Genomic DNA, 72089 nt, shown 5'->3' with positions numbered 1-72089 from the left:
TTAATATATACTTATTGCGATATTGATTTATACATGGTGTATGTTCATTTTTGTATTAATAAATGTTCATTTTTGTATTGATAAATGTTCATTTTTATTTTGATAAGTTTGTTATTTCAACTTTGATAGACATTCATTCACGTTTTGTAAATAATGTGTATTGATTGTTACAATTTTTTTTTAATTTTTTTTCTTTTTTTTTTTGTGTGTATTATATGGAGTAGTAAGTAATTAAAAGTATATGTAGTACTTACTACTTAACTTGCTTGTATGTCACACCTGGCCTAACACAAAAGTACATATTATGCAAGCAATAAAATACTAAACATGTTGAGTAGAGTTTTAAATGTTTAACCACGTATATTTTTTGATGCTCATTATTTTTTATGTCATGTTCATTATCATTCCAATACATGCTCATTTATATATGAGTAGATGTTTATTTACATATTATGTTGATCATGCCAGTTTCTATACTTTTCAAGTTCATTTTTATGTTTATTTTGTTTATTTTTTTGTTTTTGTTTTTTTAATACTTTTTCATGTGTTATTTTTCATATCATATCATATATATAGAGCGTCAAATGTCATATTTACTATATTTAAACTACTTATAAATAAATTTGATGGTCTTATCAAAGTCTTGTGTTTATTCTCATGTAGATACATAGCGAGGATATTAATAGATGTATATTTTGAATTTTTAGTAGATGTTTATACAAATATTATTGCAATTGTTCAATTCAATAAACACTATCACAAAAAGAAGAAAAAATAACGCACAATACACAACTGTCAAGTTAGACAGACGTTCTCTAGAAATAAATAGAACGTCTTTAGTAGAAGAACGTTATATATATTGAATCATATAAAACGCCTTTCTTAGTAAACAGTTAAGTTTGATTTTTTAATTTTTTTATTAAATTGTAGATTTACAATATAGAACGCCCTTAATAGTTAAACGTTCTGTTTTATTATAACATATTTTAAAATTAAAAAAAAAAAAAACTGTCAAAACCCTATTTACTCCACGACCTTCCTCATTCCTTGTTCTTTTCTCCAACTCCTCAACCAGCCGTTCATGGCTTCTCTCTTCCCTCTCCTCAACTATTTCCTCTTTCTCTCTCCTCAGATTCGGCTTAGAGCTCCTCCATGAGTCTAATCCTAACTCCAATTAACACTATTCCTCTCAACCACCTTCTCCAATGGCAGAAAACCCCACATATCCCCCTCAACCCAAAAGCTTTAATTTGGAGCTTTAACAATGGCGAGACAACAAGGTAAAATTAAAGCCCAAATTATGCATCGGGCTCTCCGAAGCCACACTGTCTCCTCCGCTCTCCACCGTCTTTCTGATCATCAACATTCCTATCATCGTCACACTCTTGCCCGCGCGATAGTATTGGCCCTTAAATCACCGAATCCATCAAACAGGTTCATTTCTCTCTCCTCTGTTTGATTTCATGTGAACAACGATTTTGATTGTAGAATTTGGATTTTGATTGTTATAGTTGAATTGCCTTTTATGGTTTGTATATCTATGTTTAGTAGATTACTTTTATTTTAATTTGTGGTTTTGGGACGGATTTTTATCAATTCGTGGTTAATTATCTCATTTTAATCATATTTGATGATCTTTGTAAGTGGACATTTATGTTTTCGTAATCAATGTCATTGGGTTACTTTCTCGGATGCTATTATTTGTTAGAATTTTTGTGTTTATGTGCTTTTATAATTTAATTTCATAAATTATTGGGTTGAATTTTTTTATTGGCGTGCTGGCTCTTTAACTGGAGAACTTAATTGTGGTTGACAGTATCCATTGTCATGGTTTATAAGATAGATAATGTTGTTGGATTAAGGTATTACTTGTATAATCAAAGGAACAATGTAATTTTCTATCCTTTTATGCTCCATTGATTTTTATGTCGTAGTTATTCAAGATTGATTATTATTAATTGGTTAGCTTTAGGGATGGCAATATTAAGTGGATATCCGCTAACCCGCTCCACCCGCATAAAATAAATGGATGAAAACCCGAATTAAATGGATGAGAAGCGGATGACGGATGAAGCGGATGATGGATCGGATCGGATGTGGATGATATTTTTTTCACCCGCTAACCATCCACCCACCCGTTTAACATATATTAAATTATTAATCAAAGAATTTTACTAATAAAATATAGAATGTGCAAGAAAATTACTTGTCTTTTTTTGTTGCAAATTAATTTTTCAAACAATATGTTGTTATTGTTTCTTTTTTATTAATAAAATAAAAAAGTTGTTATATAAATATCCAAAAATTAAAGTTTATGTGAGTTTTTTTTCATTTTAGTACTCATCCATTTGTCATCCGCTCCACCCGTTTCATCCACGGATGATGGACGGACGGATATGGATGATGGGTGAAGCGGATGACGGATGGATGTGGATGGAGCAATTAGGATAATGGATGGATGCGGGTGAAGCTTCACCCGATCCAAATCCGATCCATTGCCATCTATAGTTAGCTTGTTGGTTTTAATTCTCCTTTTTTTTTTCTTCAGGATCATACTCGAAAAAGGAGATTGAAGTTCACAAGGTGTAGTGAAGCTCCAAGCTCGTGGAGTATCTGATTAAATGATGTTGATAATTTTCCATGTGTACTCTAGCTTCTTTTAATGTAATCAAATATATTTCGTATGATTTTTTTAAACGATGTAATCAAATGCGATTTGAGTATCATGCTTCTATATACGAACTTGTCGAAGTGCTAGTCTTTTATTTATCACGGAATGCAGTTATTATTATTATTATTATTATTATTATTATTATTATTTGTAATTAATAATAATTATAGTAATTTTTTTATTAAAAAAATAAGAAAAATAAAACTGTCATCTAAGATATGCGTTCTCAAACTACACAAATAGAGAACGCCTTTCCTAAGATGACAGTTGCTCTTTTTCTTGTTTTTTTATATATTTTGTAAATAGAATATGAATCGCCTATTCAAGATTAGAGGTGTCAATTCGGATAACCGGATGGAATTTGGGTCGGGTCTATTCGGATCGGGTCTGTTCGGATCGGATATATTCGGGTCAAAGTTATTCTTTTAACTCGGATCGGGTCGGGTTGGGTCAAATTCGGGTCGGATCAAATTCGGGTCATGGTCAATCGATTTTGGGTCGGATATGTGTCGGGTCAACTCCAGATCGGTTCACTTTCGGTTCGGATAAATTCGGATCGGGTTCAAAACGGGTTTAATCGGGTTAATTTCGGGTCGGATGAATTTGGGTCGGGTTGATTTCGGTTCGGATGATTTCGATTCGGTCAAGTTCGGTTTGATTAAGATAAGGTTGATCCCTTGATTCATTAATTGGTCAATTTCGATTCAATTCATTTCTGTGTTTGGCTGGATTTTGGTCGAGTTGACCAAATTCGTATCTAAATAAGGTTATTTTAAAAGTAGAGTTATTATTGAGTTTTTACCTTATTATTGGGTTAATATCAAATCGTATCATATATTTTTATCGTTTGATTATTAATTACGAAGTACGAAGTTTTAGTTTTCTCATTTGATCAAGTGATGTGTAATTTTTATCTTTGAGGCAAATTGAAATTGAATAATTATCTATGACTTATCATAATATATAAGTGAAACGATAAATAATGAGCTATGAGCCTATGATGTATTGACAAATGATAGTTAAATCTTGTGATATATACAAATAAGAATGTCATCTTTTTAAGGTTATTATAAATCTCCAATTGTACAATCTTCAATGTCATCTTTTAGATGAGAAGAATATAAAGCTTAGAAAGTAATTTTATATTTTTTTGAACGGTAGAAAGTAATTATATATAATTGGTATGTAAATGAAGTAAACTTGTTACTCCGGATTATTTCTATGGAGTAAAATAAGTTAATTTATTTATAATTAGTATTGTAAAAAAAAGTAAATATAATAGTATAAGAACTGGAATAAAAAGGTCGATAATTAATTATGGTCGGGTTAAATTTGGATCGGGTAAAAATCAAATCGAGTTAAATCGGGTCGGGTTGATTACTGATTGGGTCAAAACAGATCGGATTAGATCGGTTATTTTTCGGGTCAATTTCGGATCGGGTAGAGCTCGGGTTGGGTCAAATCGGTTAGATTTGAGTTCAGGTCTGGTCAAATCGGATTCGGGTTATGTTTAGTTCGGATCAAATCGGTGCCGGGTTAAGTTCAGATCGGGTCAAGTTCGGATTCGGGTAGAGTTCAGTTCGGTTACAGATCGGGTTTGGGTCTTGATTTTCTCGGATCAAATCGGATCGGTTACAGTTCGAAACGGATAATTTTTTTCGGGTCGGTTCGGTTTTGACACCTTTATTCAAGATAGGCGTTTTGTATTGTAATGTATACAGAACGCCTCAAATGGGCATCTTGTATACTTTATAAGGCATCCTACTTGAAGAACGCTTCTAAAGTGTTCTATATTGCCTATTTCAGGCGTTCTCTTTTGCCTATTTTGGGGTAGTGAAAAGGCCATAATTTAAATGCACGATCAAGATATTTGTTAAATTTTTGTTTGAATTTCATACTGATATTTTAATAAATGTTCATTCTTGTATTGAAATATATATGTTCATCTAGAAATTGTCACAATTATACATGTACACCAAGTTATTGAGTTATTAGATATATTGATAATACAATTAAAGCCATAGATATAGGAGAACAAACTCATATTGCACAACCTATAGTGTTTACTTGACGAACTACGAAAAATTCTTTTTGTTGAACGTTCATTTTCATTTTGATAAATGTTCATTTATATATTAGTATATGATCATTATTCGCATATTAATATACGATCATTCGATTTCTGATAAATGTCCATACTTTTGCCATCTTCGATCTTTATATATTTTCTACATATTTAATTTCCTTCAAAAAAAAATTCTACATATTTAATAAGGAATTTCAATAACAATTTGTAATTTTCTATAGTTTTACAAGAAAATGAAAAAAAACAATGTTCATTTATTTATTATTTGATGTTCATTTTCATATTTATAAATATTCATATAACTCCACTAATTTTTAATATGTTTATTTTTCACATGAGCCTTCATCATTATCCTCAAATTCCTTTAATAATACAAAAAATATAACTTTTTATCATCTATGAAAATAAGTAAATGTTCTATCAAATCATAATAAAATGTTCAATTACAATATATTATATGTTCATTTATATGTTTGTCTTTCATTCATGAACAAATTCATTATATAGTACGGTGTTTCTGCTATCTTTTCTTGAGCTTCAGTCTTCATAATTTTCTCTCTCCTACTTAATACTCTGCAATCCTCTAAGCTTCATTCTTCGTCTTTTTCTCTCTCCTTCTCTATTACTTTCATATTTGGCATAAACCACAAAGTAAATTCAAAATTGGAACAACAAGTAATCGACAACTTTAGTTGCCTCTTCGCCACCACCACAACAGTGAATCAGCATAATTCCCAATCTTCATCCCACAGAAAAATTAGGAAATTTTGGATCAAATTATTTTTATAATTCCTGTGTTAGTTTCTTGATATGGCTTGGCTATTTGATTAAGTTCGTTATTTGCTTGTTGAACTAACCGATAGTAAGTTACGACAATCAATTTTTGATCAAATCGATACACAAAAATCTCTGCAATTCATAAATATATTTAAAGCCTGCAAATGCAGTGATTCTGACGAAATTATTTTGTGATCTACGAAGAAGTAGAAAATGGCAGTGAGATCAACAGAGATGTAAGATGGAGATCAAGTTAGGTTGTCTTGTAGTTTGGAGGTGAAAGAAATTAAAAACAATAGAGATGCAACGTCATTTGCAAGGGGGTGCAGAGATTTCATCCTAGACTAGAGTCTAGATAAAAATTTGTACTCTAAAGGAGCTTTCCAACTATATATTATAATCCCAAATCCGAGTTATAACGAAAACGTTATGACCAAAATACAGTGGATCGGATCCCTTTCTTCAAGAAGAGGCTTTGGCCTTAACTACTTCTCTTTACGACGTAAAGGCTAAAACTGGGTCCAAACCGAGCTTTTTATGCGCATCCAATAATCATGTGGAGGGTCCATTAATATTAATTATAGTTCTTAAACCATTAGGATTTGTCTTAATTTTTTAGAATTATCTAAAAGGTTGTTTTGAGTTCTAAAGGCGATATGATCGATTATTATCTTCTAGAAGGCTCTAATTTATCCTATTTTTGAAAAGATAATGAGTAAAAATTTTATGTCAGATAAAACAAGTGTTTTTAATGACCAACTTTCATATATGGTTGGCCACACCGTGCGGCCATCCACATTTTTTTTTAAAAAAATTTTCTCTCTCTCTCCTCTCATTTTCTCTTTCTAACTTTCTCTTTTTAATCATCAATGGCCGGAGCACCGACTTCCATTGTCATCTTCATCTGGCCGTCGTCGTCTTCATCTCGCTGTCGTCGTTGTCGAAGCTACAAACCAACCCAAATGTCCTCAAAGCTCCAAACCCTAACATTTCCCTCAAATTTCAATAGATCATGTACAAATTCGTTTTTCTGGGTTTTGAAATGGTGACGTGATGCTTGTGGAAATGATGTGGTGATGTATGTGGGAGTCTGGGAGATGATGCGGTGGTTCAAGATTTTTTAATATTTTTGAAAATTGGGTGGAATCTAAAGGGGTGAGCTGAAGACGAAAATTCAGAAATATGTGAAGCGTTTGGTTTTTAAATTTAAACAAAAATTGGATTAAAAGTTAACAATTGTTTAAATGTGGAACAACAAGTTTAAGGGTGAGTGGTGTGGTGGAGTGCTGGAGTCTAAGGGCGGTGCAGGGGTTACTTACTTGGTAAGGGGTTACTAGGTTGGAGGGATTATTTGGCCAGGGGTTACTAAATCGGTCAGGGGTTACTAGGTCGGTCAAAGGTTACTAGGTGAGGGGTTACTTGGTCAAGGGTTACTCGGTCAGAGGATACTAGGTTGGTCAGGAATTACTTGGTTAGAGGTTACTAGGTCCGGTTGGGGGTTACTAAGTCGGAAGGGTTACTTGATCGATGGGGTTACTAGGTCAGAGGGGTTACTTTTGTCATGTGTTAGCTGGCTACACCGTGTGGCCAGCCACACACAAAACCTCTTGGTTTTTAATAGATTTAATTTTGATTTAATAAGGATAAGTACGGATATTCTACTAACCCAATTTGAATGGAATTCGGATTCCGTACAAATCCTATCTTCTGGAAATCATCGCACAACGATGGAAATATCGCAACGCAATAAATCTATTACCCCCGCGATGAAAAGGTGTTTTACTCCAGATATGATTCGGATCGTTTTCTGATCGTTTTCGGACATTTTCCTATAAATAGGGTATTTTTTCTCTGTTTTCATTCAACAACAAAAGCCAATAATCATCTATTTCTCTCTCTAAACTAAAGCTTATTCTTTCTCTTTCTCTCTTGATTTTCTGAAACTTTTCTTAAACACACACCATACGTCCTTTGCGAGACTCGAATACACCTAGCCAAACTCGAAGTTGTCTTAGACCTCGACGTGAAAGGTTGATAGTTCTGAGGGTTTGGTCCCAAGTCTATATTTAAATTATTGTTTGATTTAATATTTTTATTGAAGTTTCTAACGTGTATATTCTTTTAATAGAAAGAGGTACGATGTTTCAAAGTGAGTAAATCTACTGTCTTTTGATATAGAAATCATGCTTAGATTATTTTAATTCCTAGTATCATGTTAGGATGTCTTAATGATTTCTAGTATCATGTTAGGGATAAATCTTTGATTTTTATTGTTTAGTGACATGCTAGGATTTGTTATTAATCATTTTAGTATCATGCCTAGGATCTTGCTAATATTATGCTTTGAGAATATTATTATGATGATGGTGATTGTTGTGTCAATATTATATTGCTTAATTATTCATGATATTATTGTTATTCTTTGATCACGTCCTTTTCTGCAGGTTTGAAGAGAATTTATACTTGAAATCACGACTAATAAGATTATTGATAATTTTATTTTAGGCTAATATGATTTTAATTCAAGTGATCGCCAATAATAGATTTATTTGTGCATTAATAATCAACCAACATAGATTAAATATGCTTAGGAATAATTTATCAATTGTATGTTGATCGGAAATCGCACATGAATAAAGTAGAGGTCTATTTAGGGTGGGTTCCATCTCTTTTTGGTTGGATTCTTACTATCATCCCCAAATATCTAGTCATGATTCAGGATCACTATAGAGTTAGCGATCTCTGTGATCGTCAATGAGGTGTAACCTTCACACCTATGGACGGTTTACAAGTTCCTAAAACTTGTTGGCGACTCTTTTGTTCTAGCTTCCTTTCCTTTGGACGCTACCATGCTTAAATGCATGACCACATTGGGGCTCAAAGTTGAGTGTTGAAATATTCCCTACAAACCCCCAATTACATAGTAAACTCCGCAAAAGAAAAATCGTAGAAGCTATCGGGAGCGGCCACACTAACATCAATAATATCTTATCATCAATAAAATAATTAAAACATGCTCTCCATACAATCACAAGTCAACTTACATTTGACTCATAAAGCAATATTAATGATTAAATAATAGCTTTGGATTACGCATTGAACGGGTTTCCTTCCTTAAAATAGCCCATTAAGAATGGAGCTTCCAATCAGGGAACAACCCCAATTGGCACCTACTATGTCACACTTGGTGATGGAATTCCAACGCATTAATAATAAAGGAAAGTACAACGTCATGTACCCCTGTAGAAGCTATGCTCAAATATATATGCTCAAATATAAAGTTACATGACTCCCCCATGTGTTCATACTCAAAGTGTATACGTTCCAAAAGTTTTAGTGCGTATCCTTTCACATTTTACGTGATTTACCAATTTAACTTGTGATGACTCCAACCAATCAATCAAGAACAAACACAACAACATTCAATACACACTTTCATTTCATTCTTGAATTAATTAGTGAGCACATACTATTTATTTTAATTAAGGTTCCTTGCCTACTCTTGTGCACAACATTGCACAATTACTACCTTGGTGCATAGAATGCACTAATAAACTCTCTTGACTCAATCTCAACTTACTTGAGCGAGTAATTAAATAAACTAACTTCTTGATTCAACACCAATAATAAATGGGTGAGAGTTAAATTCACGAATCATGCTCAATAATTCTAATTATAGCTCTTTCAAACATGCATAAGCCTTGCTTATTAATTTCATGCTTTCTTGATACTTGAAAATAAAACATACTTCCATGATTCACACATATTCAACTTGTATCATGCTTCAAATAACTTATTCACATGCTTGCATAATTATTCATGCTCAACCAACACCAATTCCAAACATATAATCAACCAAACATGCTACAAATTCATCACTTTAATTATAATTCACAACCCTAACATGATACTATGAACGCATACACAAATATTCTTGTGCACATATGTACCTTAAATATTGCCTAAACTCGACCACACTCACTAAAATCACCTAGCTCTAAACTTTTTACAAATAAAAATACATAACTATAATTCATCCATTATTCTCACAAATTTTCAGCAACTATAATACTATTTAAACTTTACTAATCAACCCAATTTAATGACATAAAAGCCATGAAACCTTTTCTGTAAGTGGGTACTGGGTACTTTAAATTCTTTCAAAAAGACTTAGTTTTCATGACTTAAATAAAATTCCACTATGCTTATTTAATATAAAATATCACTTTTAGACTACAAAAATCATATTTAAATCATTAAACCTTTTTTCTTTTTATGGGTAATCAAACCCTAACTCAATAATTAAAAAGTAGGTGTATAATTAAATTACAACATTAAATTGAGGGCTTTAAACTCATTAAAAACATGTTTAAACCATGAATTAATCAATAACAACAACCTAGCATCAAACTCTAACCAATTACATAAAATCCCCAAATTCTAGGGTTCATAGTTTAGGGTTCTTGATTAAATAAAAATCTGAAATTTATATGATAATTTAACATACAACATCATATATCCAAAATCAATACCAAAACATAATTAAAAGCATGCTTTAAAAACAATAAAACACTAGAATTAAATTAGGAAGAGAAAGAGAGTTTTTTTTATAATAATACCGAATCAAACTGGTGGTGGCGCCAGTGGCTACCGGCGTGCGTGAGGGGGAAGAAGAAAGAGAGGCGTGAGAGAAGAAAGAAAAAGAAGAGAGGAAATAGAGGAAAAATAAGGAGAGAGAAAGTAATGAGAAATCTTTTGGAATTTTTGTAAAATCTGACAATAATGAATTTTGGGTGGAAATTTCTTGGGGTTATAAAGTATTTATACTCTCCTTTTAAAATAAAAATTTCATGATTACAAAAACCGTCAATACTAAATCCTACTCCCCCTTAACTTTTCATTTGGGGCCAACTTATTGGGCTTTTAAGTGTCCCTAACTCCCCCATAAGTTGGTCCAATCATTTAAATAAAGTTGACTCAATTCAAAATATTTTTATTGCCACAATTAATAACTCATTTAATTTTACACACACTTACATAATATTTAACTAATTAATTTCTTTTAAAATGAAATGAATCATTTTAATTTCTTTTATAATTTGAAATAATTTATATATATACATATACATATATATATGTATATATACATACATATATATATATGTATATATACATACATATATATATGTATATATATACATATATATATATATATATATATATATATATATATATATATATACATACATATATATATATATACATACATATATATATATATGTATATATATATATATATTTGTATATATACATACATACATACATACATACATATATATATATATATATATATATATATATATATATATATATATATATATTATAAAAAAAATACGGAGTATTATATTGGAGAGAACGCTCCCCAGGTGGAGAGGCCGCTCCCCTATGTTGGAGAGGCATTTCCTCACAAAATTCCTTGAGTCTACAAAGAGAGGCAGTAGCTACAGTAGCGAGGCTGGAGAGGCCGGACACCTATCAGGAGAGGCCGCTCCTCCTGATGTCTTCACTTTTCAAAATTGAGGCAGGAAGTTCTGGCTGGGCTTAGAGAGGCCTCTTCACTATTCTAGAGAGGTCGCGCCACTCTATGGAGAGGCCTCTCCACTGCACATCCCTCTTTCTTCTTGACTTGGCTCATTTTTCCTGGCTTCTTTCCATCATCTTCTTGCTTCTAACCTCGGTTTATCATCCTAGGACTTCAATTGGTTGTCTTTGGACCTAAAAACTCAACAAAAACACTAACAACCCGTGATACAAAGGATACATAGAAAATGCATGAAAATATAGTAAAAGTGAACTAAAACACCAATCTATCAAGTAATCAAGGTTCAAAAACACCCTAAAATCATATCAAATAACAAGTTATCAAAATGTGACATATGGCAGGTGAACTATTGCTTTAGGTTAATAGACCCATTTAGCCTAATAAAGTAGAACACTATCCATAAAGTTTGAATTATTGTGGAATAATCAAAAGGTCGGATTAATAAAATAAGATCGGGCAAATGCTAAATTGTTTAAATCATTACTTGAAGGTTATTTTACCATTTTTTCACTTGATTGATGCGTGATTACAATGGGTATGATCTGAATCATATGATATAATGAGTAGAGAGTATTGAGGGTTTGTTTTAATTTTCATTCATGTTATACGGAGTAACGTTTTGCATGAGACTGGACTCACCGTGACTCTAATATATCTGACATTAATCATCTAATATCTAACATTAATAATCTTATAATCTAATGTCAAATATTAGATTTTTATTGTCATATATTAGATTATTAACGTTAGATATATTGGACCCACCGTGAATCTGACTCACCTAATTTTTTTCGATTACAAAAAGTCTGAAAATAGTATAGTGCACCCGGGTGCACCATTAGCATGGTGCACCTAGAAAGAACATTAGACATATTTTAAAGAACATGGGTGAAAAAAAGAATACACTAGTGTTTGAAAAAGAACATACATGTGTGCTGACAACAAAACATGTTTGTGTTTGACAAAGAACATGGCATTAGACATTACAAAAAACATAAAGTCTTTACAAAAATAACATTATAATACATTAAAGAACATGTTCTTTTTCATGATTACTCAGGTGGTTGAATATGTTTGAAAAAGAACTCTATATTTGACAAAAAACATGTTTGTGTTTCCGCCCATATTTTTAAATATATGCCTAATGTTCTGTTTTTTCGTCTATGATCTTTAGATTAAGTTTAGCCTAAGTCTTAAGACTTGGGATAACATCATCATCTTGAATCTTAAGACTTTGTTTAAGATTTCTCCCATTTTTCTTCCTAAATCTCAAGCAAGTCTCAAGTTGAGTCTTGAAATTCCAAGACTCAACTTAAGACTTGAGATTGGGATTCACCTCAATTTTATTTTTATTATCTTTTTTTTTTTACACTTTTCTACATATAATATGTCATATATATGAGTCTTAGGGCTAAAGTGATAAATTTGGGTGAGTCTTAACAAGAATATGAGGACATCATTTTCAATGGGGACCACAAAAAATGATGTCACATCCAAGTCTTAAGACTTGGGGCTATAAACTTGCTCTTAAAATATGTTTAATGTTCATTCTGGGTGCACCATGCGCATGGTGCACACGCATTGAAAAAAGTTGATACTTGAAAACTATAGGGTGTATGAATATTGTAAAGGTCAAATTGGAAGGTCTCGGGTTCGAGCCTCATCATATGCAGAAACTCTTGTTGGGAGACTTACTCACCATAAGTCAGGTGTGCTACCCAAGTTGGATTCAGATCTAGTTGGAACTAAGTTCTGAAGAACCAGGTGAACATCCTAAAAAAAAAGTGAAGGTCAAATTAGAGACTTAAAGGAGGAAACATTGGTTAAAAAACATACTTCCCCCGTTTTTTTTAGTTGACACACTAGTAGAAAAAACGTAATGGCAAGCGGTTCAAACCCCCTAATGGCAAGCGGTTTTGAACCGCATGGGCTTAGGGGGCTTGCCATTAGCCATTTAAATGATAAGCGGTTCAAAACCGCTTGCCATTACTAGAGAAAGGGTAGCGGTTTTGGCGCCAAACCACTGCCCATTATGGGTATAAAAAATAAAAAATAATTTTTTTTTTTGGTTTTTTTCACATAAATTGATACACAAACCAAACATATGTAAAAACATTAATATTTTTATTAATTATTTGTTGTAATATTACATTTACATCAAAAAAACTAATATAAGTAATAAAATTAATACAACTAATACAAATAATAAAATCAGCTCTATTAAAAAAAAAAAAGCTCATGTTCCACCGTACCATCAGCCACGACCACCAACACCACCGACCCACCACGACCCCCACCAATACCAGAACACCGGCCAACACCACCACCCACCACGACCCCCACCAACACTAGAAAACCGGCCAACACCACCACCCACCACCCACCACGACCCCCACCAACACCAGAACACCGGTCAACACCACCACCCACCACAACCCCCACCAACAACAGATCGACCTGAAACAAACCAATTCAACCACACATCACAATAAAATTAAAAAAAAAAAACAGAAAAAACAAAATAAAAGATAAAAAAGGGAAATACCTTGAATTCCACCAAAACATCGAAATTGGCTTTAAATTTGGGTTTTATGGGTCGAACTCGACCATAAAAACTCTAGATCTAGAGTTTTTATTGTCGAATTTGACCTAAAAAACTTTGAAACCCACACGAATTTGCTCGAATAAGTGTTGGCTCGAATGAGGGTCTTGGCTTGAAAACCCACACGCACCACCACCGGACTACCACCATTGAAACCCACACGAATTGGCTCAAAAACCCACAAGCATCAATGAGGGTCTTGGCTCGAATTGGCTCGAAAACCCATCGGACTACCACCGGAATTGGCTCGAATAAGTGAGGCATGAGAAAGGAAAGAAAGAGATGAGAGAGAAAGAGAAGGAGATGGAGAAAGGAGAGATGAGAAGAAAGAGAAGGAGATGGCGTGATAATGGAGGGGAGAGAGGAGAGAGAAGTGAGGGCGTGAATGGGAGGAGAGAGAAGTGAAACTGATGGTTGAGAGGAGAGAGAGCGAACTGAGAAATGAAGGGGAAAGGGGAGAGAGGAGAGAGAATAAGGGCCGTGAGATGGGGATTGGGCCAAAAATTTCGACTTAGGGTTTGATTATTAGCATATCCTGCTTTTTTTTAAAATGGCAAGCGGTTTGGGGTTGAACCGCTTGCCAATATAACTAATGGCAAGCGGTTCAACCCTAAACCACTTGTCATTATATATAATGGAAAGCGGTTCGCACCAAAACCGCTTGCCAATCAATATTAGAGGTTTTTTTTAAAAAAAATTGGGTAAATGGCAAGCGGATTTTTAAAACCGCTTGCCATTAGGGGCTTCCCATTACGTGTTTTCTACTAGTGACACCATTGGGTTTGGCACACAATTTAAGACAAGGGGAGAGAGTGCAAAAAGAGAAGGGCATTGCATGTCTTTTTAAGCTAATTAAAAAAGTGAGTGAGATTCCTTTTGTATTAAATCTGGCGGTGATACTACTTTTTTAGGAAGGAGCTGAAATATTTTGTAGTTTCCCTCCAAACTTTTTCATGAAAATTTAAATTTTCACATTTACTTTACAACTTTACAATACAAAATTGAGGGGATATTTTTACCTACTATAAAAGCAGTATACTAGCATTAAATTTCTTCCCCAAAATCTACTCCAAAAAAAGATTACTCACACCCTTTGCATTTACTGACTACTTCATTTGCAATTACTGATTACTTCACAACACACACATGCACACATTCAGGTCCAATTTTCGTGAAGATGTTGATACTACAAATGTCATGGGGGAGGACTTTTCAGTTGAAGAACTGCAAGAACTTGAAGCTGCTACACAGTGGCCAGAAGGGGATCGCCTTCCCCTTTTTCCATTACAGAGATTGAATTTGCTTTTTTTTTAAGGAGAAAAAATTAATTGATGGAAGATAATTGAAGAGAGTAAGAATTTCATATAGATCTGTGGGTTTCCATAGATATTCGAGGAGAGAGAAAGTAGTAAAATTTTCTAGATGAAGAACTTGAAGAACACAATTGAGAAATTATGGTCATTTGATTTTTCGGGTAGGAAAACGTGGGTTTATTGTCTACAACTAAAGTGGAGTAGTTAGAGCATAGCCAGTCGTTAACCATTTTGGGTGGTTATAAGGAGAGAGAATATAGAAGAATAATTAAAAAATGAAGAGAGAGAAAATTTTGGGAAAAAAGCAATAACCTGGTTGTGGAAATAACCAGGTTATAAAGCTTGGTTATTGAGTGAAATTGTAGTATCAACTTGCTTGGTCATTGAGTGAAAGAGGGAGATTGTATGGTGGGGTTGAGTAAAAGTAGGAGAGAGAAAATGTGTAACCATGGTCCACTATTGGGGTACATTGGATATTAAGTGGGTATAAGAGTGATTATAAGACCATTGACGACAGTGAGGATTTATTTCCTCATGAGGAAAATTAATGAGGATTTTTTTCCTCACCCACTTCACGCCAGCGAGGAAATGGAGTATTCCTCATGAGGAATTCCTAATTTCCTCATGCCACGAGGAACTGCAATGGATGAACAGTAGCAAGTGGGCCTCACCACCACTTGCTACTCATTTATTTTTTTTGCTTTCTGCACTCCCAAACACTGAGTTTTGGGCTGAAATAGATCAAAACTCATCGTTTTGAGGGTGCTATCAGCAAAAAAAATTATAATTGATGCTCTGACAGGGCGCGTCAACATACCCAATGAGGCGATGACACGTGTCCCTATCAGCGCTGATGGCCAATTAAATTTCAGCACTGTTTTGCAACAGTTATCTCTTTTAAATTCGATTTTCTTGCTTAAAAATTTTATAAAAAAAAAACTAACGGTTATAAAATTTTTTCCTCTATAAATTGACATCCATTTTCATATATTTTAGTATACTTGAAAAAATCATAAAAATCCTATATATTTAATTATCTCTCAATTCTACTACAAAATTAATATTTTTTTAATCATCTAAATTATTATTAAAGATATTTACATCTATTTTATATTAAAGTTATTGTATTTTTGCTTAAGTCTATTTATTTAAATTACTCTTTTAGTATCTATTAATTACATTTTGTTGTTGTTATGTTCTAATTATTTTTAGTACTTATTACTATTATTGTTGTTATTTTTTTAAATTAGTATAATCTAATGAATCCCAACAATCCTAATTTTTCACAAATTTCTCAATACTTTGCGGATTTAGGTGACGACTTCCATACCACTCCCCAATTTCAGCTTTTCCTACAAAGACTAGGAAACACATCTTTACAAAATCCTTCACCACAACAAACACCAGTAGAAAATCAACTCGAAAACACTTACTATGAACAACAAACACCTCCAGTTTATCAAGAAAGCAACTCTCAATATTCTGAAAGCCAAGAAGAAAATGTCCCAGAGACACCTCAATACCCTCCAACGACACCAAGAATGCAGACCAACCTTCCAGCCGCTAAAGCAAGTCGAATTTGGTCAGTTGCAGAGGATGAAGCACTAATTGGGTTGTATTTAGAAATAAGTGTATGTGCGATTGCTATTACAAACCAAAATACATGAAGCATATAACAAAGCTCAAAGGGAGAAGTCGCATATACTCCCGCCAAGAGCTTTGAAGAGTTTGGAGTCGCACTGGAGAAGAATGGCAACAGATATACTACAGTGGCAATCTTGCTATGAGGAAGCGGGTAAACTTCCAAAAAGTGGAAGTGGTTACAATGAAGCTGATCGAGTTTAAAATGCATCCAAGTTGTTTCATATCTCTACAAGTCACAATTTTACTTTTCCTCACGGAGTTGAAATGGTTAAGGATGATCCAAAGTGGAGGACAAAGCTAAGATGGGCTTTGTCAAAGGAGGAAAGAAAGGCCTGTGGTGCCGGTGACGAAGAAGATAGTAGTGGTAGTGGGAAGAGGTCTAGGGCTGAAGTTGGGGATGAAGTCCCTAATGATGGTTTCTCGTCAGGAGGTCTACTACGTCCCGACGGTGTAAAAAAAGCAAAGGCTAAGCGTAGGGGCAAAGCGGTGGCAACAAAGGATGCATTTTTTACCATTGGTGAACAAATGAAGGCGTGTACTGAAGTTAGAGAAAGGGAGGCAATTCTGAAACAACAGAGGTTGGAACTTGACAAGGAAAAGGAAAAGAGAAAACTGAAGCAAGTTGAATTACAAGAGAGGAAGATGAATTTTGATCTGCTTCAATCTCTTTTGGCAAAGACTACATCGCTAACCCCTGCTGAAGAGGCGTGCAAGGAAGAATTAATCCAACAAGTGTACGGTCGAGGGGTTTAAGTTAATTAATTGTAATTTTAAGTGTAATGTTTTAGCTTTGGGTATGGTTGTATTTTATGTTTAAGTGTAACTAATGTTGTTGTATTTCAATGTTGTGTTAAGTTTACTTTTAATAATGTATTCTGATATTGTAATGTTTGTATTAAGTTTGTATTAAAGTATGCGTCAAAATAAAAGAGTTTGTATTAAAGTTTGTTTTATTGTCATTTGACTAGTCATACCTGTAACCATATCAAGTACTTGTCTTATAATGCATTCACTAGTCATAGCCACAATAGTAGTCATGCATGTACCATTTCAGTATTTACTTTTTTCAATGACTAGTTATTCAAAATAAAGTAGTCAGTATTTTTTTGATACATTGAGTAGTCATTCATAGTATAGTGTTAATGCATTGAAAGGTCATTCACTAGTCATGCATGCTCCATTTCGGTCAGGTGTAATTTGTTTAATGCATTGAATTGTCATTCAAAATTCAAAATTCATTTTCATTTCTATATATACTTAATACACGATCTATACACAACCACACCAAAAATTCAAGATTTCAAACACATACAATGTCTTCCATTAGCTCAAATTCTAGCTCATCTGATGAAGATACATATGCCCAATTTGATGAGCTAGTTGATGAACTCTTCACAAATCACTTACCAACTATGTTGCTTTCCCAACAACAAGCCTAACCCGTAATTGAAAATGAATGTGACCCGGAACCTCCTAGAAGAGATACAAATAGGAGAGATAGGGAACAGGGTCATGAAAGATTGTTTAATGATTACTTCGCTGATAATCCAGTGTATAGCAACAATCAATTTCGGCGTAGATTTCGAATGCAAAGGCCTTTATTTTGTTGTATCATGAACAAAGTTGTTGACGGTGATCAATTCTTCCAGCAGCGTAGGAATGCAGCTGGAAGGCTTGGGTTATCACCACTACAAAAATGCACCGCCGCGATAAGAATGTTGGCATACGGGTTGGCCCCAGATGCGGTGGATGAGTATATACGCATTGGTCAAACAACCTCTCGGAATGCATTGCAACGTTTTTGTCAAGGGGTTATTACCCATTTTGAAGCTGAGTACCTAAGAAGTCCTACAGATGAAGATTTAAGGCGAATCTTGCATCAAAATGAAATGCGTGGTTTCCCAGGCATGATAGGTAGCATTGATTGCATGCATTGGGAATGGAAGAATTGTCCTACGGCACGGAAAGCACAATACGCAGGCTAGAGTAAGAATGCGACCCTAATTCTAGAAGTCGTAGAAGATCAAGATTTATGGATTTGGCATTCATTCTTTAGAATTCCCGGATCTTGTAATGATCTTAATGTCCTATACCGTTCCCCTGTATTTGATGATGTCTTGCATGGCCGAGCACCTCCAATACATTTTTCAGTGAATGGCCATGAGTACAACGTGGGATATTATTTGGCAGACGGTATTTACCCAAAATGGGCTACTTTCATTCAAGGAATAACACATCCTCAAGTTCAGAAGGACAAATTATTTGCTGAAAAACAAGCTGCGGCACAGAATGACGTTGAATGAACTTTTGGGGTTTTACAAGCTAGGTTTGCAATACTACGACAACCCTCACTTGCGTTTGATGAAGACATTTTGTGTGACATAATGAAAGCTTGCATCATTATGCACAACATGATTTGTCGAGGATGAACGCCACAACTACATTCGGGCTGAAGTTTTGAGAAGGTACTACGAAGAAGATCAACCACAATTAACAAGACCAAATACAGGTGCCACAGTTAACAACAACGAGCCTTTTGAATATCACGTTGGCCGACCGCCTGACCTTGATTTTGACACGTACGTTCAAAGAAGAATTTCCTTATGTGATAGAGAAACTCATTTTTCTCTAAAAATAGATTTGATTGAACACATTTGGCAAAAATATAGTTCTAGCGATGAGGAAACAATTAAGATGTCGTTAATTATTCTAGTTTGTAAATAATTAATCGAAGTCGTACCTCTTTAATTTAATGTTGTCGTTAGAATTTCCAATAGTTGTAATATATTTATCTCTGTAATGTTATCGAACTTCTAAAAATAAATGAGTTTTTAATCAAATGATTGATTGTGCATGTAAATTCTTAATTAAACTTTATATTAATTAACAATAATTACTGTCAAATACTTAATTAAAAATTAATTTTTCACAAATAAATTATAATTAGATGTAGTTGTTTCATAATTGTTATTTTATAAAAGTTAAAATTGTAATAAAAACATAAGTTAATAAAAAATAGTGATTTACAGGAGAGAGAAAATGTAAGTGGGGTATTGAAAAAAGTAAAAGAGAGTGGTGAGCATTTTTTTTTTTATCATTGGTGGGATAAAATTTCCTCACCAAATTTTCTCATGAGGATAATGAGGATTTTAGAGAGAGAAAATAGGTAGAGAGATAATGAGGAAAACAAATTTTGCTCATTATTGTCAATGCTCTAAGTGAGGTAGAAAATAGAGAAATTAATAAAATAAGTGATTACTATAATAGCTGTGGAAACCATTGTGTTTACTCTTAGGTAGGTGGTGTTTAGGGTAAAAAATACCCCATACGCGTGGTCCAATCCCGCAGCGACACGTGGCCCTGTCAGAGGGCGACACGTGGCCCTGTGGGAAGATGACACGTGGCTTGTGCTCACTAGAGCACCTGAAATCAGTATAAGAAAAGGCTGTCCTACATCATGGCCCAAATTCCGAGAGAATGTTCATGAAAGCCTCAAAGCGGCGCCCCGTACTACACGTGGCAGCTTCTGATTGTGCAGCCAATCAGGCCACAGAATTCTAGGGTACAAACCCTAAAGGGGCACAAATTCCCACCCCTATAAATACCCCAATCATTTATGATGGGAAGGGTGGATTGTGACATTACCAAAAAACAGAGCACTAAATAGCTCCAACTTCTCTCTACTTTCTCTCTCTAGCCTTTCCGTTTCCGATCTCTAACTTGATCGTCGGAGGCGAATATTCCGTGAAAGGAATATTCGTTCATTTTGCAGGTGTCCAAGTCTACTTGCCAGCAGAGCGCTACCAGTGTCCGAGGATATCAAAAAATCACCCGAAACATTTGGCGATGTCTGTGGGGACACTCGTACGCTATGGAAATTGACGGTCAGGCACCGAATACTGGCCCTCGTCCTGGTGAGGACGGCCACGTAGAGAGTCTAGAAACTACCATTCATTCCAGCGATCCTTTGACCGCCTCATTCCAAGAGGTCGAGGATCCTCCGGTTACGGTTGCTTCTTTGAAGGTCGCGCTCAACAAACTTCGCAAGGAGTTTGAAAGCAACAGACCTTCTACCTCTAGGCAGCAGCCCAGGAGAGAGGCAGAAGGTGCTTCAAAGAGAACCCAGAGCAAGGCGGCCAATGCAACAGATGTAGGGAACACTCCGTTCCGCCGGCCAAAAGGAAGGTCTCCTAGGGTCCCACGGACCAATCTGTCAAGCATGATGGAGAAAACACAGCCGGCTGGGGGGGGGAGGCGGACAGTCTCAAAGAGAGGAGCCGGAGCCGTCCAGAAGGTGGAAGGACGCGAGGGACTGCCTTCGGCATAAACAACGAGAGCGTGCCGCTTACTCGGACACTACCTCCACTCCAACAATGCCGGATGAGTTCCCTAACCATTCACTCTCCCAACATACCAACACGGCCATCTCGAGTAGAAGTCAAGCTGTCTGCACTCCAACCCCCATCCTAGTTCAACCACTTCAGTATCCTCCTCAGACGTTCAATGGCATGATGCCGCACAGTCCTCAGGTCTTAGGGCAATACGGGCAGTACGCCCAGGTGCTCGGTCCGGCTCCATATATGGCCGGACAGGCCGTGCAGCCGCAGCCAATTGATTGGCAGATGCGCCTGTTGGCTCTTGGGGACAAGCCGCCTCCATTTTCGCAGGATATTCTGAATTCACCACAGCCAGCTAAGGTGAAGAGTGTCCTGGTGGGTGCTTATGATGGTACGGGCAACCCTGAGGAGCACATCACCTCATATAGAAATTTGATGTATCTGCAAAGCGTCGATGATGCTACATGGTGCAAATGCTTCCCGGCCACGTTGAAAGGTGTGGCGCAGGACTGGTTTAACAGCCTTCCGGCCGGGTGCATTAATTGCTTCACAACTCTCAGTCTACTATTTGTAGGAAATTTCTCTTACAACATTCCTCCCAGAAAAACAAGTCTCAACCTAACAACAATTGTACAAGGGAGGAATGAAGGTCTGCGCTCGTACGTGCAGAGATTTAACCAAGAAAAGGCCCAGATTCATAATCTCCCGGATGAAATGGCGTACTCTGAATTTCTCCGGGGATTAAGGCATAATGGTTTTAAGTTTGACTTGGTAAGAAAAAAGGTTCGGACATACGCAGGCGTTCTGTGGGAAGCCGAAGCCTACATTGAGGCAACTGATTTTTGTTCCCTTACTAAAGCAGAAGTGCTGGCCAAGGGGGCTGAGAAGAAACAATCTTCTCAGCAAGACTCGGCCGGTAAAAAGAAGGAAGGGAGCAAAAGGAAAGAAGTCTGGGTAGCAGATAGCCAGCAGCCAAAGTCAAAAAAGCTGAAAACGTATGAGCCGCAATTTGAGTTCAACAAAGATTGCTATTCAATCCTGATGGAAATCAAGGATAAGTTTGATTTTGAGAAGCCTCAGCCGTTGAGAGGCTCGGCGCAGTTCAGGAACAAGAACAAGTATTGCCACTACCACAAGGATGTGGGGCATGACACGAACGACTGTATCAATTTAAAGAAGCTGTTGGATAAACTAGCTGAGAAATGCATGTTGAATACATATGTGATGAAGTCCAAGTTTACATACACCCGGACAGACAACACGTCCGAAAAGAAAAAGAAAAAGAATGACAAGGAAAATGATGGGAACAGTACCGATTCAGGCTTTGTGGTTGTGATATCGGGGGGATTTGCTTCAGGCGGCCCCACAATGAAAGGAATCAAGCAAGATGCCTGGAATTTAGGAAGGGTGATGCAGGCGGATGTTGTAAAGCCTAAACCCTTTCTTGAATAGTCATCAGCGAGGCTGACAGGGGAGAGGTCAAGGCCCTGCACAATGACCCCATGGTTTTTATAATGAAGATAGCCAATCTGAAGGTGGGCCGAATACTGATTGACACGGGCAGCTCGTCCAATATCATCAGTCTGGCCGCCCTGAAATATTTGAAGTTTCCAAAAGATGCCCTCAAGGATATCACTCACCCCTTGGTTGGGTTTGGGGGGAATATTATTCACCCAGTGGGGCAGATTGACTTGCCCGTCCGTTTTGGATAGAGGGGGGAAGGAAGGGACATGGTCGTCCGCTTTCTAGTGGTTAAAGAGCTTACAGGCTATAATGCGATCCTCGGCCGCCCCACTTTGAATGCAGCCAAGGCAGTCATTGTTCCTCATTTAATGCTGCTAAAGTTTGAAAGAACGGACGAGAAAGTTGGCACGATTCAGGGAAGCCAAAAGATGGCCAAGGAATGTAATCAGCTGGCGGTAAAGCCAACCATACGCAGACCAAAGTTGTCCGAGCAAAAAGATGAAGACCCCTCACTCCCAGCATACCAGGTTGGCCAGAAGCGTAAGGCGGCCAAGGTAGAGCAGGCCTAGCAGCTACTGACCGTCGGCCGGCCAGAAGAATTAAGGCCCCAGCCGGCCGGCGATCACCAGGTTATAGTGCTGGATCCTGATCACCCAAGTCGGACGGTCAGTGTTGGCACTATAGTCGTGGGTCTGCTTGGGGATGAGCTGGTTCAATTGTTGAAGGAGTTCAAAGATTTTTTTGCTTTTGAAGTAAATGAAATGCCGGGTATAAGTCCTGACCTGGCCGTGCATAAGCTGGCTGTGAACCCAGTTATCAAGCTTGTTCGTCAGAAAAAGAGGAATCATGGGGAGGAGAGGAATCAGGCGGCAGCAGCTGAGGTTAAAAAACTGCTGGACGCTGGTTTCATTCGGCAATGTTACTACCCTGACTGGGTAGCTAATGTAGTGCTAGTGAAAAAGCCGAATGGGACTTGGAGGATGTGCGTGGATTACACTGATTTAAACAAGGCATGCCCTAAGGATAGTTTTTCCTTGCCCAAAATCGACCATTTGGTCGATTCAACGGCCGGGCATGCCCTAATGAGCTTCATGGACGCATACTCCGGATTCCATCAAATTCCTCTATGGGAAGAAGATCAAGAAAAAACTGCATTTGTTACTGAGCAGGGGTTGTATTGCTACAAAGTGATGCCGTTCGGCCTAAAGAACGCCCCTGCTACTTTTCAGCGACTTGTTAACACAGTCTTCAGAGATCAGCTTGGCCGGAACATGGAGGCATATATTGATGACATGATTATCAAGTCAAAAGTGCCGGCCGACCATTTGAAGGATCTACGAGAAACTTTTACCGAACTCAGGCGGCATAAGATGATGTTAAATCCAAAGAAATGTGTCATTGGTGTTGAGTCCGGTAAATTTCTCGGATTTTTAATTGATCAACGTGGAATTGAGGCAAACCCTGAGAAAATCCAAGCCGTCCTAGACATGAAGTCACCAAGAACAACCAAAGAGGTGCAAAGGCTGACCGGCTGTTTGGCAGCACTTGGTCGATTTCTGTCCAGGTCAGGGGATAAATGCAGATACTTTTTTCAGTCTATTAAGAAGAAAGCCATGTTTGAGTGGACGGAAGAGGCCGAGGAAGCATTCGTACAGCTAAAGAATCATCTACATACATTGCCTCGGCTAGTCAGTCCACTCAACAATGAAAAGCTGTTTGTTTATCTTGCCATTTCAGAGCACTCTCTAAGTGTCGTCCTACTTGTTGAAAGGGACGGCCGTCAAAGTCTAGTCTATTTCATCAGTCATGTGTTGCACAATGCCGAGCTGAGGTATCCCCCTATTGAAAAATTCGGCCTAGCATTGTATATGGCATCAAAGAAGTTGCGGCCTTATTTCTTGGCGCACTCAATTGTGGTTTACACTGATCAACCCCTCAAGAAGCCATTTGCAACTCTAGAAGCTAGTGGCCGCATGCTTAGGTGGGCTTTGGAATTAAGGGGCTTCGACATTACGTTCGAGCCCAGAAAAGCTATAAAGGGGCAGGCCTTTGCTGATTTCTTGGCTGAAATGACACGGCCGGATTTACAGCCGGTTGGGGACCAGATCTGGAAGGTATATGTAGACGGTAGTGCAACATCAACTAGATGTGGCGCTGGGATTATTTGTCAGTCTCCCGAGGGAGACAAATTTGAATACGCCTTGAGATTTAAGTTCCAAGCCTCAAACAATGAGGCCGAGTATGAAGCTCTCTTGGCCGGCCTTAGAATGTGTAAGGCGGCAGGAGCTGTGAAGATTGACGTGAGCTCGGACTCCCAGCTAATAGTTAGCCAGGTTAATGGCGACTTTAAGGCTAGGGAGCCGGCCATGATGAAGTATCTGAAGATGGTAAAAGAAGAGGCCGAGAGCCTAGATCACTTCACTCTGCAGCATGTCCCTCGGTCGTCCAATAGTCAAGCGGACGCTCTCTCCAAGTTAGCATCCTCAGCATCATGTGATACTCCGAGATCAGTATTTTGGGAAGTAAAGGAAAAGAGGAGTATTGATGCCGGGCCGGTTCAAGCCATTGACAGAAGCTCAACTTGGATGAACGGAATCGTCTCTTACTTAAAGGATGGACATCTTCCGGCCGATCCAAAAGAAAGTTGGCTAATAAAAAAGAGAGCAGCCTGGTTTGAAATGAAGAATGGAGAGCTGTTCAAGAAAGCTTTCGTGAGGCCTTATTTGAAGTGTGTTACCCCTGAAAGGGGGCATGATGTGCTGGACGACCTCCACCAAGGGCATTGTGGCTCCCATATTGGAGGACGAGCCTTAGCTGAAAAAGCCACTCGCCTAGGGTATTACTGGCCGAGCCTAAAGTCGGACGCCATGGAAATGGTGAAAAAATGTGACAAGTGCCAGAGATTCGCGACCCTAATCCATCGTCCAGCTAACAGTTTGACTGCCATAAGCAGTCCGCTTCCCTTTGCAAAATGGGGCATGGACATCTTGGGTCCGTATACGCCGGCTTCCGGACAAAGGCGATATGTGCTAGTAGCAGTGGACTACTTCACAAAGTGGGTTGAGGCTGAGGCCGTCCGAGGCATTAAATGGAGGGACGTGTCGGCTTTCATTTGGAAGAGCATAATTACTCGCTATGGAGTACCTCAGTCAATGGTGTTCGATAATGGGCCCCAATTTGAAACGCCCCAGCTCAAGGATTGGTTGGGAGACCAGGGCATAACACACCGTTTTGCCTCGGTCGGCCGACCACAAGCCAATGGTCAAGTTGTGGCCTACAACAAGTTGATCTCCAATGGTATCAAGCGTAAGCTTGAAAAAGCAGGCGGCCTATGGGCTGATGAGTTGGATAACGTGTTATGGTCCATACGGACAACAGCAAAAAGTTCCACCGGAGAGACTCCCTTCTTTTTGGTCTATGGGGCCGAGGTAGTGCTTCCAATTGAGATGTATGAGCCCACCCTTCAGGTGATGCTGTATGATGAAGCGGCCAATTGGAAGGCCATGAAGACTGCCCTGGACTTTCTTCCAGAAGCCAGGGGCAATGCTGCGCTTAGACACGAAATTTACCGCCTTAGAATGGCAAAGGCATACAATTGCCGAGTGTCTAAGCGTCCGCTCAAGATGGGAGATCTAGTACTAAGAAAAATGGAAGCGGTAGGCCAAGCTAATGAAGATGGCAAGCTAACCCTGAACTGGGAAAGGCCGTACCGAATCAGGGAGGAAATTCGAGATGGCACGTACCGTCTTGAAGCCTTAGATGGCCGTCCTATTCCACGAACATGGAATACGTACAACTTGAGAAAGTATCATGTTTAAGTTATTCAAGCACTAAGCCAAAAGCTGTGTAAACAGCCAGGTCTAGATGACCGAGCTATGTAATTAAAGCCGTACAGCCGCAACAATGTAATTTTGACAAAATTAATGAAAAAGTCATACATTATTATCATATTTAGCTGTTTTATTGTGTTATTTAATCATGCTTATTTGCACTGATAATATTAAAGCGGAAACGACGAGTAAGAATAATACCAATGTTGTTCAAAACATAGCAGAAGCCTAATAATGGCTAATCAATGATGCCGAATGAAAACGGTTATGAGATTGCTTGCAACATAGCAATCCGGCCGCTAAGAGCAACACAATGCACGTCTGTCTCTTAACAGGACGAACGACATAGGCAATGGGTGTCCCAAATTGTTTCCTATAACTAGGGCAAGGGCATACCTAGGTGTTTTATCCCAGCCGAACTTAGAAATTTCAAGTTGAGATATTACTTAAAATTTCTCGAGTATGTCCGAGCGATAGTTTCAACGGACGGCTCACAAAAAGCCAATAAAACGGCCGCATAAGTTGTTGATTCGGCACTTCACCTAGTCCAAGGGCAATCATTATTATGATTTGATTAACTTACTAGTTGCCATACCCTTCAAGGTATGACTAACTACCAAGTTAATCAATCCACTCAGAATATGGACTAGGCGAACGCCGAATAAAGGGGCATACCCCCATAGGTTCGTACAAGAGCAATAAAGCATGAAAAATGCGAAAAATTTGCTAAGTATGGAAGAGAAAAAGGAAAATCATCATAATAAGACCGCTCAAAAGGCGGTAAAAAGTCTTACAAAGCCGCTCAAAACAGGCGGCCAAATAGAAACGAAAATTGTTCAAACAAAAGCAAATAATACTAAGGCTGAAAAATTAGAAAAGCTGAAGCCTGGTAGCTGCGGCTGAAGGACCTGAGCTATAGGAGGCCGGATCATCATCCTTGGGCTCCTCCCCGCCATTGGCCGCCTCCTCCTCCTCTTCCGTTTCTTCGTCCTCAGCTTCCTCCTCGTCCTCTCCGGATTCGGGGGAAGTAACAGCTAGTTCGGGAGGGGGCTGACCGGCCTTCTTAGCCTCTTCTTTGAGGCAGACGAACTCAAGGCGCTTGGTGAAGCGCTCTTGGAAGTAGGCAACTTCGCCCGGTTTCACCATCAGTTCGAAGGCATCGAAGAAGTGGGCCTTCAACCGCTCCTCAGCGTTGTGTTCAATGCGGACGACTTCTTCAACGCTAGGTGGCCGAGGTGCCTGTAGTTTTTCGGTTAATTCCGAAACTGTTTTCTTCAGGGTCTCCACCTCGGCCCTGAGAGTGTCCACCTCGTCTAAGGCCACCTTGAGATTCTACTGAGCCAGGGCCAAGTCCCCCTTTAGCTTCTCAGAAGCCTCGAATCCAGCCTTCGATTGCTTCCCCTCCAGGATGGCCGCATCCCTCTCTTGTTGTATGGCATCCCGAGCTGCGATCTCTTCTTCAAGAGCCCTGCCCAGTTTAACCAAATCTTCAGTTTGCCGCGCCGCCTTCTCGGACAGCGCATTGATTTGGGTTTCTAGATTAATCCTTTGGAGAGCGGCCGTCCCAGTTACGGCGTCCTCAGCCTTCCTAATCTCCAGCCAAGCATTTCTCAGCCGCTCGTTCTCTTTCTCCTTCCACTCAAGGAAGGCATTTAGGAGAAGGGAGAGCTGCGAACAAAGCCAAGCAAGTTAGCAGCTATTGAGGAAAAATATGCTAAGTATAAAGTCAGTAATGGTTGTGGAAAAGTTACCTCGGCGCTGCAATTTATCATAGGGCCAAGGAAGCCCTCATGAATCCCCCTAAATTTGTCTCGCTGTGCCGGGGGAACGGCCCTTGCCATGGCTTCACGCATGGCGTTCCTGTCCGCACCAGTAAGGGACTGGCCGAGCAGCTTCATCTGCATCTCCTCCGCAATATCTGTGAACGGACGTAAACAAAAGGTTAGATTGAGCCAAAAGACATGTGAAAACAGAAGAAAAGTTATGGAAAAAGTTTACTAGACTGACCGTCTAAGAGGTTCGGAGGAGATATGTTACGGAAGGTAGATGGAGGAGGCGACATTGATGCGTCGCCTTCCCCGCCGGAGCGGCTGGGTTGTTCCCCAGCCGACTGAGAGGCTTCCAGCCAGTCAGATTTTTGTACTCTCTCGACATGCGGAGTCGAGAGGGAACCGGTCGGATTTGCCAGGGCCGACTTACCCTTTTTCGTCTGCTTTCACGGACTCTTCATGGATGGGCCCAGCGGCCGGATCCACGGACTTGGAGGCCCCACTTTCACCCAGCCGGGGTGGCTCTCCTTCAGACTGCTTTGAAGCAGCCTGCGGCCTTGTCTTAGCCGCCGATGCGGAAGAGGTCTTGCCAGGGACCGTCTTCCTCTACTTGGACGCCTTTCCATCCTAAGCAGCCGCGGACGGCTGTTTACGTTTGGATCTTGGGGTGGGAGTGGTCAGCTGAAAAAAGCAAAATGTTAGAAAATGACAAGTGAAGAATGTGTTATCGTCCGTGCAAAAGCAGGAAATGGTCTCCCCCCAACATACCAACACGGACGTAAAGGGATGTCCGTGTGTGTAGGGAATATTTCAAGCATTACGATAACCTCAAACTTGAACCCCACTGTGATCATACACTAAAGTACGGTGGCGTTCCAAAGGGAAAGAAAAAGAGCAAAAAGAGTTGCCAACAAGTTTTAGGAACTTGTAAACCCAAAAGACAATCCAAAGGACCGTCAACTCCATAAGGTCTTGAACCAAACAGGGTCCGGGGATGAGGGTACGAATCCAATCTACAAAAGAAAGGACCCGCCCTATAAAATAGGCCTCTACTTTGTTCTACTCGTATTCATGTGCGCTTTTCGAATAACATACAAACATTATGTTAAACCTACCCTGTTTATCTATGTTGGTTGAATATTAATGCACAAATAAAACTATTATTGGCGATCACTTGAATTAAAATCACATTAGCCTAAACCAAATTAATAATTATCTTATTAAGCGTGATTTCAAATACAAATTCCCTTTAAACAATCATAAAAGGTGTGATCAAGCAATAACAATAAAATAAATCAAGCAACATAAATAATAATCAATAATAATGATAATAATAGTCAAAATCATGTTAAGGCATAATAAAGCTTAAATATAATAGCAAGATCCTAGGCATGATACTAACAATATTAATAACAAATCCTAGCATGTCACTAAACAATAAAGATCAAAGCTTTAAACCTAACATGGTACTAACATGATATTAGAAAGAGTAAAGGCATCCTAAACATGATACTAGAGAGCATAAAATAACATCCTAACATGATACTAGAAAGCTTAAAAGCATCCTAACATGATACTAGGAATCAAACAATAATAAACATGCTTTCTACATTGTGAATAAAATAGGGAGTAAGCTAATCTACTTACTTTGAAGCCTCGTACCTCTTTCTAATAACAAAATACACAAGTTAGTAAACTTCAATGAAAATAATAAACAATAATTAAAGAATTAAAGAATTAAATTAAATAAAGTTTAGACTAGTTTTGGACCAAACCCTCAGAAATTATCAACCTTTCACGTCTAGGGCGAAGACAACTTTGAACTTGGCTAAGAGACTCTAACTCTTGTGAATGCAGAATATTGTGTTTATAAAAAGGCTAGTTTAGAAAGAGAGAGAATAAAAATTAAGAAATAAGGAATAATTGAATGTGAATTGATAATTGTGAATGATTTTTCAAAACAGGGATTCGAACGCTATTTATAATGAAAATAATCCGGAAAAACATAGAATTTGATAAGGAATAAAACTCCACGCTGTCGCCAGGAATTAACTCTGTCGCGACGTCGCGCGGCGACAGACTTGTCGTTTGGCGACAGCCTGTATTAGCGCGTTTTTCTTCACGCGGAATCCGATCTTTAATCAACTTGATCTACGGAATCCGTACAGAAGATAAAATATATTTTTAAGATAACAAAACGATATTTTATTCCAAATAAAAGTCTATTAAAAATAATTAATTATTAAATCTAACAATATTAGAATTAAAAAGAACCTTCTAGAAACTTCTAGAAAACTATAATTAATCCTAATAATTTTAGGAATAATAATTAGCATTGGGCCCTCCTCTAGATCATTGGGCCGCATTTAAAATAATTAACCAGGCCCAGTTTAGTATTTTGGCCATAACTTCCTCAATATTCATCGAAATCGATCTTATAATATATCGTTGGAAAGATCTTCTCAAGCCCCAACCAACTACACTATTATTGGACCTTTATCATGGACCAAACTAAACTGGATTGGCTATTTTTAATAAATAGAGTCATTTTCAAAAACAGAGAGAAAAGAATTTTAAATTAAAACTAAACCGCATCACTCGACTTTCAAACCACTTTCACCTAATTCGATAATAACACAACGTGAAAGGAATTCATCACTGGGTTTGGTTTTGGGGAGACACAAATGGGTGTCTACAGTGTGGAATGGGGAAGGAGTTAATTCCCAGCATAACAACACGGACGGAAAGTCTTGAAAAGAATTTTCACCTCCTTAGTCTGCTCGTACATCTTCTGCCGAGCCTTATATCTGACCAAGTCAAGCTCAGACATGTCCACCTCCCCTCTTTGCTCTGGATCCATCATGGCGTACGCTTCCTCTGAAAATAAGAAAAAGAAAGTGTTAGAAAAATCTTGAAAAGAAATCAGTATGCGTGCAAAAAAGAAAATCTAGGCGTCCACCTTGGGGCAAATTCTTATATAGGCCGCAGGCCGACATGAAGATTGGGTCCCTAAGCCAGCCGGACAGGGGAATCCAGTTCTGGGGCACGGTCACCATTTTACCGCCCCTCTTCACCTTCTTGACTCTGAAGTAGTCAAGTTGGTGCTCTTGGCTAGGGTGGACGGGTGGCTTATACGGTTTATGTTCCCCTCGTCCGAGCTGGATCGGTTTGGCATTGAACCAATTCATCCGCAAGTTGAATTCAACATCATCAGTCTTGATGCGGTAGAAACGATTCTTCCAATCGCGCCATTTGGAGACACGGTCGTAAACCACCATATAGTCCTTAATGGTGCTCAGAATGAACCAGCCGTCCGTGTATCTCTCTAGCTTGGTCATAGAGTGCATCTCGCAGAAGACCGCAAAGTCCGGCTTGAAGCCCTTGCGGATGCACGTCACCAAGTACCCAAAAATGTTTAACCAGCTGTTTGGCATCAGCTGGAAAAGGGCAATGTTGTATTCGTCCAGGACCGTGCGGACGAATGGGTGAAGGGGGAAACGTAGCCCAACATCCAGGGCGGCCCTATAAACGCAGAACTGCCTTCGGCGTGCCCGCTCACTCTCCCAGGCGGCCACAACACGAGCTCTCCGTGGCGCCTTAATCTCAAAACCCTCCCCAAGTTGGAGGAATGCCTTGTATTCTTCAAAGTTGTCGTTTAGGTAGCCCAAGGTCGTGCTACCCACCATACAGGCATATGGATCTTTGAAGTTGTCAACGTTGGTGACCTCATCGGCCGCCGCATCATCTTCGGTCGCCTCACCCGCGGCCTCAGTTTCACCTTCTTTCTCCTCTGGGTGAGGGGCAGCCCCAAACTTAGAAGACAGCACTCTATCCAAGTGTGCTGCCTCGGCCGAGCTTCGGCTCTTGGAGCCGTGGCCGCCTCCAGTAAGAGGGAGGTCCTCCTCGACCAAGGGGCCCTTGCCTTTGTTTTTTGCAGCGGCCGCCTGATTTCCCGAAGAAGGGGCGCTGCGAGGGGGCAGGTCGGACGGTTCTCTAATGGAGATTCCAGCCCTTGGTCTGTCCGACCTGCTATGTTGGAGATGGGGTTGTGAAGAAGTTGGGACGGACGGTTTAGTTGCGTCCGCCCAAGAAGGGGAAGAAGGTCTCTCCATGGATAGCAACTCGACCGGGTCCATGACCGAGTTGGTATATTGGGGGAGCTGAAGTTTCGGGGCTTGCCCGGACACCCCTGTAGTAGAAGGAACGCCTTGTGTTCTTCGGCGCTCCTCAAAGGAAGAAGTTACTTCCACGGCCGAGCAATGAGTGCCCGTGGAAGTTGTGTTTGTGGTAGATCCGGTCTCTACACCCGGATATGGGTCGCCAGGTACCCTGTGGTTAACCAGACTGCCGTCTGGGTTTCTGGCCGCATTGGGATCATGCGTACTCCTGATTCTAGCCATGTTCGACTGTAGGGACAGAGAAGAATAGGTGGAAGTGAGTTGGTACACACTAGAAATGGACCCACTCCATGGAGGAGACCACCCGTCCTCGTCCACTCTAGACTCCTCAGTCCCAGGCGAACGGCCGGCCTCATGAGGAGAAACGGACGAAGCCGAATGTTGAGCTAGGTTTGAAAATCAAAAGAAAATAATGCAAGTAATAAAGAAAGAAAGGAAAACAGTCGGCCTACCTCTGTACGTGTTGAAAACTTGGCAAGTTCTGAAAGTCTTGAAGGTTGACCGGAAAGCTCAAATATGTGTCCGGAAACCTCAAATGCGCGGCGGAGCTCTTGAAGATTCAGGGGAAAGTCACTTTCTCTCTCTAAAAGCTCTGACTTCTCTCTAGAATTCTCAAGGTTCCAAAATGAGGTCAAACCCCTTCTATTTATAAGGCTGAATTTATGAGGGCAGGATGGTAACTTCATGTTTCCCGCCCAAAGGTTCAAACGGTTATTTTTTGAATAAGTTAACCTAGAATTCAAAAGGTCTTAAGAAAGTTCCGTCAATTTCAGCAGAAAAAGAGACGAACGGTTAACAATGAGTCCGCGCAAGCGTCCAGGTGAGCAGAATAAAAATTCCAACTCTGAAAATCCGGGCGGCCGAGCTTTACTTTAAAGAATTCAGGTGGCTAGGTCGGTTTGCCTAACTCTCAGACCAAAGTGTTCCCAAGGAGAGTTTCGGGCGGACGGGGAAGCCCACCAGCCCTATGCGGCCAACCCTATAAAGACGGACATCTATGTACGTCTCCTCAGCCATTAGCCCAATTGCAATGAGTCTAAAATCCGAAAGGTGTGAACGGTCAGAGGAAGCGGCCGATAATCGTACGTGCCACCCCCTATGAGGGGCAAATGTTTAGGGTAAATAATACCCCATACGCGTGGTCCAATCCCGCAGCGACACGTGGCCCTGTCAGAGGGCGACACGTGGCCCTGTGGGAAGATGACACGTGGCTTGTGCTCACTAGAGCACCTGAAATCAGTATAAGAAAGGCTGTCCTACATTATGGCCCAAATTCCGAGAGAATGTTCATGAAAGCCTCAAAGCGGCGCCCCGTACTACACGTGGCAGCTTCTGATTGCGCAGCCAATCAGGCCACAGAATTCTAGGGTACAAACCCTAAAGGGGCACAAATTCCCACCCCTATAAATACCCCAATCATTTATGATGGGAGGGGTGGATTGTGACATTACCAAAAAACAGAGCACTAAATAGCTCCAACTTCTCTCTACTTTCTCTCTCTAGCCTTTCCGTTTCCGATCTCTAACTTGATCGTCGGAGGCGAATATTCCGTGAAAGGAATATTCGTTCATTTTGCAGGTGTCCAAGTCTACTTGCCAGCAGAGCGCTACCAGTGTCCGAGGATATCAAAAAATCACCCGAAACAGGTGGGATGTCATAAAAGAGTAGGAAGTGATTAGCTATAATCAATAATTATATGTTTAAACAAAGGATGTTTAGGATATAATCTGTTTTTTTTAATAAGGGTAAAACAGGAAATTCTCCCTAAAATACCTTACCAAAAAAGAAAGTGTGTCAACTAAATATAAGTTTCCCAAAAAGGAATAATGTCAACTTAAAAAAACGGAGAAAATATGTAGTAGACCGTTTAAATCACAAAATAATGAAAATGACGAAAACACCCCCAGAAAATTCAAAAAGTGAGAGTACTAGAAAACAGCAAAGTCAAAGGTCCAAATTGTCATTTTAGCACAAGAATCATAGAAAAAGCCGACTAGTATAGTAGTAGAAGAAGAAGAAGTGGGAAGTAGGAATACTCGTACGCTGACCAGCCAGAAATCGCTGACTAGTCTTACTCTCTCTCTCCTCTCTTTCCTTCTTCCTTTCGTCGCCATTCTCAGGCAAACCTCCTCCTCGTTGCTGCTGCTGTTTCCTCTCTTTCTCTCTCCTCTTCCCAATACCCAACTCAACTTCTGTGCTTTACTTTCTCTCTCCTCTTTTTTCGCCGTGATTTCCGCCGATCTTCTTTGCCGCCGGTAGTTGTTTCCGGTACCGAGAACAGTGTTTTGTCCCGGAGAACGGGTTTTGATCGTGAGTTGCGATTTCCCTTATTCCCAATTTTGATTTTGAGCTTGTTTATGTGGATTTTTGAGTGTTTCTGTTTTTGGGGTTTTTTTTTTTGAAATATGAATTATTATAATGGGTGTTAGTTGTTTTTTATGATTGATTGCTGTTTCAGCATTTAATTCAATCTAATTAGAAAGAAACCCAGAAATTTCTGCTGTTAATTTGCTGCATTTCTGCTTAATTAGGGAGGAGAGAGAAAGTGAGAGTTGACTGGGGTGTGCTTTGATTGACTTGATGATTACTCTTTGATTATTTGCAGATTTTTATGTGGTTCATGTTTTTGAATTGAACAGTTAAAGAGGATTTTGGTGAATTTTATTAGTTGGGTTATGTGCGCTGCTCATTTAAGAAGATCAGAAAGACAAAATGGAGCAAGGGGTTTCCTCCATTTGGGCTTTCCTGTATTTGATTTTGGTCTTTAGTTACTTCCACTATGTTACTCCCAATGCCGAAGGTTAGTTCTTGTCTTTCGCTCCGAGTTTGCCTGAGTTCAATTCATTACCTGTGTTTGTTTGAATTTAGTTTATGTTCCTCTTGTGATTATGAATATGATGATGTAAAGATTTTGACCCCATTTTGATGAAAATAATTGGCTAATGATTGTCTAGTAATTCTTATTTTTTTTCCGGCCTGTAGTTAATCAAGCGGGAGAAGTTAAATGTCATTTCTTTTATGTTAAGGCGAGGGTTGATCATTGAGAATTTGAGAGTAGAGCATAGAGTATAGGATAGCATGAGATGTTGGATACTCTATGCACTCATGATAATTTCAAATATTGATGGTATTAAGGAGGATCTCTGTTCTTAATGCTTAGTAGCCCAATTCCAAGGATGCTTATATCTGAAGAATGCAATGTCGAGTAGTATTTTTCTGACCCCTCAGCTTAGAATATAAGGTAATAGGAGAAGTCGGATACTTGAGGTGCTCATAAACAATACAATTATCTAAATTGCTTATAATTTTAGGACAGTTTCAATTCTAAAAATGTACGAGTAGTTGGTTCTGACTTCTGAGGCTGCTTACATGTGAAAAATGAAGATGGGACTCTTGGGAGTGACATCTTTCTAACTCCTCAACTTGTTTAACATATCTGCTTCTATCCTTGTAATATAGATATTGTACATTGCTAGTGCCTTCTTTTTTTTCCATTTAATCTAGTGTCCTTCTCTTTCCATTTACAAGAGTACTCTGACATGTGTCTAAATTACATTCTTAATTGTGAGTCATCCAAATTTTGGAGAAAGTGATTTTAAAGTGCACTTTTCTGAGAGATGATGGATTGTGCTAGTTCTATACTTCGTTCTTTCCTTGAACTAGAAATTTGTTTATGCTAATTCTGTCCCGTGGATCATTCTGCTAAGCAAGTTGAACTTCCTTTAATAGTATGGAACTCTATGGATATATGTATTATTTACGATTTTTTTTCTGAGTAAAAATGCTTCCTAGATCATTCTGTTCCTTACCTTCATCTGTTATTGTATAGAAGCTGTTGCTGAAATTCTTGTATTGCTTGTATGTATTAGCTCCTGATGGTGGTGGCATTGTGCATGTGAAACAGGTGATGCTTTGAATGCACTCAAGTCTAGTTTGGCTGATCCTAATGGTGTATTGCAAAGTTGGGATTCCACCCTTGTAAATCCCTGCACATGGTTCCATGTTACATGTAACAGTGAAAACAGCGTCACCAGAGTGTAAGCCACTAAATTCTGTTTGAGTACTGTCTGTTAGCTCATGGATTCTTCTGAACTAGTTTTTTTTATCATCAAATTATTTAATGTCTATGTTCAGCGATCTTGGCAATGCGAACCTAACTGGTCAACTTGTTACACAACTTGGTCAACTCCCAAATCTTCAGTACTTGTAAGTATTACTAATTAATTTAGATTGCTGGCTGTTTTTTTTTCCACTGCTCTTGTTGGATTGACCCATTATTCATGCAAGTAGTTGGTCTTGATTATTGTTTACTATAAATTGACGTTGAGCTTTTGGCAATTTGAATGGGGCTTTTTAAAAAAATAGTCAGAGGCAATGCCAATTAATGTATTTATAAGGTCATTCATGGGCATTTTTTTTTGGGAGGGGGGGGGGGGGGGTGTGATTTCAACCTTTTACTGCAACCTGGCTATTTAGTAATGCTTGGCTAGGTTGGATCACCTCGAATGATGTGAGCCGCATGTGGGAAGTGGGTAGCTGGAGCAATTCTGGTGGAAAATTATAGATACCTAGAATTCATTTTACTCATTTATGGTGGTCTCTCTAAACAAGCACAAGCTCATCGACAAAAATCTATTCTGTGGATTGGGAGATACTGATATTTTCTGGCTCATGATTCCATTTCCGGGATGTTTTGAGCTAAGGTCACATTAAGGTGTTAACATCTTTTGTGCTTAGTTTATACTTCCTCCGTCTCTATTTACTTGACCCATAGCCTTGGGCACAATATTTAAGGAGAGGCGAGAGAAATTGTAATTTTGTGGCCCTTGTTGCACATGATCTTTTACCCCCAAAGTTACCCCAATGTACACTTTTTGAGGGTAATTTAGAGAATTTATCCACTAAACGTTTGCCACATATAGTATGGGTCAAGTAATATGACAATTCCATTTTAAGAATGTTGGTCATGTAAATAGAAACGGAGGAAGTATATTTTTAAAGGTTGCACTTAATTTCTTGGTATTTGTGCAAAAATTATTTTGGTTTAAACATTATCAGGGATTGTCCCACAAACCAATTTTCATAATGTTTATATGAATCTGTAGCACACTGCAAGATCTGTTGCCACTTCTCCTGTTATTATTATTACTCCATGGCCACGAGGGCTGTAGTGAGTATACATTTTTAGAAAGATGGGTGGAAGCATGTGGAATATGGAAGGAATAGCCGAATAGGCAAGGTTTTATTTATTTACCTATTTTTGACAGGGAGAGAAAGGAAAATTGGCTTAAAGTAATACTACCTCCTTTTTTTATTAGTTGACACGTATTCCTTTTTAGAAAGTTTTTTTTTAGTTGACACGTTTCCTTTTTGGGTAAGTTTTTTACCTTGCATTTATAAGCTACCCCACTTGCTTTATCATTCTCTCTCACTCTCTCTCCTCTCCTTAATATATGTGCCTAAATCAAACACGTCAACTAAATAGAAACGGAGGAAGTATAAACTATTAACGGTGTGTGCAAAATAATACAACCTCAGCTATTTGATATCAGCAGTACAACCTTTTGTACTATATGTGCAAAATGGTACGCCAGCCACCGACGAAGGCATTTTAAGGAATATTCCGTCCATATTCATTATTAAATTATTTTTATTATGTTTTTTAAATGTTAAAGATTTTTTTTTTCAAAATACATTTTATGTTAATGAAAGTGAAGTTGTTAGTAATTTGTAGAATGAATCAATAATCTTGTTTTCTTTTCATAATTTTTTGGATAATCTTTGTTGTTTCTTGAGTGTTTTGCAGAATTTTTTCAGGCCGTGTAGACTAATAATTCTCTTTTTGTTTCTTTGACAGGGAGCTCTACAGCAATAACATTAGTGGGACAGTACCATACGAACTTGGAAACTTGACAAACTTAGTGAGCTTGGATCTTTACCTGAACAATCTTTCTGGTCCCATTCCTGATACGTTGGGCAAGCTCCAGAAATTGCGGTTCTTGTATGAATGCTTCTCAATCTCTGTTGTTAAGATTGAATTTCCTTATTCCCCGTTTTTTTTTTCTTAAAGATAATTGTTGTGTGCACATGGTATCACTTTATTTCTTTCTGCATTAAATCAATTATCACTGTCCCGAAACCTGTTATGATAATCAAGATATAATGATGATATATCATATATCATATATCTTTGTGTTACTTGTTGTATTGTTATGGTAGCAGTAAACCAATTCAAGAATGCCATAGAGTGTTAGCAGGCCCTTACAGCTTCAGCTTCAGTTGCTGAGAAACCTTTTGGTACTTATTCATTCCCTACTATTGTGTCAAACGGAGTTGACCAAAAATACCCTTCTTATCTCTCTGACACATGACTTGACTTTTGACAATTCTGAATTTCTCATCAATTTGTAAAAAATGAAATTATGATAATAAAATTTGTTCTAGGTCATGGTTTTTGAACTTTTTCATTTATTATTATAAACTGAAATGAACATGGTGTGGATAAATAGGCTTGTTTAAACTTCAACAGGTAGCCAAGGGCAGTTGAGTTTATCATTATCTCTGCAATAACAAACTCTATTAGATCTTTGACTTGAAAAGCAACTGCCATTTTCATTTGTTCAACAAATAAGAACTGCATAACAAATAATGAGCTGATTTTGATTTAGTCCTTTCAAATTACACAGGGTCATAATGTATAGGCATGTCTGTTAGCACTTGACCTTTGAATCTTTTATCCTAGGTCTTGACTCATGACTAATGTTGAACGTTCTGCTAAATGTTTGGTTTCTCTAAAAATTTTAATTTTCCTTTTGAAGAATTGTTCAGTGCTACACTGCTATTACATGGTGGGATCAAATTTTTTATTTATCTTAAGTAAAAAGGAAGATCTGATGAACTTGTTATCGGCTTTCCTGTTTAATATCTTATTGTGTTGCAATGTTTGAACTGATTAATTATATGGATGCCAAATTATCATTTTGTATTATGTTTTAGTTTAATTTGAAGTTAACACACTTACAGGAGGGGGGGGGGGTCAAAAGTTGTAATATCTCTCTAATATTACAACGTTACCTTCCACATTTTCTTTTACCATCACCATCACAAATGCATCATGTTTCTGAGGTTCCTTTGGAAGGTGGGATAGGGGACCCCTGAACAAATACAAAGAGTTGTAAACTTGACCATGACTTGTTGTTTAAAAAATTCTCTCACAATAGGAGAGACAAGAACTCCCAACAATGAGAAAGAAAAGTTACAAAATTGAATCTGAATGAATAATTAAAATTAAATAAATAAAAAACTTTGTAAGATTGGATGATTTGTAGGCCCATTCCTTAATTGAAATGGAATAATTTTGCGGAGCTAGGGTAAAGAAGGAGGGAAAGTGTCAACCTTTCACATCCAAAATAACCTAAACCTTTGAAACAGTAGGGTAATGTGGATTCATATATGTCAAATTGCTTATTTCATATCCTTAATACTCCTTCCGTTCTTTTTTGTTCTACTCACTTTCCATCTTAGGCCATTCTTTTATGTTCTACTCACTTTGGTTTTTATGGTTATACCCCTTTTACCATCTTACCTTTTCATTCTCTCTCCCTCTCTCTCTTATTTTATTCACCTTCTTCTTACACAAACCCACCTTTTTGCATTTTCTCTCTTACTTTATCTTACACCTCACATTCTTCAACAATTTCTTAAATTTCGTATCTATAGTGAACAGAAGATAAAAGAAAAAGGTGACTATTGTTGCTAAGAAAAAGGTGCAGTTGGATTCTTCTCTTAGATCTTGAGGCCATATTAGATGTAGGCATCCAGAAGGTACTGTATCAGTAGTTCTGATTCTTCTGAAAAATCATCAGAAGTAATTGGGTGGTTGGGTTTAAGGTATTTATTTTCTTTATTTGTCTCAAACATCATGCTTTATATGATCTTCGTTACTTTTGGTGTATATATGTTAATTTGTTTTCTGTTGTTCTTTTTTTGTGAGTCTACTTAGAGTATGTTTTAGATTATATTTATTGTTAGTTACTCTGTTATTTTATACAGTTAGCATGCTCTTTAAGAACGTTTTATTTCTTTTGCATATGCCTTCAAACTGTCATTTTGTCCTAATTCCTAACAGTTTCTGTTGCATGACTTTTCTGCACGGATAGGCGGTTGAACAACAACACCTTGTCAGGAGAAATACCAAATTCATTAACTGCTATCACTACGCTGCAAGTCCTGTGAGTGTCACGTTACTTTTTTCAATGTCAGAAATTGCAGTGCTTCTCATGCGCATAAGTTTTCTATGCACTGTTAAGAGGTGTATAAATTTCTAATTTCCCAAAATGTGGGTTGCAGTGATTTATCATACAACCACTTGCATGGAAATGTTCCTACTAACGGATCCTTTTCAATGTTTACCCCCATAAGGTTAACAAACTTGTCCTTATATACTCTTCATGATTTAAATGATTTTAAGTTGATGCTAAGTTTTCTATGTTTGCTGTTATGTCTCTTCATTTCAGTTTTAATGGTAATAATTTGAAAATGCCAGCAGTTACTCCAACTGGTCCAATTCCATCACCAAGTTCTCATTCAGGTTTGCCTTTGACTTTATGGTGCTATTCTAACGTTGATCTTCCTGAAGTATGTATTATGTCATCTGCTAACTCCCAATTTCATTTCATAATGATAATTAAGTACTTATTAATTGATTTGTTAGGTGAAAATTGCCTGTTACTTTTCAAAGCTCACCAATATTAAATCCACATTTTTGGTTTGATTTTCATGGTAATAAATTCATGTCCTGTTCCTTAAGTTTGATTTCTGGTAATAATTTTTTCAAATAGCAATTGTCTTCTGAACCTAATTAAGTGATTGACGGGAGGTTTAGGGTTCATTGAGTTGGATGGTTATAGTGTTTAAGCTGTTTGCTGTACCCTTTTGCTTCCCCTGCCACTAGTTGTATATTTATGTTGGCTGTGTTGATTTCTATAAATGGACTCATGTGACTGCTTATTTTTCCCTGCCCCTAAATAACTGAAGAATTTTTTCATAAACTGAAAAAAATAGTTGTCCAGTATATGATTCAGTGTTTGATGCATCTTCCAAATGCCTTTTCAGTTGCCAATAGTGCCACTGGAGCTATTGCTGGAGGAGTTGCTGCAGGTGCCGCTTTACTATTTGCAGCTCCTGCAATTGCCCTTGCTTGGTGGCGACGGAGGAAGCCACAAGAACATTTCTTTGACGTGCCTGGTTAGTGGAAACCTGATATACAGCTTATATTGACATTAAAAGATCGCGACACATTAATCCAATTTTGTAATTTCACTGATTTCAGCTGAAGAAGATCCAGAAGTTCACCTGGGACAACTCAAAAGGTTCTCCCTGCGAGAACTGCAAGTTGCAACTGATAATTTTAGCCACAAAAATATTCTTGGTCGAGGTGGATTTGGAAAGGTTTACAAGGGCAGATTGGCTGATGGCTCTCTTGTGGCAGTCAAGAGACTTAAAGAGGAGCGCACCCAAGGTGGAGAACTCCAGTTTCAAACTGAAGTTGAAATGATTAGCATGGCTGTCCATCGAAATCTGCTCCGTTTGCGTGGATTTTGCATGACACCCACTGAAAGATTACTTGTTTATCCATATATGGCCAATGGAAGTGTTGCATCCTGTTTGAGAGGTACTTTTATAATTTTATTTATTCCTGGTGGTTTACAGTATCTCGGGATATATTTACCTCTCCAAATCTATGCATGATCAAATGTAAGGGGTTTTTGATATTGCAAATTTAATTCAATGCAAGTATTGAAGCTATCCATTGGAAGTGCTACTTAATAATGATTTCCTTATGATGATACTAGCTGTTATATCCCTGTTGCTTATACATTTGAATTTTTCATTTGCCTGTTGCTTCTATAAGTAGTAAAATCTATCTTGTCCCTTCATTGTAGAACGTTCGGAGACACACCCACCACTTGATTGGGATATTCGGAAGCGAATCGCATTGGGAGCTGCTAGAGGGCTTGCTTATTTGCATGATCATTGTGACCCTAAAATTATTCATCGTGATGTAAAAGCTGCTAACATATTATTGGATGAGGTGTATGAAGCAGTTGTTGGGGATTTTGGCTTGGCAAAACTTATGGACTACAAAGATACACATGTTACTACAGCTGTACGTGGCACCATTGGGCATATAGCACCAGAGTATCTCTCAACTGGAAAATCGTCAGAGAAAACTGATGTTTTTGGTTATGGGGTTATGCTTCTAGAGCTCATCACCGGACAAAGAGCTTTTGATCTTGCCCGATTAGCCAATGATGACGATGTTATGTTGCTTGATTGGGTATATATACGGATTTCATCTTCTCTAATCTTTGGGAACTTCCTAAAATATGTTGTGGCAATATTTTTTAATCTAGTTACTGCCATGATTTTCTGTTCTCACTAATGTGATTCTTGATCGTTTTTTTTTTTTCCTTTTTCAGGTTAAAGGGCTGTTAAAGGAGAAGAAATTGGAGACCTTGGTTGATGGTGATTTGCAGGGCAATTATATTGACGCTGAAGTTGAGCAGCTTATTCAAGTTGCATTGCTTTGCACCCAAAGCTCTCCAATGGAACGGCCTAAAATGTCGGAGGTGGTCAGAATGCTTGAGGGTGATGGCTTGGCTGAGAGGTGGGAAGAATGGCAAAAGGAGGAGATGTTCCGCCAGGAAGCTAACCTCACTCACCCCAGCAATGGAGAATGGGTTGTTGACTCTACTTCCAATCTCCGACCGGATGAACTGTCTGGTCCTAGATGATAATATTTTTTAAAGATTAATATTTGGAATGTATGTATTTCCAAGTGTTGTAAAAGCTGTTAATGTGTTAAAAAATCAGTAGTTCTCTCATTTGTGAATATTTTTTCTTATTTTCGCCTTTTATCACTTTCATTTTTTCCCTTTTCCAGATTACCTTTTTTCTAGTGTATTCAAAATGACAAAATACGGTATACAAATACTTGGTTGTCCATATGGTTCTTGGTTGGAGAATGGAGATGTTTGTGGGTGTTAGGGAGTACAGTTAGCACAATGTGATCAAAACACCATGTGTATAAGATTTTATGCAGCAAATTAGTTATTTTTTAGTGTATCAATAAAAAAAAGGATATGGTTCTTTTTTCAACTAGTTCGTCGTCGTTACCTTTGCTTTGTTTTTCCTATATCTGAAGGAGGTACTTCGAGAGCCCTTCAATGTGTTTGTGCCTTTTTCTTCTAAGAAAAGGCCGAGGATACCCAACAATAAGGGTATCATGTCAAAAGGTCAAGTGACCTTTTTTAAGAAAGTGAGTCTAGAATCCCATTATTTGGCTTTAGGCCCTTGGGATTACTCTTTCAGTGGCGAGTTTCAAGTCTCGTCTACTCATGTTTTGCCATCCTTAGCCAGATGCTATTCCTTACTTCCACTACTTCCATCAAAATATCAACTCCATTTCTATGCTAAAGTTCCTCTACTAAGGCGGCGTCATTTTCGTTCTTTAACCATCTTTATAGCCTCGATAAGCATAGGTAAATTGTGTTATTGCAGGATAGAAGTATGTTTCCAATTTCATCCATGTCACGAAGGTCCCAGGAATGTTGCTTTCCACAAACCTTTTATGCTTTATGTTTAGTGGTTTTACTAGTTTGGTTGGTCGTAGTTTCTGCCGTTTAGTTTTTTTTTAGGGGAAGTTTCTGCCGTTTAGTTTGTATCCTTTAAACTTTGTAATTGCTCTGTATTTATTGTTTGGGTCCAATTTAGCTTAATTGAGCCAGTTCATAAATGATTCAATTATAAGCCCAAGGTCAAAGGTTCAACTCTCCAATCCATGCCAAGTCAAGTCAACAGCCCAGTCAATGTGGCAAACCCACTTGGCTCGTGGCCCATTCCTCCTATTGTGCAAAGGTATAAAAGCCTTCACTTCTCCCACATTACATTAATTCACAAATAGCCTCAAGCAATTAATACTCTTGCATAGCTTTCTCTCTCTAAGGTCAAGGCATTTTGTGTCCAAAGGCATTGGTTGGAGAATGGAGATGTTTGTGACCTTAACTAATCTTGTAACCTCTAAGTCCCCAGTGGAGTCGACTCAGGTTTGCGTGTATCTGACCCTATTGATTTTGAGACTATGAGCTAGAATATTGGTGCAGTTGAAGCGAAATTTGGGATGGAGGATCGTAATAAAATCCTTAATATCCCGCTGTCAAATGTAGCAGTACATGATAGGAGGATTTGGTGGCCAACTTCGGATGGTTTATTCACCGTGCGATCAGCATATTGGCTTGGTAGGTTGGGGTGTATAAATGCTTGGAGATTATATCATGGAATAGGGGAAGAGGATACTTGGAAAGTAGTATGGGGGTTGGGAGGTCCACCAAAATTATGTCACTTCTTATGGAGGGCATGCAAGAATTCTTTGGGGGTGATGGATGTTCTCTTCTCAAGACATATTCGCAACACCTCTACTTGCACAGTCTGTGGGAGTGACAGGGAGACAATAATCCACTCCCTTTTCTATTGCAAGTTTGCTTCAGATATTTGGCAGTAGAGTAGCTTCGGTGATGTTATTAATGATGCTCCTAAGGCTTCTTTTAGGGAACTCTTCCAATGGATGGCGAGTAAATTGGACAGCAAACAGCTTTTAACTTTCTCATGCTTAGTGTGAGATGCATGGTTTTGCAGAAACAAGAAGATTTTCGATGGTGTTGATAGCTTGGATGTTGTTGGTTTGGCTGCTGGTTATGTGCGTATGTCTGAGGATTATATCACATATAATGCAATGGGGTTGGGGGGTGTGTTGGTGCATCTGCTGTACCGTCAAGCAGGAGCTGGAGTGCCCTTAAGAGTGGTTGCGTGAAGGTAAATTTTGATGCTTATGTGCCTACTGGTGGTACTGTCAGATTGGGGGTGGTAGTAAGAGACGATCAGGGTTCTTTGCTGCTCGTTGCGGTGAGGAATGCTGGGGCAGTTTGGTCGTCTGAGGTAGCAGAAGCAGCGGCTGCTCGGTTTGGGGTTGAAATTGCAAAGAGGATGGGTTATGAAAGGGTAGTGCTTGAAGGTGATGCGATCAACGTTATCCGAGCTATCAAAGACAAGCAGGAAGGTGCAGCTCCTATTTATGTATGAGGATATTCATAGGATGTCGAATTTATTTTCGTTTTTTGATTGTAATCATGTTAGGAGGGGGTAAATATGGTTGCTCATTATGTAGCTAGATGGGATCCGAGTAATAATATGAAAAGTATATGTATGAGTTTATTCCTCCAAAGTTTTCAAACTTTGGCAGACCTTGATCTTTAATAATATTTCCCTGCGGTTTAAAAAAAAAAAAAGTTAATGTGAATAATAACTATCTTTTTTCATTTAGGAAAATCAAACCTTATCTTATCAACAATGATTTTGTTGCAATATCTTACAAATATGTTATAAAGTAGTATATGTGTATAATTTTAATTGTAATAAATTGTAATAAACTAAACTAACTATTTTAACTTTTGTGTTTTGAAGGGCACCAATACACCATACACGTATTTTGAAAAATTCATATACATACAAATAAAAACAACATATACACACTCTTAATATTTTATTTACTATTTCTCTCTCTAGGTTTATTTTGGGCATTCTTAAATAAAATTTTAGGGATACCTAAATATATAAGAATCTAATTACACTACGAGTTGAATTCTACATAAAAGATATTGAATGATTGTAAGATGAGTTCTACATAAAGGATTTTTTTGTCAAACATCAAGAGTGACATAAATTTTTATGCTTTGTGAATGAAATTATCCTCCAAATTGTGTATATTAAAGTCAAATTAATCTTACCTTATTATTTTGGGACTACTTGTGTTGATTAAAGTCAAATTAATCTTAGCTTATTATTTTGGGACTACCTAGCAATGAATTGGCCTGGGACCACTTAATTATATGTGTTTATTTTTGTTATAATTATTTAAAATAACCATTTTTTTGGTGTTTAGAGAGCCACAAGGGCGGGGTGAAAATCGATCTCAGCTCTAACCACTTGAACTATCCCTCACTTTCAATTTAAATAACCATTAGTATTATATAATTATTTTTTTATGAGTTTTCTACATTAAAATTGATTAAAAATATATATATATATATATATATATTTTTTTTTTTTTTTTTATAGGAAAAAAAAGACATGTTCATTTTGGGTACTCCTAAAATAAGGGATATATAAATAAGGATTTAGTTTATGCAATGCGAGTTATGTAAGAGATATATAACATATATTTGTCAAATAGTAGAGTAAAGGAAATTATTACATTACGTAAATGAGTTTTATTATCTGATTTGTGCTGATATAAGGGCCTGTTCATATTTACTGAACTGAGCTAAACTAAATTAAACTAAACCGATTGGAGTTGAACCGAACTGAACTGAACTGATTGGAGTTGAACTGAACTGAATAGAGCTGAAATGAATATTTCATGAGAGAAGGAAATTAGGAGCTGAATTGAACTGGACTAAACTGAACTGAACTAATTGGAGCTGAACTGAACTGAACTGAAACTAAGCTGAAGTGAACAGGCCCTAAGACAAATAAATTTTAGCTATTTAATTGTTTAAGACCGTCTATAATTAGATTATTTTGTTACATATAATGTATATGTTTTGGCCAAGCAATTATCTGATAAGACCTTGGTTCCCCAATAAACAAGTCAATTATTCAAAATGAACATAATTAAATATACATCTTAAATATTTAGAAATATTTGTGTTTGGGTATTTTTAAATAAAAATTAAAGGCACCTAAAAAATGATCTAAAATATATATACTCTATGAGTTATGATTTACGTAAGAAATATTCTGTTAAACATTAGAGTGACAAAAAATATTAGGTCACGCGAATGCGTTTAATTTCAATGATTATTCTCGAAATTGTGTTGCTTAAAGGCAATTTAATCTTAACTTTTTCTTTTTGGTATACTTAAGTTATATTTCAGCGTACTTAAAACGAAGTGGTTCAATTCCTTTTTTTTATATAGAAAATATAGAAGTATAACTAAGGCTATTTCGGATAATCACATCCATTGTTATTACACTTGACTAGATTAATTCCAACTCTATCTAACCAAGGTCTCATTAGCTTAGTCACAATTCTTGTTAAAGTGGAAGCCGAACTAAAATGTTGTAAATAGTGAAGGAATTATGTCTTCGTCATGTGCAATTACTAGATATATAAATGGATCAAATTATGGAGATAATTAAGTTCGCACATTTGGGTCGTCGTTTTATCATAGCTAGAGGTACTAACGATCTTTGGACTAGTAAAATAGGCCAAAACCCAATTGGACGGATCCTATAAGGTCACACAAAGGGCCTAGATCGAGCATGAGAGGACGAGGCCCATAATGGGCCTCATCCCCTAGTATGGCTGGCCATATGGAATAAGGTTGGAGGTTTTAGGCTTCCTAACCTAGTCTAATTATAATATGATTATAAATAGACTTGGTGCCTAGGGTTTGGATGTATGCAATTAACTGATCAGTGTGATCAAACCCTAATTAGCAATCACGAGACCTAGACTTCTTACACTCTCCTCTCTCTCACGGCACTCTCTCCTCCCTCGGCGCCAGTGTGGTGGTTCGTGGTGGTGGTGGTTCGTGGTGGTCGGTTAGTCCATTAAAGGTGGTGATCGTGGTTTTCCTCAATCACTCGACCAATCTAGTATCGGTGGACGGCTCGTTCGAAGCTCGTGGACTAAGTAGAGGAGTAACGCTTGGGGCTCTATTCTCTCCTTGATTTGCCTGTCAAATTGCTACGTGGAATTCACGCTTCAAAGGTATGATTATGTGTCTTGTGTGTTATGCGTGTGATATTGGGATTAGATGCTTGATTGAATATTATTCATGATTTTCCGCTTAATAGTACCTATAAACTCCTACAAATAGTTGTTGCTCGGTCAAAGCATTACCTGCTACACATATATAATAATCCTTGTATAGATTGAGACACCCTCTTATCTTAAATTAATTTATGGATACGCGAAAATATATACTTGAATTGAATGTACGTAGTACGTAGCAAAGAACACGACTAGGCGGTCCCAAATGACTAATAATTAGTCCCGAAATAATAAATTAAAACGCTAAAGATCAGTCTGCCTTTAATCGAAGGATAAAAATTAAAACTCATACACACAAGTATCTTAGCAATTTCGATTATTAGTCCTATTCTTGGCAACGGGTTACTCAAGCATTTTGAAAAAAAAACCACAACTCCTAGAGCATACATAAGCTTTTAGATATCCCCAATTTAATTTTGGATATACCCAATTTTTGAATGTTTTTGGGCGTATCTAAAATTAAGTGGTTCAATTTTCTCTCTCTCTCTCTCTCTCTTTTTCATTTACAATATACAGTAGAATAAGGCTATTTAGGATATTCACATCCATTTTTTTGTACTATTGGTTTGATAGAATTAAGGTCTCTTTAGCTTAATCACGGTTCTTATTAACGTAGAAATTTTAGCTGATTTTAAATGTTGAAAATAGTTGCTCGGCCAAAACACTATCTAATACATAACGATCCTTGTTTATATTGAGAAATTATATTATCTTAAATTAATTTAGAGATACCAAAAACATATACTTGTATGTACTTAGTACGTACTAAAAAAACACAACTAGCAGTCCCAAATAAATACTAGTTAGTCCTAAAATAAAACGCTAAAGATGTTTGCACTTAATCGAAGGATAATTATCGAAATTCATACACGCAAGATTCCTAACAATTTCGATTAATAGTCCTATTGTTTGCAACGAATTAATAATCTTGCATAGAACAAAACTCACGGCCCCTAGAGCTTATATATATATATACATATATATATATATATATATATATGTATACACACAATATACAAAGATAACACATACACAATATACAAAGATAACACATGATTAAAACGTAATGTAGATCCAAGTGTATAAAAATGCTTCCCATTTGGGTATACCTAAGTTATTTTTAGGCATATTTTTTTTTAGAAAATTTTTGGACGTACCTAAAACAAAGTGATTCAATTCTAATTTCTTACAAAATACATATTTATAAAGTTATTTCGGATAATCACATTTTTTTTTAGTAATTTTTTACTAGATTTATTGTCACTCTGCTCTTTCTAACCAAAGTCTCATTAGCATAATTAAGACTCTTATTAAAGTAGAAAGCCCGAATTTTAATGCTTAATATATTTGCTCGGCCAAATTAAAACATTACCTATTACATAACGATCCTCGTTTAGATTGAAAATCCCTTATCTTAAATTAATTTAAGGATACGCGGAAATATTTACTTGATTGTACTTAGTACGTAACAATGAACATAAATTAAATAGGTGATCCCAAACGACTAGTAGTTAGTAAAAAATAACGCTACTAAAGATACATTTGCCTTAAATCGAAGGATAATTATCGAAATTAAATATATACATGCAAGAATCATAGCATTTTTTATTATTATTCCTATTGTTTGCAACTGATTACTTTGGCGTATGAAAAAACTCACAACTATTAGAGCATACATAAATTTTCTTTGTAGATATTTCCAATTTAATTTTTGGCTTACCCTAAATTTGAATTATATTAGTCAATCAAGACTAAGATTGACAAAAATAAGATTTAATTAAAACTTAGATCATGCATGGTGTATAAAATGTTTTCTATTTTGGGTATACCTAAGTCATATTTAGGTGTACCTAAAACGTAGTGTTTCATTTTTTTAATAACAAAATGTAGAAGTATAAGGTTATTTCGGATAATCACATCTGTTTTAGTTTTCTTGACTAGATTAAGGGCTTGTTCACTTCAGCTTAATTTCAATTCATTTCAGTTCAGTACAGCTTCAATCAATTTAGTTCAGTTCAGTTCAGTTCATTTCAGTATATCAGTTTCCTTCTCTCATAAAATATTTTAGTTTTAACACTTCCATGATATAGGATCACCCAATAAATAAGATAAAATACTTCCTTTTTAACACTTTTGATGATCTAAAAAGAAGTAGATGCACATAAATGGATTAATCATTCCAACTAAGGGCATGTTCTCTTCAACTTAATTTCAATTCAGTTCAGCTCTAATCATTTCAGTTCAGTTTAGTTCAGTTTGGTGCCTAATTTCCTTCTCTCATAATCAATTCATTTCATCTCTATTCAGTTTAGTTTAGCTCAGCTCAGCTCATCTCAATAAATCAAAACTAACAGACCTAATTGTTGCAAAACGTACAACAATTATGTAAATAAATCATCACTTAACATTACACTTTTACTTATTTTTATGAAATTATTATTTAACATACCTAAATAAAATTTAGGTTTGCTAAGACCTTGTTATCTCCACCTTCCTTTTACCGAACTTAAATTATTTGTCCTAAAAAAAATTTATTTTTTCTAAATGAATTTTTTTTCCAATGAACTGAAATTAATTATACTGATTCTTTATCATATTTTTTTTGGTGAAGATTCTTTATCATATTTCAAAATAACTCCAAACACATGTATTTATATATGTATTTCAATCTATACAAAATTAGTAAAAAAATTATATGTATATCATCAATATTTTAAAATAAAAATGTGTATAAGTACATATTTTTTATATTATTGCATAAAAAAATATATTTTTTAAATTATTTTGACAAATTATTTTTTACAAAAGATAATTAAGGATAGATTTTAGTGAAAAAATATCAACACATTCTATTTTACAAAAAAGAATCTTGGTGATATTTTTTCACTAAAATATATCCTTAATTATCTTTTGTAACAAAATAATTTGTCAAAATAACAATAACCACGTACTTTTTAATTTTTTTGTATTGTATTTTGTTTTTTTTGTGATAAATAACAATATTTTCGTGTTTTTTATGCTAAATTAATTTTTTCCTTACTTGAGAGAATTAAGGATAGATTTTGTTAAAAATAACTAATACATACGTTATTTTCGTCCAAAAAACAAGCTGTTTCATATGTTTCAATTTTTCTTAATTAAAAAAAACTGCAATTTCGTTTTTTTTTAAGCAATGCCAATTCATTTTTTAAAATGAATGAAGGAGTTATTTAATTATGGTTTTGAAAGAAATTGGGTATGTTACCTCCACCAATGATGTTTATGGTGACGATATTGTTAGCTTGCGGTGACGATTCAAGAATGCAAATCATGCCCCCCGAAAAAATTAAAACCCAAAATATAATTAAATATGTTAACTTAAATTTATTTATTAGGTGTTACCAGTTTATGAGCAACTAATCACTTTTTTGGACTATCTATAAACATATTGGGACTAGGGTTGAGTTTTTGTCTATTATTCTTAAATTTATTCTTGCATTGGTGAGTTTAGCTTGTATCATAAATTTGGAATAATCTTTTAGTCCGTGCTTTACTCGTTGGTTATTCACTTTCAAAATAAATAAAATAATTTCCTAATGCTTTATGTATATAAGAGATTCCTTCCTTATATTAATTATTATTACTATATGTTTTCTGATTTATATATATTTTTTTAACATTTTTTTTTGAACGATATGTATTTGTTAACATAATTAAACTCCTTTAACGCAAATAATGCCCCCCCAAAAAGAAGGACGCTAATCAACTTTATTTTATATAATTTTTCTTTTTTAATTAATTTTCAACATAAAAATCATGCTCATCAAGCTTCAACATTGAACAATGGCTTCAACAAAAAAAAATTCAACAATGGTGGATGATTATTCATGAATTCATATGACTAATCTAAATTAAACTAAAAATCATTTCAATTCTAACAATTGATCCCGAAAGATATAATCCATAATTTTTCAATCAAATTTTTTATAAACATAGTTAAATTGATACAAACTCTGAAATTAAAAATTAAAACATAAATGTGATGATTAAACATTAATCTTATTGTATCCATATGTAATTTGGTAACTTTTGGATAAATAATGAAGATTGGAGGTTGAAGATGGAGTGCCCCATTAAAATAGATCAAAAATTTCCATTGAAGATGGACGAAGCTATCAAAATGGGGATGAATATATACAAATGAATTTTGTCAATCGTTTATGTTGGATGATTTTCTTCAATTTTATAACATGAATGATTATTTCTAAATTATAATATTATAACTTGAAAAAAAAAATTACCCTCTAAAATTAATGAACCAAACAACTCTTTGATGACTGGGCGCTGACTTGTCATAACTTAGATGATGTGTAACTTTGATTTTTTTAATTTTTTTAAAAAAATTATTCGAGGGCTAAGATTAAGCAATAAAAAATATAAGCGGTTTAGATTTAGTCTCTTATTGTAGTCGACCATAGTCGTCCGTAGTCAACCTAGAACCATCCTTATGAAATTCTCTTTGTCAAAAAAAAAACTTGTTAGTGTACTTTGGCAAGACGTTTTAGCCTTAAATAACTTGCAATCTATCATGACTCATTAAGAGGAATGTTAATGGGGAAGAATGAGGTGAATGTGGCCTTCCTAGAATCTCAACCTTGCATAACATTTCCATCCTCATCCTCTACGGCTTCATAATTTATCCTCGTCTTTGCTTACAAGTTCAAAATTATTCACGCCCCACCTTCACTTGGATATCCACACATTTAATCCCATCACTGGATCCCTGCCATATCAGTCTACCACCCACCTAATTCCCATTCAACATTCGCCAAATCCCCACCTTCCAAATACAACAATATATTTGTATTCCCTCCGACCCATAATATAATTCCTGTTTTCCTATTTTGGAAATTCAAAATATTGTTCTTGTTTCTATTTTTGGATAGTATGTAAAGACCATTACCCTTTATTGACTTTATTCATTATACTTATTAATTTACCCTTAAATTTTGCACATGTCTTGTACTTTTTTCCACTTTCTCTCTCTAACTTTTGCCTATGATTGTACTTTTCACTTTTATTAATGTACTTTATCTACTTTCTCTTCCTATATCATAAATAACGTGAAAAAACACAAACAGGAACTATATTATAGGACGGAGGGAGTAGAAAAAAATACTACATCCATTTCATGTTTTTTGCAACTTTGGAATATTTTATATCTCACAAATAATGGCCAAAGTTGCAAAAAACATGAAACGGAGGTAGTATAATTATATATATGTATGGATACAAAGTGGGATATGGGTCTATGGGGCAAGTACGAAGTGGTGTAGGGTGGGGCGATTACTAGAATTTTTTATATATACCCAGGTGTACCGTACACCCGGGTAATTTGCTCATTACTTTTTGCTTATTTAATAAATGAGCAAAAATATTCTGCTCATTTATGAAATGAGCAAAAATTAATGAGTAAATTACTCGGGTGTACAGAACAGACTCCCGGCGAGTACAACCTAAAATTCATCCCATCTAGAGCTGTCAAAAATCGACCCGAACTGGTGAATCCAAATTGTTTCAAACTATTCCGAAAAGGAACCGAACCGGTAAGAACCTGTTTTATTAAAACTGTAAACCGACCCAACCCGATTTTTTAAAACATGAAACTGAACCGATCCGAATGTCTGAGAACCGTTAATGAACCGTACCCGTTATCAAGCCAAACTGATACAACCCGAAACCGAAAACATCCCGAACCGAGTACTCCTGAACCCGATAGCAACCCGACCCATTGTAAACCGAAACCGTTTAAACCCGACAAAAACTCAATAAACCCAAATCGTTTACAACCTGTAACTGGCTAGGACCGAATTGTTTATAACCCATAATAACTTATGACCGAACCGTATACAACCCGTAACCGATTATAACTGAATCGTTATGATCGTAGGGTTTTTTTTCTTTTTTCTTGGGTATATTTTATCGATAGTAAAACAAAAGGGTTTAATTTGAATTACGAAGTATTTATATTGAAAAGGTTTGGAATTTTAATGTCGTTGAAACTCTTATGCTAAAATATATATTATCGTCCTTTTACGAGTAATGGCTTATGGAACACTACATTGTATTTTAAAAAATCTAAATCAAAAGCTAACTCTAGATTTGTTATTATTATTTGATCCTGAAAATTATTTTACAAAAAAGGGACAAAAAGCTAAACAACTAATTAATACTCCGTATGATCTACTAGAATAACTAATTAAGAATTTTGAGGATATACTAAAAGATATACGTTAACGAAACCCGTTTAAAACTGGCAAAATCTATTATCAAACTAACCGACTGAGTTCAACTCGAATCGATTATGACCTGAACCGATTACAACCCGACCCGATTAAGATCCGATATGTTTTGACCCGAACCCGCTTTAAACTGACAAACCCCATTTTTAAACCGACCGAATTTAACCCGAACCGATTATGACCCAAACCAATTATAACCCGACCCGATTAGAATCCGACCCGAAAAGAAACTGTAATAAAAATAAACCAAACCGAACAGATCCGAAATTATTTAAAACTGACCAGAACTGATCCGATAATAATTCCAACCCGTTAAAAACCGACCCGTTACAAACCGAAAACCGATAAACCGAACCCAAAGCTGAACCGAAAACCCGATTGACACCCCAAATCCCATCCCATCCCATTAGTCATAGCGAATATGATTTTCATCATCCTTAGATGGCTTACAAAATTCTTCATGGAGTAATTTTGTGCACTCCACTATAGAGATGAAGAAACGAAAATTTCTAAAAAGAAGATATATGCATACATTTAAATTAAAAAATTGCATGAAAGTAATTTTCCATAACGGGAGGGAGTAGAGGTACACATGGTGTATAAAGGAATCTTGTACACAAGCACCTTATTGGTTGAAAAAAAAATCTTTTGAATTTGTGGGCCACCCTCATTTTCATTTGAATTTCAAACCATATTTTTTAAATTTTCAATTTTGAATTTCAAATTTATCTAACCTTTCAACTACTCACATTAATGTAGTATATAATCCCCAAAAAAATTATTCTCTGATTTTTTCTCCTCATTTTTTTTTTCTCTCCTAATTTTTTTTTTCATGTCTCCTATTTTTTTCCTCTATCCAATTTTTACAGATTTCTCCCAAAAAAATTAGTCTCCTAATTTTTTTCCTGTCCAATTTTTACTCTCTCCGTAACGAATGAAGAATACTAAAGAAATCTTACATTATTAGTTTCTTCATGGAAAAATTTGACCCTGCTGCGATTTCTACATATTTCTCCGGTGAAAATTTGAACAATTATGTAATTTATTCCCGTTGTTTCCGGCCGTACTCATGGTGGGTTACAATTATTAAAATGAATTTTAATGATAATACTATGAAGAATAAACTTATTTGAATACAAGTTTGGTTGATGTTTCAAAAAAAATAAAAGATTTGGAATTATATGCTGTAAGTAAATTAATTTGGTTAAAGTTGATGATGTTTTTCGTACAAATTGGTGTAATGTTTGCTGCCAAAAATTGAAATTGGACACAAAATTTTTTTCCTGAATTTTAATTGACATCAAACTATCGCCGGAATTGTAGTGGGAGACACCAAAGTTTTGCCGGAATTGCATAGATACATTTTAATAAATAAATTTATTTTCACATAATGAACGTGATGATACCCCTTAGTCCAATGGTTTAGAATACTAGCGTCGAAAGAGTGTGTATATGTCTACAGTATACCACAGTTCGAACTCTGTCGAAAGAGTGCATAAATTTTTTTTTTTGGTGTCTTATTCAATTTTACAAAATCATATTTAATTATAAAATATCAAAATAACAAAAACATAGTTATTATTTTTTTTATATTTTTTTTATTTATGTGAAGGAAACTAACTTATTCCTTTAGATGTAACTTTCTTATATTTAAATAAGTATTTTATTTTTGTATCCAAAATTTAAAAAGTACTTAAAAAGTAAAAAAAATTCAAATTTGATAAATGTAAAAAGAGAACCTATTCATTTAATAATATATATTAATATGTAATCCAATGAATGCGCTGATACCCCCTTAGTCCAATGGTCTAGACATTATCGAAACAGCGTATTAAGAAAAGCCATTCAGTGTTCGAAACTTGCGACCTTGAAAAAACCTTTTTTTTTTTTTTTTTGTTTTTTCCATTTGAAACATTTGTTATTTTAAAGAATCATTCTTCTGTTTATAAAATCTAAATTAATAAAAGTAATAATTTCAAATCAGCGTACAAAATGTTTTAAACTCTAGAGCACACTATAGTTTTAAATGAAATTAATAAAAATAAGGAAAAATACAGTTTAATAATCCCAACTATGGCCGATTTACTTTTAATAATCCCAACTAAGGTTTATTATCTAATAATCCTAACTATTGGGTATGTTTGCCAACAATGGTCCCAATGACCGGTAACCTACTGAAAGGGTAAATGTTTTTTTAAAAGGCCACGTGTTAGTATATGATTGGCCTAAAATTAAACAAAATTAAATTAAAAAAAAAAAACAAAATAACAAAAAACCCAAATCCTACAACCACCACTCCCTCATCGTAAAACCCAAGGCTAAACTTCCACTACAGCCCACCGGAACCGGCCGGCCACCTCCCTAACCCAGCCACCCCCCCAAAAGGCCGACCGACCCTCCCAAACCCCAAAACCACCAGCCACACCGCAACCATAACCACCAATTACTCTTCCCGCACCGCCAGCGGCGCCCACAGCAGCCACTCCAACAATTCAACCACCACAAAGTCGACCTCCAATTTCCCAACAATTCGACCTCTAGCCAACAATTCAACCACCACGAAACAACAATTTAACCTCCAATAACCATAATTCGCCACAAATCACATCAATTTCGACCACCAATTGCAGCAGTTGCATGGGTTGTTGCGGTTGGTGATGTTGAGGGGTTGCGTGGGTCGGTGCGGCTGCCAGGAGTAGGTGGCTGTTGTGTGGGTGTCGCAGTTGGTGATGTTGAGGGGTTGCATAGGTTGATGCGGCTGCCAGGGGTTGTGATGGAAGTTGGTGGTTGGTGGTTTGTGCGGCTGCGAGGAGTATTGTTGCAGTTTGTTGTTGGTAGCTGGTGGTTTGTGCGGCTGCCCCTGCTACCTTAAAGTCGGTGTTGGCAGTCAGGGTTGGCCGGCCGGTTGTTTTTGGTGGCTAAAAGGGGGTAGCCGACCAGTCCGGCGAGGTTAGGGGGTGGGGGTTAGTGTTTCACGGTGAGAAAGGTGGCTTGGGATTTTTTTTGTTTTTTTTAATTATTTTTTATTTTTTTTATTTTAGACCAATCACATGTTGACACGTGTCATGGTAACCTGTTATAACAGGTCGTTGACTTTGTGTTGACCGGTTGGACTATTGTTGGCAAAGATACCCAATAGTTAGGATTATTAGATAATAAACCTTAGTTGGGATTATTAAAAGTAAATAGGCCATAGTTGAGATTATTAAAGTGTATTTTTCCTAAAAATAATGGTATATATTGTGGAACATGTGGACCAAACTTCAAACCGTCATCTCCTCCCAATCCACTTTGATGTTTGTTTTTCTATTAAATATTTTTTCTTTCTTAGATCCATTTTTAGTACATGCATTTTAAAGTTCAGAATGACAGGGTCAAATTCCATAAGTTGTACAATCTGGCATGGTGGGAGGCTTGTATATTATCCTAAGTTGAAGTACAAAGATGGAGAACACCTTGTTGTTCACATCTTTGACAATGAATTCGAACCAGACAAATTGGCTGCCATAATTAAAGGGCTTGGGTATGAACAATGTAATGTAAGTTATATTCCTTCGTTTGATTGTTCAATGAGTGAATTATTTGATCTCGTGGATGATGATGATTTCATCAACTTGAAAAGGTTTGCATTGTCAAATAGATCCGTGCACATATTAATCAAACATAACCATAAATTGAAGGGGGATAGGGTACGAAGATCTGAAAAGCATATTGCGGTCCGAAAACCAAATCCGAAGGTACACATTTGAATTGAAGCATTTCAATTATAAATTTGAAAATAACTTTCAAATTCGTATCCAAATTTGCATGGTAATTTAAAATTCACTTTCAATTTTAATGGTTTTGTAACACTTTAGTTTTATTTAATTATTGTAGTTTATTTTATGCAAATTAAGATAAGCTCCTTACATTATGTAGTTTATGATACTGTAAAAGAAATAAATTAGTTATTGTTTACAGTTAGTTAGGGACAAATGATTCTGTAAAATAAATTAATATAAATTTAAATAAATTATGGTTTACAACTATATTAAGTAAATTAAATAAAATGATGGTAAAGAAATAAATTATTTCTCCTGGTGTATAGTAACTAACTTATGCTTTCATTAATAAACTAATGATATTGCAAAAGAAATAAAATATTTGTCCTGTGCATAGTAACAACTTATGCTTTCTCAAATCAGCTTTGATCTCCTTAAATTTCTCTAATTTTCCTAAATTCCTGTGAGCATTCTGCAAAATGTGCCATATACAAGCCGGTGTGGCACATCAGGAAATACTATTTTAACCGCCTTCCCTATAGCTATACACTGGTCGGTGATGATACCTTTTGGCGGCTTCCCCATACACTGTAGCCATTGTTTAAATACCCACTCAAATGTTTCTGTGTTTTCATTAGTAACTAAGGTTGCACCTAAAATGATCGACGACCTGTGATGATTGCACCCAATAAAAGGAGCAAATGGCATATGGTACCTGAAAAAGGTAATATAATTTATTCAATAACTTACAACAAAATTCAACACGATACTTTAAATTAGATAATGAATCTTTAAACATACTCATTGATTCTTAAAGATACATTACAGTACAAAGAATAAACCAGTAAAGAGAACTTCACTGTTTACAATAATTGAAGATGGTTCTTGTCTTGATATAAATTATAAACACAAACTACAAATTATAAAACAACTCTTTACAACAATCTTTTTCCTAGTTTATAAACACAAATACTTGCCATGTACAGTTCTATTCTATTAATTTATAAACAAGATGTTATAATTTATAATCAGATTCTGTAAATAATAAAACGACTCTTTAAATTTTTTTTGACTATAATAAATAAATCACAAATACACAGTCTGTATTAATCTACTTAAATCATACAAACAACCAAACATATACAATAAAAGCAGCTCTTACTTGTTGCATAAAAATGTTGTATCAAATGTAACTATACCTCCAAAGTCTTTGTACTGCGAACGAGCCCTTGCATCAGCCCAAAATTCATTCACAAGTTTGCCCTCTTCATCTGTTTGGGTTGCACTATAAAAATTAGAGTTTGCTTCTGACATCTTTTCAAAATATTCTTGTACTGCATCAGCATCCCCACCAAATATGACACGTCGCCGAACAATGTTTACTGCATTTCTCAAATCACTCTTGTTGAAACTTAAATTCTCTTGTCCTCCTCTGGCAATAACAATCGAATTGTAGCTTTTGGTCATTGAGATTTCAGCTGAGTCATTTAAGACCATGTTCTCATAAACACCGTCATCAATGCCCGTCACCATTAGCCGGCTATCATTTGGAAATAGTTCATGATCGTGGGATAATACACAATTCTTAATGTTAAACCAACCATTTGAGAATTGTGCCTCAACACACACCTTGCCCTTTGTAGGAGCACATGATATCTTCCTTCCCGATTTCTTTTTCCTCCTGTCTTTTGTACCCATCTTACACACTAGTCTAATACGAGACATCATGTGACCTTTAGGCTCCATCTCCCCAACACCTAGACGATTTACTCCTTTTTCACGATATTCGTTCATTATTACACTTGATCAAACAAAAAATTGAAACCCTTTCTCAAAGGGATACGTATGGCAAAACTTTGTAAACTCTTCACCACTTGCAAAATACATACCCACAGCTGGAGTACGGCTGGATTCTTCTTCTCTGTTTGACCTATTCGGAGAATCGTGTTCATTTATATTGTTGTTAACCTCAACACCATCCTCTCATTATCAATGTTATTATACTCAGGATCTTCATTGAGATCGAATGACATTGCTGCATCTTCTCCTGTTACATCGTTTGATTCTGAATCTACGATTGAGCTAGCCACATCGTTTATCACTTCATTAAGATCAATGTGCAAATGAGGGGATTGGTTTTCGCTTTCCATTTCACTGCCAAAATGTCAAACACACTAGTGTATTTAATTTCAGATGCTAAAAAATAAAAAAAGATGCTATGAAATAATATTTTAATTTAATATTGACAAAATGACACTACATACAACAAACAGATCCTATAAAATAATTTATTTTTGACAACAAATAAAGACGACAACAAATAAACAACGATTCCATTTAACAATTGATACCAGTACGAAACCCAGAAATACTCCTTAACTTCAATCACAATAAAAAAGTGTACCATAAACAAATCCCAAACCCAACATACAAATCAATATATTAATCTACACGATTTACCCTCTCAAATCAATCATTATAACAATTCTAACTTTTACCCAAAATAAATTTTTACCCAAAATCTAACAATTAAAACCCTAAATTATCAAAATCATCAAATAGGAACTTTAATCGAAATAATTCGAAAAGAAACAAATTTACCTCCTAATATTTGTAGCTAATTGACGAAATTAACATCCACACTTGAATAATTTTGTCACAATTCGTTCCTTATTCAAATTGTGTTCTTTGTCAAGGAATTTTGGGGGCAAAGATGAATTTTTGGGGAAGAAGATGGTAAATGTCGAACCTAATTTGGGTAACTAATTCTGTATTAGCCATTAATTGATGCATTAACTCTTGTCGCCCATAGAAATTTTTGCCGCTCAGCTCCGTCACACTGGCGCCCAAGCTGAAAATATTGCCGTTTGTTTTTCCCTCTTATTTTTTTCCTTTCCCTCTTCTTTTTTTCTTTTCCCTAACTTCAATGTTGAGTTGGCGAATTTTAATTGGTGGTGTACAAAAGCATTATGTACACAATGTGTACCCCTACCCTTTACCTTCCATAACTCCTACTTTGTGTTGAGATTATATTTCGTTGTAATTTGGATATATCTTGAGCTAATATACAACTAGTTTTCAATGCACGGGATGTGTAAGTTTGTGTATTAAATGCGTTTTATGTTCAAATGTTGCGTGTTACAACTTCGATGTTCTACAATTTCATCATCTTTCACAACTTTTCAAACGTATTTTTAGAGTTTAGAGCCCTCTCGATTTTTTAATTTGGAACCTCATTTTTTTTAGGTCTTGTATCATCTTTTTTGAAATTTCATTATTTTTAAACGGGAAAGAATATATAATTTCTTTAATAATTAGCCATAGGGAATATATAATAATAATGCATAGAGGTATCCCTTAACATGGTAATATTAGTAGCATTTTATTTGATTTATTAAAAGCCGAAACATGGCAAAAAAAAAAAAAAAAAACCTAAGAAAATTGGTTGTCAAACAGTCAGAGATCATTAAAGAAGATCCTTGTTAAATGTGGGAATGTTTTGGAGTAAGGTGTAATTTTTTTGGGAATATAGAGCAAAAGGTGAGATTATTTATTTTCATTTTTCCAAAAAAAATTGTTTTGTACTAATGATAAAAAATTCATGCAAATGAGCAAATTTGATTATATGATAGCCAAATACAACCAGTTTTACGTTAATAAATGCCCTTTTCTTGAGTAAATAATACGGAATAAAACAGTATTGATTGTATTTGGAAAGGAAAATTTTATTAGATTAAACTTTTTAAAGCAACTTTTTTGTTAGGAAAACCTAATAATTTTTTTGGCAACTTAAAACTTGATTGTATTTTTTTTGTTGAAGACAATGAAGGACCTCATATTCACTTAATTAACCTTTAATTTCTCTTTTTTCTTCTAATTACCCTCTAAGGCTATGCTCACTTCACCTTATAAAAATAATATTCAGTAAAATAAGTTGAGAATTGAAAAAAATAGGCAAGTGAGAAGCCGTTTTGGAAAGAAATTGCTTTATTTTGATGAAATGGAGAAAAAAACTTAGAAATTAGCTTCTTTTATGTCATTTCAAGTCACATTCACTTATAAATATGTAATTATGATATGGTTTGAGAAAGAATAAGTTCATAAGTTGAGAAATGAAGAAAATAGGCATGTGAGAAGCCATTTCGGCTCTAAATGGGTTTATTTTGATGAAATGGACCCAAGAACTTAGGACTTTGCTTCTTTTATGTCATTTTAAGTCACAATCACTTGTAAATATGTAATTATGAGATGGTTTGAGAAAAAATAAGTTCATAAGTTGAGAATTGAAGAAAATAGGCAAGTGAGAAGCCGTTTTGGAAAGAAATTGCTTTATTTTGATGAAATGGAGAAAAAAACTTAGAAATTAGCTTCTTTTATGTCATTTCAAGTCACATTCACTTAAACATATGTAATTATGATATGGTTTGAGAAAGAATAAGTTCATAAGTTGAGAAATGAAGAAAATAGGCATGTGAGAAGCCATTTCGGCTCTAAATGGGTTTATTTTGGTGAAATAGACCCAAGAACTTAGGACTTTGCTTCTTTTATGTCATTTTAAGTCACAATCACTTATAAATATGTAATTATGAGATGGTTTGATAAAGAATAAGTTCATAAGTTGAGAATTGAAGAAAATAGGCAAGTGAGAAGCCGTTTTGGAAAGAAATTGCTTTATTTTGATGAAATGGAGAAAAAAACTTGGAAATTAGCTATTTTTATGTCATTTCAAGTCACATTCACATATAAATATGTAATTATGATATGGTTTGAGAAAGAATAAGTTCATAAGTTGAGAATTGAAGAAAATAGGCAAGTGAGAAGCCGTTTTGGAAAGAAATTGCTTTATTTTGATGAAATGGAGAAAAAAACTTGGAAATTAGCTACTTTTATGTCATTTCAAGTCACATTCACTTATAAATATGTAATTATGATATGGTTTGAGAAAGAATAAGTTCATAAGTTGAGAAATGAAGAAAATAGGCATGTGAGAAGCCATTCCGCCGAGTGAGTTGAGAAAAAAAAAATATGGATCAAAATTCTTTAAAAAAAAAAAATGCAAATTTCGCCGAGGCCGGAACACCCGAGGGAGCCGCCCCCGCTGCCGGAACAGCGAAGGCAGCCCCCGCCGAGGCCACAGCACCCCCGGCAGCCGCCTGCCGAGGCCGCAGCAGCCCCTGCAGCCTGCTGCCTTGGCTGCAGCAGCCCCGACAGCGGCTGCCTGGGGTGCACCAGCCGAGGCCGCCGCTGCCTCGGCATCGGAGATGGGGGCCGGGGAGTCGTGCTATTTCGGCGGTTTTATTTTCAGAGATGCAGTTAGAGAGTGCCTAATGGTTATTTAAAACAAAAAAAATTGAGAAATACATAAATTACCTCCTTAATCAACCTGACCCACGCACGTGGCCAATCAACGAAGCTACCTATAACTTGCCAAAGCTTTGTTATCTCAACCTCCTCTATCGGTATGGGTAGTGGGATGTCTTCGAACCCCTCAACCACCGAAGCGATCCCAACCGAGTAATGATACGCCACGAGACTCAACTCCATACTATTTGCATGCCCCGGGGCTAGAAGTTCACACCGGGTGTCTTCCTACACAAGTACAAAAAGAAGATAGTTAAATAGGTCTTTTACTACAGCATAGATAATGTAACGAAATTCATTAAGGTAGAGGGTTACAAATCACCTGTAACTCTGGATATTCATGCACCGGTTCAGTGGCACCGGTTCAAACCGGTGCCTTTTGCATTTTTGGCACCGGTTTGGGCTGAACCGGTGCCTTTGTTCTTGGTCTAAAATCCCGCCCATTTCTAGATCGGTTTTGGCCACCGGTTTGGCCTGAACCGGTGCCATTTGGGGGCTGCCTATTGCTATTTTTCTACTAGTGAAATTGAGTTTGGAAAAGCAGTTTGGAGAGGGTAAATTGGAAAAGGAGGGGGGTTGGCTCGATGGTGGAGGTGGGTCGCCGCGGATGGGGGATTCTAGGTGGCAGCTCGGATTGGGGGGGCTATCGCCATGGGAAGGAGAAAGGTAAAGGTAGTTTTTTTTTTCTTAATTTATAAATTAATTTAATTATTAAATAGTTAAGTGAGAATAATTATGGGTAATTAGAAGAAATAATGGGAAATTAGAGGTTAATCGATTGAATAGGAGGATGTAGACACCTAAAAATGCCTTCCAAAAACCAAACCCGATGATGTTCAACCTTTCACCGCTATTATTGGTTGGGTTGAGTATTTAATCTTTGGAGTGCTTAAATCCATATTCAATCCCATATATTTCTTAAACCAACCCAATTCTTATCCTATTTCCCCAAAGCATAACTTATTTTCCACTTTTCGTGTCCACATCACAAAATTGAGCTTAATTGGTTTTGTCACCCTATAATTTTGATCCAAATATTATATGGTTGGATAGGCCTTGAAATAAGCTTTAATTTCCAACGATATATCATAAGCCCAATTCTGATTTAAAATGAAGAAGATATGAACTAAACACTAAACTTGGCCCAAAACCGACACCCTTTCACTAAAACGTCCATATATTAACATCTACAAAAGATTTTGACCTGATTTTTATTGGGCTAGAAATTAGACTTGATAAGATTTCCAACGATATATTATATACCTTATTTCGAGTTATAGATCAAAATTTATCATAGTTTTAAAAACACGTGAAAATTGGAAATTACCGCGCCACGGTAAAAATATCGTGACATGGCAATTTGCGCCGTGACACGTCATTTTCTAGGTACTTATCCCCTCATATTTTCTCTATAAATACGAGACTAATTTCCTTAGTTTTGGGGGCAAAAAATGATTCTTTCTTCCTCCCTTATACACCAACACACATTCTAATTCCTCTCTCTCTTATTCTAAGCCTTAAAGCTATTCTCCTAATTACACCATTCCTTCCCTAAGCACTCCAAGGAGTCCACACAACACCCGAAGTTCCATACTTAAACCAAGGCGTGAAAGCAATTCAAAGGAGCGCGCGGAACGTGAGTAAAATTAATTAATTAATTAATTAATTTTATTGCTAGTATCATGTTAGGTTTATTTTAATATTCTTGATGATTTGACTAATGATATTATTTTTAAATTTCTTCTAATGTCAATGTTGATTATATTATATTTATTGATCACCGTATTGCGTGTTTAAAGGGAATATGTAATTGAATCACGCCTAATAAGATAATTTGGAACCTAGGTTCCTTTTTAATCTTGTTGTTTAATCAAGTGGTCACCAATATTTTAGAATTATGTGTTGCATTAATATTCAACCAATTTATTCTAATATTAGTTTGGAGCAACTTGAATCTTTGTTTTCATGCCTTTAAGATCGCAGGAATACTATTCACTAGAGATGGGCACGGGCCGTGCCGGCAGCACGGCGGCCACTTGTGGGCTGTGGGCCGTGCCGTGAACAAAAAATTGAAATCCGGCATGGGCATGGCGGGCGTCACGGTCGTCGGCACGCCGGCACGGCCCATGCCCAATTATATAAACTTATTTAAATAAGTTTATTTATTTATTTATATAAACTTATTTAATTAAGTTTATTTATACTAACTTATTTAATCTAGTTTATATAAATAATTTATGTTTAAACTCAAACATAAATTATCTATATAAACTTAATTAAATTAAAGTTGTTCAAAAAAAAATATTAATATTAACATAAACATAAATTAATAACATTATTTATATAAACTTAAGTTGTTCAAAAAAATATATATATATATATCGATTTTTTTTATATACATATATATTTAAAAAAATAATCGGGTGGGCCTACGGCCCGGCACGGCCCGCTAGGCACGTGGGCCATATCGTGCCATAGGCTGGGGTGTGCCAAAAGTTGGCACGGCCCGGCACACCCCCCACCCCAGCACACCTAGGCACGGCCCGTGACGGCCCGGCACGACACGATGCCCATCTTTACTTTTCACTATAAGAATCGAGTAGAGGCCAATACGGGCGAATGTGACTCCATGAGTCACTTCGTACCATCATCCCCGATCCTCCTTTCGTGGTTCCAAACCATATGGAGTTAATAATCTCATGGATTATTAATGGAGTGTAATCTTCACAGGTCAATCGTTTTTGCCTATCGTTGTCCCTTAATCGTGGTTGCCTTTAATGATCCGTGAACGTTTTACAATTTTTTTTAAAAACTTGTTGGTGGCTCCCTACTTTCGTTGTCTCTAGTCATATATGTCAATTCCCAATTCCTATGAGTGTCAAGTATATTCACCACATGCTTACGTAGGCGCGCTTCAAACGACGCCTATAGAGGTCCTATGTTGTCTTCAAAAAAAAATTTAGAATTAGGCTTTAAGTTGCCAAAAATATTTACACAAACTATTGGGTGTGGACGTCCGCACCCAACAGTTTGTGCGCCTCATACTATTTTGCTTCTCTTTCTCCCTCTTTCTTCTCTTCCCTTCTCTTTCTCTCTCCCCTGCTCCTCCTTGTTTCTAGATCTAAATTAAAATTAGAAATTCACATCAATTGCATAAACAATTACAATTAATCCAAATGGATATTGTTTCGAAATTTGCTGGTGGTGATTTTGGTGGTGCGACTTGGTGGCGGTTTGGTTGGAGATCGGTTTGGGTACGATTTTGGTGGTGCGATTTTGTAGGGGTAGTTTGGGTGTGGTTAGGGTGTGAATTTGTGGTGGCGATTTGGGTACGCTATGGGTGTGGTTCGGTGGTGAGGTGGCCGGGGAAATTGGTGGGGTATGATAGTGTGAGGATTTGTAGCTGGGTTCGGTGTATCGGTGTTGTACCATTGAAAGAGGAGAGAGAAGGAAATGAAAAAGAGAGGAAGAAAGGGGAAAGAGGAGAGAGAAGGAGATGAAAAAGAGAAGAAGAGCTTCATACGTAGTTGATATCAGCCAACTGTAGACAATTGATTGTGTCTCCCTAAAAACCAAACTCAGTGATGAGTATCTTTCATGTCTTTGATTATCGAGTAAGGTGAAATGGTGAAGAGTCTCGTGAATCTCTCCTTTTCTAATCCCTTTTCTAAAAATGTTTTAATTCAAAAATTATTATTTTTGTGTCCTATTAATAAAAAACTTCCAATCCAGTTTTAGTCTAGTCCATAATCTGGGTTCAATATGTAATATCCCGTATTTTTATACGTATTTTATTTAAAATAAGTATTTGAGAAGTATTTTAATTAAATTGAATTGTTTTATTTAAAGTATTTTAATTATCCATTTTAAATAAGTTTAGAAATATTTATGAAAGGAAAGTTTATTTAATTAATTATTTTAATTAAGTTGGGGTTTAAATTAAGGAAAGTTTTATTTTAGGAAAGTTTGATTAGGGAAGGGATTAGGAAAATTAAAAGAGGAAAGTTTAAGGAGAAGGGTTCCTAGAGAAGGGGTATAAATATTCAACATTTGGGCAAATTAAACTTTGCCCAGAGTAGAAAAACCCAAGGTAAACTTCTCTCCCTTTTCTCTTTATTTTCTTTCTTTTTATTTTTCTTTTTCCCCTTCCCCTTTTTTCGGCTCCCCCTCACCGCCGGCCACCACCACCACCGGTGGGCCGCCGACCACCAGCAGCATCAGCCGCCGACAGCAGGCAGCCACCGGCGCTGGCAGCAGCCATGGTGGCTATCGGCTGCCACCCACCTTTTTCCGAAAAAAAAAAATTATTTTTGTTTTGTTTTAATTTTGTTAAATCTTGAATCTAAATTTTAATTATGGGTTTGTGATTTGATATTATGGTGTTTGATTATAAGTAGTATGTTAAATAAATTTTTAGATTATGTTTTTAATTAAAAAGCCCCAATTTTTGAAACCCTAGATTCTTGAATTATTAATTATTGAAGGATTATGATATATAATGGTTTAAACCTTTGATTTAAGTGTTTTAAGACTTAATTACAGCAAGTTTTCATATAATTATAATGCTGGAATTTTTGGTAGTATGTTAAAAATCAAGTTTCTTTAAGGAATTTTAATTACCCATTAATTGGGGTTAAAGTATGATGTTTTAAATATAATTTCAGCCTATTTTAATTAAATTATGAGGGTTTTATAATAGTATATATTGCTGGAAGTTTGGGTAGAGTGGATTTTAATACTCTTCTATGATTTTAAATTGTAGGAGACTTTGAAGTGGGCGATTTTTATTAGTCGTGGCGATTTTAAGATCATATTCAAGGTACGTTCGCGTACTTAGCATAATTATGTTGATGTAGCAGCATGCTAAATGTGTTTGATTGATTACAAGTAGTATCATGCTAAGTTTGGAATGGAAATTATGATTTGGATGTTATTGGTGATTGAATTATAAAGCATGATTTATTTGTGATGGATTATTGAATGGAAAATAATAGTTTGAAATATTATTTATGAACCACATATTTATTTATGACATGTTAGAGAGCATGTTTAATTAAACTAAATGTTTAATTTGGCTTGGAATATTGAAAAGGAATTTTATTATGGTTCATATAATTTTAATTGATGCTAAGCATGAGGAAAGAGCTATATAAGTGTCTATGAACACGAGGAATAAATGGTATGTTGGTGCCTTAGTGCACTTAAGGTGTTTTTAACACCGAGGGATAGGATTTGTGGCGCTTTATGCGTTTAAGGTGTCTTTGACACCGAGGTAGATTTAAAAAGGGTTCAACATTAAATATTATGTGGTCACTAATTATTCAAGAATAAATCTGGTATATTTGATTGTTTGAGTAATTATTGTTGATTGATTTATTATGGTTAGAGAGTCATCACCAAGTCTAATAATCTGTAAATAACGTAAAGTGAAAGAGATTACGCACCAAAACTCTTGGAACGTATACACCTTGAGTATGAACATATGGGGGGAGTTATGGGGTTTTATATTTAACAATAACTTCTACTGGAGTACAGGACGCTGTACATTCCTTTTATTATTATTATGCGCAGGAATTCCGCCACCTATGTGTGGTTTTTGATGCTGGCACGGTTAGCTCCCGTGTCAGTAACCTCAATTTATTTGGGGGAGGTTAGGGGGAAACCCGTTCGATGCGTAATCAAATTTTTGGGTCTTCTTCCCTATTTAACTTCGAAAATATGAATTAAAAATGAGTCAAAATATTTTTTTTAGTTTGTTCTTTTGTAGGAAAGCAAGGATTAAGGTAAGTGTTATGTGTTTACAGTTTTTAAAAGCATGTTGGTGAGATTGGGTAGGAAAGAATTTGGGCATATAAGTTAGAAACAATCATGTTCTTGTATGCATTAATATTTAGGTTGTGATGTTTGATCATGTTTATGGATTACTTATGAGCATGTATTTATGTGATTAGAGATAAGAAAATTGTTTGATTGAACATTGAACTTAATTCATGCAACAACTGTATTATTTTTCTTTCTTTGGGAAAGGGAATTCTTTTCTAAGTCTTTTCTTTACAGGATGCCGAATCTTCCTAGCAGATACACCAAATTAGGCACTCTCACTAAGAAACCTAATGAACATCCCTATGATTATGTTCAAAAGATTCGTTTTTACTGTTCCTACAGGAGCAATGTTTTAAGAGACAGAGTTTTTGATAGCCCCGATCGTATATCAGCAATGATTGTCCGTTGTTTGCCTGATGAGCCTCCCTATTATGCTGTCAAAGCCAAATTTAATGATTTTCACTTACCAGGGGACATCCCAAATTATTACAAATATAGAGACTTTTATGGACAGTGGTACCCTGATTACAGTTGTTTGATTTCCTACCTTGTTAAGGTAGAAAAAGCCCATTGCCGACAACTCAACCTTCCATACCATGATTACTACTATGAAAACCCAGTGGTGCAAAATCCCCCTTTTTCTAGTCAGCAGTCAGAGAGTTCTTCTTCTTCTTCTTCTTCTCAGGGTGGCCAAGCAGAAAATGGAGAGCAAGGGGAGGTAGATAGTTAACTCATGGAGACTTCTAACCTAAATCCACCTCCAACTCCAATCGTTATAGAAATTCCTTCTGATGAGGAGGAAGAGGGAGAGTTTGTGCAAGTAGAACCTGAGCCAGAGTCACCTGAACCAATGGAGGAGGAAGATGATCCGGAATTCGACCCTGGTAGCTACAAGCAGTCGGCAGATAAAAGTGACAACATCCGAAAGGACTAACTTTTATAATGTTCCACATGATGGATACTCGATTTTAATTACAGTTATTTCTATTGTTATTATTTCAGTTTTAAATTAATAAGTGGCATGACCACGTTGAGTCGGTAACTTATGTAGTACATAAGTTTCTAAAACTCAATTTTATTTCAGTAATTCTAGTTTATTTTAATTAATAAAAGTCTTATTTATTTCTTTGTTAAATTATTTATACTATTAATAAATATTTCATCTTATTTTCAAAATCTTCAATTTCACGTCACTATCCCAATAGCCAAAAATTCCAAGCAAATTAATTCCAATAAATCATTTCTAAGCTGTGGGGGTCTATGGGAATTACTTTTTATTATTTATGTGATGCTTTATTAAATGCATGGTTGATTAGCAATCAATAATTGATTGACAAAGCTACAAATTTAGTGAATTTTTAGCTTTTGCTATCCCGATTTGTTAGCTTCAAATTTTACTGTGAATGTTTCGAGGGTCTTAAGCAATAGGCGAGTGTATGCCTTGAGAGCTAACTAAATCCATATCTAATATAAACCCTTGATCTTAATTCAGGAGAAGCAAAATGGCAGGGGGAAGTGGTAACAACAATGATGGAGGTGATTTGAGTGAGGTTGTGAGACAGTTAGCAGTTGTAGCCCAACAGTTGCCCAGGAACTCAACCAACAATGGGGATGCTCAGGGTGAGCTTTTCAAGAAGGTGGCCCAAAGTAAACCACTAACCTATCAAGGAGAGCCTGACCCTACCATACTGGAAAATTGGTTAAGGGAGTTTGAGAAGTTGTTTGGTGCAGTTGGGTGCCTAGAAAATTCTAAGGTGGGTTGTGCTACTTATTACTTAAGAGGTGAAGCTGACCTTTGGTGGAAACAAAATGAAGCGACTATTAGAGCACTACCAGGATTCAATTGGATCAAATTCCAAGAAAAAGTGAGAGATAAGTTCTACCCTAGCTTCTTACAGAAGCAAAAGGCTAAGGAGTTCTCAAACCTTAGGATGGAGAAGATGTCAGTGACTGAATACTATACTAAGTTTATTGAGCTGTCTCGTTTTGCTGAGGAGTCGGTTACTACGGAGAAGGCAAAGGCTAGGAAGTTTGAGAGTGGTTTGACTACTGATTTGCAGTTAAAATTGTGCGGTCAGGTGTTTGAAACTTTGGATGAAGTGTATGGGAGGGCCGCACACCTTTATGCATTGGAGGAGAAGAAAAAGAAAGAGTTAGCTGAGATAGAAGGGAAAGAAAAGAGAAAGGAAATTGGGCAGAATTCTGGGAACCAACAGGGTACCAGAACAATTTCAAGAAGCAGAAATACCATCACAACAACAACTTCCACAACAACAACAATAATTCCCAAAATAACAATCGTCAAGGAGGACGTAACTTCAATGGAGGGGCTAGAAACAATAACCAAGGGAGTAACAGAAATGAGAGGCGTTATTTTTGCAAGAGATGCAAGAATAACCATCCTAGAAAGGACTGTGATGGAAATCTAGTTGCTTGTCGTGCTTGCAACAAGTTGGGGCATAGGGAGTATGAGTGTTTCTCCAAAGGCTCTAATGGGAATAAGCAGAACAATAATTCAGGAGGGACCCAAAGGAACTTTTAGGGAAACAACAATAACTTCAATGGAAATAAGGGAACGCAGCAGAATGGAGCAAAGAACAGCAATAACAGCAACAATGGGAATAATCAGCAGAAAAGTGGAACGGCAAAAAAACTGAGTGTGTTGAGTAGGCATGAGGCTGATTCCACGAAAGAT

The 72089-nt window shown here is 36.5% G+C and overlaps 3 protein-coding genes and 1 long non-coding RNA gene across 5 annotated transcripts; 3 read left to right on the top strand and 1 right to left on the bottom strand.

Moving 5' to 3' along the window:
- The first annotated feature begins 1070 nt into the window (after positions 1–1070).
- On the top strand, positions 1071–2736 carry LOC145590895 (uncharacterized). The gene is made up of 2 exons (XR_014102196.1): positions 1071–1434; positions 2549–2736. It is a non-coding gene; the product is annotated as an uncharacterized LOC145590895 (long non-coding RNA).
- Positions 2737–18308: 15572 nt separating this feature from the next.
- On the top strand, positions 18309–18998 carry LOC145592164 (uncharacterized). Its single transcript, XM_081648623.1, has 2 exons — positions 18309–18562; positions 18752–18998. Exons 1-2 carry the CDS (start codon positions 18309–18311, stop codon positions 18996–18998), a joined length of 501 nt encoding a protein of 166 aa, XP_081504749.1.
- A 15308-nt stretch (positions 18999–34306) lies between these two features.
- Positions 34307–43433, top strand: LOC145592414 (BRASSINOSTEROID INSENSITIVE 1-associated receptor kinase 1-like). Of its 2 annotated transcripts, none has more exons than XM_081648864.1 (12): positions 34307–34583; positions 34913–35073; positions 36178–36310; positions 36408–36479; positions 38131–38274; positions 40433–40504; positions 40623–40694; positions 40790–40863; positions 41388–41519; positions 41605–41946; positions 42218–42612; positions 42755–43433. In XM_081648864.1, exons 2-12 carry the CDS (start codon positions 34986–34988, stop codon positions 43067–43069), a joined length of 1839 nt encoding a protein of 612 aa, XP_081504990.1. In that variant the 5' UTR covers positions 34307–34583; positions 34913–34985; the 3' UTR covers positions 43070–43433. The 2 variants fall into 2 exon arrangements, with proteins under 2 accessions (XP_081504990.1, XP_081504991.1); XM_081648865.1 differs by having other exon boundaries at positions 34879–35073.
- A 15230-nt stretch (positions 43434–58663) lies between these two features.
- Positions 58664–60004, bottom strand: LOC145592162 (protein FAR1-RELATED SEQUENCE 5-like). The gene is made up of 2 exons (XM_081648622.1): positions 59373–60004; positions 58664–58925 (listed from the first exon to the last, which is right to left on the bottom strand). The coding sequence occupies exons 1-2, from the start codon at positions 60002–60004 to the stop codon at positions 58664–58666; spliced, it is 894 nt and encodes a 297-aa protein (XP_081504748.1).
- Positions 60005–72089: the final 12085 nt, after the last annotated feature.

The sequence above is a fragment of the Chenopodium album genome, chromosome 18 (genome assembly GCF_948465745.1).
Source record: "Chenopodium album chromosome 18, dcCheAlbu1.1, whole genome shotgun sequence".
In the NCBI taxonomy this organism is placed as follows: domain Eukaryota; kingdom Viridiplantae; phylum Streptophyta; class Magnoliopsida; order Caryophyllales; family Amaranthaceae; genus Chenopodium; species Chenopodium album.
The sequence above is the reverse complement of the archived record's forward strand: the minus strand, read 5'-3'. Positions and strand labels throughout refer to the sequence as shown.

What these genes read in the sequence shown, in the direction of transcription:
- LOC145592414 (XM_081648864.1), top strand. Translation starts at nt 34,986, where the DNA reads ATGGAGCAAGGGGTTTCCTCCATTTGGGCTTTCCTGTATTTGATTTTG. An exon ending in TCAATGTTTACCCCCATAAG is followed by an intron (nt 40,695 to 40,789) that starts GTTAACAAACTT and finishes TCTTCATTTCAG; the next exon opens with TTTTAATGGTAATAATTTGA. An exon ending in ATGTTATGTTGCTTGATTGG is followed by an intron (nt 42,613 to 42,754) that starts GTATATATACGG and finishes TTCCTTTTTCAG; the next exon opens with GTTAAAGGGCTGTTAAAGGA.
- LOC145592162 (XM_081648622.1), bottom strand. Translation starts at nt 60,004, where the DNA reads ATGAACGAATATCGTGAAAAAGGAGTAAATCGTCTAGGTGTTGGGGAG. An exon ending in ACAACATTTTTATGCAACAA is followed by an intron (nt 58,926 to 59,372) that starts GTAAGAGCTGCT and finishes TACCTTTTTCAG; the next exon opens with GTACCATATGCCATTTGCTC.
- LOC145592164 (XM_081648623.1), top strand. Translation starts at nt 18,309, where the DNA reads ATGAACAAAGTTGTTGACGGTGATCAATTCTTCCAGCAGCGTAGGAAT. An exon ending in CCTACAGATGAAGATTTAAG is followed by an intron (nt 18,563 to 18,751) that starts GCGAATCTTGCA and finishes TTCATTCTTTAG; the next exon opens with AATTCCCGGATCTTGTAATG.